We start from the raw sequence: 72,089 nt of genomic DNA on the forward strand, positions 1-72,089 counted from the left end.
CTGTGGCTCATATCATGAACTCCTTATTGAAAAATTGAGACTTAAATGAAGAAAGTAGGGAAAACCACGAGAGCATTCACAAATATCTTATGATAATGCAGTGGAAGTGAGAAATAGATATAAGGGACTAGATCAAATAGAGTGCCTGATGAACTATGGACAGAGGTTCATGACACTATATAGGAGACAGGGATCAAGACCATCCTCATGGAAAAGAAACACAAAAAAGCAAAAAAGCTGTCTGGGGAGGCCTTACAAATAGCTGTGAAAAGAAGAGAAGTGAAAAGCAGAGGAGAGAAGGAAAGATATAAGCATCTGAGTGCAGAGTTCCAAAGAATAGCAAGGAGAGATAAGAAAGCCTTCCTCAGTGATCAGTGCAAAGAAATAGAGGAAAACAACAGAATGGGAAAGACTAGAGATCTCTTCAAGAAAATTAGAGATACAAAGGGAACATTTCATGCAATGATGGGTGCAATAAAGGACAGAAATGGTATGGACCTAACAGAAGCAAAAGATATTAAGAAGAGATGGCAAGAATACACAGAAGAACTGTACAAAAAAGAGCTTCACGACCCAGATAATCATGATGGTGTAATCACCCACCTGAGCCAGACATCCTGGAATGTGAAGTCAAGTGGGTCTTAGGAAGCATCACTACCAACAAAGCTAGTGGAGGTGATGGAATTCCAGTTGAGCTATTCCAAATCCTGAAAGATGATGCTGTGAAAGTGCTGCACTCAATATGCCAGCAAATTTGGAAAACTCAGCAGTGGCCACAGGACTGGAAAAGGTCAGTTTTCATTCCAATCCCAAAGAAAGGCAATGCCAAAGAATGCTCAAACTACCACACAATTGCACTCATCTCATACGCTAGTAAAGTAATGCTCAAAATTCTCCAAGCCAGGCTTCAGCAATATGTGAACCGTGAACTTCCAGATGTTCAAGCTGCTTTTAGAAAAGGCAGAGGAACCAGAGATCAAATTGCCAACATCCGCTGGATCATGGAAAAAGCAAGAGAGTTCCAGAAAAACATCTACTTCTGCTTTATTGACTATACCAAAGCCTTTGACTGTGTGGATCACAATAAACTGTGGAAAATTCTGAAAGAGATGGGAATACCAGACCACCTGACCTGCCTCTTGAGAAACCTATATGCAGGTCAGGAAGCAACAGTTAGAACTGGACATGGAACAACAGACTGCTTCCAAATAGGAAAAGGAGTACGTCAAGGCTGTATATTGTCACCCTGCTTATTTAACTTTTATGCAGAATACATCATGAGAAACGCTGGGCTGGAAGAACCACAAGCTGGAATCAAGATTGCCTGGAGAAAAATCAGTAACCGCAGGTATGGAGATGACACCAGCCTTATGGCAGAAAGTGAAGAGGAACTAAAAAGCCTCTTGATGAAAGTGAAAGAGGAGAGTGAAAAAGTTGGCTTAAAGCTCAACATTCAGAAAATGAAGATCATGCCATGTGGTCCCATCACTTCATGGGAAATAGATGGGGAAACAGTGGAAACAGTGTCAGACTTTATTTTTCTGGGCTCCAAAATCACTGCAGATGGTGACTGCAGCCATGAAACTAAAAGACGCTTACTCCTTAGAAGGAAAGTTATGACCAACCTAGATAGCATATTCAAAAGCAGAGACATTGCCAACAGAGGTCCATCTAGTCAAGGCTATGATTTTTCCAGTAGTCATGTATGGATGTGAGAGTTGGACTGTGAAGAAAGCTGAACACTGAAGAATTGATTGTTTTGAACTGTGGTGTTGGAGAAGACTCTTGAGAGTCCCTCGGACTGCAAGGAGATCCAACCAGTCCATTCTAAAGGAGATCAGCCCTGGGTGTTCTTTGGAAGGAATGATGCTAAAGCTGAAACTCCAATACTTTGGCCACCTCATGTGAAGAGTTGACTCATTGGAAAAGACTCTGATGCTGGGAGGGATTGGGGGCAAGAGGAGAAGGGGACGACAGAGATGAGATGGCTGGATGGCATCACTGACTCGATGGACGTGAGTCTGAGTGAACTCCGGGAGTTGGTGACGGACAGGGAGGCCTGGTGTGCTGCGATTCATGGGGTCCCAAATAGTCAGACATGACTGAGTGACTGATCTGATCTGACAGTATGCTCTGGTACATTTCAAAATAGTTAAATTGTCCCTTCCCCTGCTGGAAATGCAAGTGGTTTTTTCTCAGATATTTACAGTGGGAATCAGGTTAAACTCCTACATGTAATTCTCACAATATTGTAGGGCCCTTCTTAAGACAAGGTCCCCCCTGAAGTTTTTAACCCTCAGTCTTGTGGACACTGCACCTCCAGAAATTTGTCAATTATGTTCAAGTTTTCCTCTCCTGGCCCTGGTTCCCCTGGTTTCTACTCCAGTAAGCCATGACTTCCTGTGTTCATTTGTCTTTCTCTCTATCTTGGGCAGTAGTTTGCTCCATGTCCTCCCCTCTCTTATGGAACCAAGAAGAATTGTTGATTTTGCAGTCTATTCAGCTTTTTATTTGTTAGAGCAGAGTGACAACTTTCAAGTTTCCTACATGTGGAACTGGAAACCAGAAATTAATATATTTTTTACAGTGAAATTTGGTCTTATAATATTAAAAAGTTATTTTTAGATTTAATATAAAGCAAGAACACTCTCCACTCATGATAGATTGAATTTACATATCATTTAGAGTGAGCAAACAATGATTCTTGAAAAGACACTTTTAAGTGTACTGTAAATTCTTCCAGGCAATTTGTTTGAACTCCCCAAATATAAAAAAATAAAAAAATTGTCTTACTATTAGAGGTTTCAAAATAATTATTCTTTTCAATAGTTTATGATATTAATTCCAATGTCAAAGAAATACAAAATAATTCTAAATGGTTAGACTGGTTTAGAGATAAAAGATAACTTGAGCTCTATGATATCATGAAAATAAAAGATTTAATGGAAACATTAAAAATTATAATTGTAAATAAAAAGGACATTACAGAATGAAGAAATAAAATAAAATAAAGAATAAAGAAAAAAAATCCCTGGGTTGGGAAGATTCCCCTGGAGAAGGGAAAGGCTACCCACTCCAGTATTCTGGCCTGGAGAATTCCATGGACTGTATAGTCCATAGGTTCACAGAGTCAGACATGACTGAACAACTTTCACTTTTTTAAAGAATAAAGTACTAAATTTGTTGAGAGACAATTGACAACATTTTTATTGAAGATAGTGTTAGTGACGTAGAGTTTTCTGCATCATTCACTGTCATCATCTAAAGAATGATAGAAATATGTTGCTATTTTACAGCAGTTAAGTTAATCCTAGAATAACAGGGCTTCCCCTCACAGCTCAGTTTGTAAAGTATCTGCCTGCGATGCAGGAGACCCTGGTTTGATTCCTGGGTCCGGAAGATCCACTGGAGAAGGGATAGGCTACTTACTCCAGGGTTCTTTTTGGGCTTCCGTTGTGGCTCAGCTGGTAAAGAATCTGCCTGCAATGCAGGAGACCTGGGTTCGATCCCTGGGTTGGGACGATCCCCTGAAGAAGGGAAAGGCTACCCACTCCAGTATTCTGGCCTGGAGAATTCCATGGACTATGCAGTCCATGGGCTTGCAAAGAGTCAGACACGACTGAGCGACTTTCACTTCACCCATACTAGATAGTCACCTTGTAGTTTAACACATTTCTCCTGGTGAATTTTACTAACCAAAGATAACTCTTCTAAAGACCTACCTTAGGATTCTGAATTTGATCTAAGACAAAAATAAAATGAACAATGTTGAATGAGTGCCTATGATCATTCTATTCAAAATTACCATTTTTGTAATGGTAATTACCATTTTTGTGTACCTCTTATGTGTGAGGCATTTTACAGACATTATCTCTCTTAATTGTCTTTATCTTCACCCTGCCAGGTAAATATGGAAATCCCTGTGTTATAGGCAAGAACAGACTCAGATTGCTGAAGTAACTTTTGTAAAACCAAACAGCTAAGAAGCAGACAAGTTAGGAGTCAAGATGGGGAGGGAGGTGGGAGGGGTTTCAGGATGGGGAACACATGTAAACCCATGGCAGATTCAAGTCAATGTATGGCAAAACCAATACAATATTGTAAAGTAAAAAAAAGAAAAGAAAAAAGCAATGTCTTTCCTTCTATTACACTGAACACTGTGAATAGAATCTGCAAGCAAAAAATAAGAGTTCTGTATTCAATAAACTGTATCTAAAGAAAGAGGACCCAAGTGAATTGTTAAGTAACAAGGTTAGAAATAATTTAAAGACTTTTGAGGAAAATGGTCAGGGAAAAATTCATGAAAACAAGTTTGGAAATACAACCGAAGGATGGTTATTTGAAAAGACCCTAATTCTTGGAAAGGTTGAGCACAGGAGAAGGAGTGACAGAGGAAGAAATGGTAGAATGACATCACTGAATCAATGGACATGAGTTTGAGCAAACCCTGGAAGATAGTGAAGGACTGGGAAGCCTGGCATGCTGTAATCCATGGGGTTGCAAAGAGCTGGACATGACTTAGCAACTGAACAACACCAACAGCAATTGAAGGGTGGAGAGGATGTGGTATCTAGAAATGAAAGAATACCTTGCAGCAAGAGAAAGAAGACCCAGAGATAAAAGGTGGTAACAGGGAGATGTCTGAGTGGAGTTAGGAAATGAGCGAAGGGGGCATTTTATCTAAGAATGTGCTTTGAATATGTGCTTGTACAAGTGTCACATATGTTAACCTTATTACCTTTAAATACTTCATGATGAAGTTGTTTGGGAATGACACATTGGAAAGATACTAAGAAAAATAGAAAAGGCTTTTTTTTTTTTTTTTTTTTTAACGCTTAGAAAGGGAGGTAAATTTGAGTAGAAGATGTAATATTGGGCATGTGCTGAGTGTGCTCAGTCTCTTCGGTCATGTTTGCCTCTTTGTAACCCAGGGTACTATAGCTGCCAGACTCCTCTGTCCATGGGATTCTCCAGGCAAGAATACTGCAGTGGGCTGCTATGCCCTTTTCAGGGAATCTTCCAACCCAGGGATCGAACCTGTGTCTATTATGTCTCCTGCATTGAAGGTGGGTTCTTTACCACTAGTGCCACCCGAAAGTCCAATATTGGGCATAGATAAGGTAGAAAACATCAGAGAAAGCAGATATTTTGTGGGGAAAATATAAAGAGAAACAACAAAAACATAATGGGTTGCTAAAACAAATTTTAAATTACTGACATTTCCTTTCTCCTGCTTTGACTATTCGTGGAATGACTCAAAAAATACATAATATGGCATAAAAAACTAAAAAAAAAAAAAAAAGTAAGGAAAAATGTTAAATTAACATTTATTGGCACTTCCTATGTGCCAGGCTTTACAGCAAAAATTTTAATTCTCTCAACATTTCTGTGATTTAGATTTCTTATTATCCCCATTTTACAAATAACCTGAGATTAAAGGAAATTAAGTCATTTTGGCAAGATCACAGAGTTGAATGGGGCAGATCTTGGGATGTAACTCCACAGTTTGGGCTCATCACCATTTCATGATACTACAGCATATGAAAGATATTCTCATCAAAGCTGGGATCACAGACAATCCTAGGCTTTGTACATGAACCCACTCTAAAGGTAATATAATTCACCTGATTTTATAGCATACTTTGCTACTAGCTTCTAGTTTCACTCTAAGTTAATTTCTAAACCTTTATCATAGCTTATTTTATCACTGGATGCTCCAATGTCTTCTCTACATGACATAGTTCAGTTCAGTTCAGTTCAGTTGCTTAGTCCTGTCTGACTCTTTGTGACCCTGTGAACTGCAGCACACCAGGTTTCCCCATCAATCACCAACTCCCAGAGTGTACTCAAACTCAAGTCCATTGAGTCAGTGATGCCATCTAGCCATCTTTTCCACTGTCATCCCCTTCTCCTGCCATTGATTTTTCCCAGTATCAGGATCTTTTCCAGTAAGTTCTTTGCATCAGGTGGCCAAAAAATTAGAGTTTCAGCTTCAGTATCAGTGCTTTCAATGAATATTTAGGACTGGTTTCCTTTAGAATGGACTGGTGGGATCTCCTTATAGTCCAAGGGACTCTCGAGAGTCTTCTCCAACACCACAGTTCAAAAGCATCAATTCTTTGGCACTCAGCTTTCTTTATAGTCCAACTCTCACATCCATTCATGACTAATGAAAAAAACTGCTGAGTTTTCCAGATTTTCTGGCATATTGATTGCAACACTTAACCAGCATCATCTTTCAGGATTTGGAATAGCTCCACTGAAATTCCATCACCTCCACTAGCTTTGTTTGTAGTGATGCTTCCTAAGACCCCTTGACTTTGCATTCCAGGATGTCTGGCTCTAGGTAAGTGATCACACCATCATGGTTATCTGGGTCATGAAGATCTTTTTCTGTATAGTTCTTCTTTGTATTCTTGCCACCTCTTCTTATTACCTTCAGCTTCTTTTAGGTCTGTCTTTTATTGTGCTCATGTTTGCATGAAATGTTCTCTTGGAATCTCTAATTTTCTTGAAGAGACCTCTAGTCTTTCCCATTCTATTGTTTTCTTCTATTTCTTTGCAGTGATCACTAGGAAAGACTTTCTTATCTTTCTTTGCTATTCTTTGTAACTCTACAATCAAATGGGTATATTTTTCCTTTTCTCCTTTGAGTTTCACTTCACTTCTTTTCTTAGCTATTTGTAAGGCCTTCTCAGACAACCATTTTGCATTTTTGCATTTTTTTCTCCTTAGGGATGGTCTTGATCAGTGTCTCCTGTACAATGTCACAAACCTCCATCCATAGTGTTTCAGGCACTCTGTCTATCAGAGCTCATCCCTTGAATCTATTTGTCACTTCCAGTGTTTAAACATAAGCCATTTTATTTAGGTGATATCTGGATGGTTTCTATGAACAAATCTACTAGAAGTGATGGAATTCCAGCTAAACTATTTCAAACCTAAAAGATGATACTGTTAAAGTGCTGCACTCAATATGCCAACAAATTTGGAAAACACAGCCATGGCCACAGGACTGGAAAAGATCAGTTTTCATTCCAATTCCAAAGGAGGGCATTGCCAAAGAATGCTCAAACTACCACACAGTTTCACTCATCTCACATGCTAGCAAAGTAATGCTAAAAATTCTCTAAGCCAGGCTTCAATAGTACATGAACTGTGGACTTTCAGATGTTCAAGCTAGATTTAGAAACGGCAGAGGTACCAGAGATCAAATTGCCAACATCCATTATATCATTGAAAAGGCAAGAAAATTCCAGAAAAACATCTGCTTTATTGATTAAGACAAAGCTTTTGACTCTGTAGTTCACAAAAAACTGTGGAAAACTCTTCAAGAGATGGGAATACCAGACCAGCTTAGCTGCCTCCTGAGAAATCTGTATACAGGTCAAGAAGCAACAGTTAGAACCAGACATAGAACAACAGACTGGTTCCCAGTTGGGGAAGGAATGCATCAAGGCTGTATGTTGTCACCCTGGTTATTTAACGTATATGCAGAGTACATCATGAGAAATGCCAGGCTCAATGAAGCACAAGCTGGAATCAAGATTGCTGGGAGAAATATCAATAACCTCAGATATGCAGATGACCCCACCCTTATGGCAGAGAGTGAAGAGGAACTAAAGAGCCTCTTGATGAAAGTGAAAGTGGAAATTGAAAAAGCTGGCTTAAAATTCAGCATTCAAAAAGCTAAGATCATGGCATCTGGTCCCAAAACTTCATGGCACATAGATAGGGAAACAATGTAAACAGTGACAGGCTTTTTTTCTTGGGCTCCAAAATCACTGCAGGTGGTGACTGCAGCCATGAAATTAAAACACGCTTGGCCTTGGAAAAAAAGTTATGACCAACCTAGACAGCATATTAAAAAGCAGAGACATTATTTTGCCAACAAATGTCCATCTAGTCAAAGGTATGTTTTTTTAGTAGTCATGTATGAATATAAGAGTTGGACTATAAAGAAAGCTGTGCACCAAAGAATTGATGCTTTTGAACTGTGGTGTTGGAGAAGACTCTTGAGAGTCCCTTGGACTGGAGGGAGATCCAACCAGTCCATCCTAAAGGAGATTAGTCCTGAATATTCATTGAAATGACAGGTACTGAAGCTGAAACTTCAATACTTTGGCCATGTAATGCAAATAACTGACTCCTTGGAAAAACCAAACCCTGATGCTTTGAAAGACTGAAGGCTGGAGGAGAAGAGGACAACAGAGGATGATGTGGTTGATGGCATCACTGACTTGAGGGACATGAGTTTGAGCACACTCTAGGAGTTGTTGATGGACAGGGAAGCCTGGAATGCTGCTGTCCACGGGGTCAAAAAGTCGGACATGACTGAGCTACTGAACTGAACTGAACTGAATAGTCTAGACGTTTTCCCTACTTTCTTCAACTGAAGTCTGAATTTTGCAATAAAGAATTCATGATCTGAGCCACAGTCAGCTCCCAGTCTTGTTTTTGATGACTGTTTAGAGCTTTTCGAAATAATCAATCTGATTTCAGTATTGGCCATCTGGTGATGTCCATTTGTAGAGTCTTCTTTTGTGTTGTTGGAAGAGGGTGTTTACTATGACCAGTGCATCTCTTGACAAACCTCTGTTACCCTTTGCCCTGCTTCATTTTGTACTCCAAGGCCAAATTTGTCTGTTACTCCAGGTATTTCATGACTTCCTTCTTTTGCATTCCAGTCCCTATGATGAAAAGGACATGTTTTTTGAGAGTTCTAGAAGGTCTTATAGGTCTTCATAGAATCATTCAACTTCAGCTTCTTCACAGTTACTGGTTGCAGTATAGACTTGGTTCACCATGATATTGAATGGTTCACCTTGGAAACAAAGAGAGATCATTCTGTCATTTTCGAGATTGTACCCAAGTACTGCATTTTGGATTCTTTTGTTGACTATGAGGGCTACTCCATTTCTTCTAAGAGATTCCTGTCCATGGCAATAGATATAATGATCACTGAATTAAATTCATCCAACCAGTCCATTTTAGTTCACTGTTTCCTAAAATGTCAATGTTCACTCTTGCTATTTTCTGTTTGACCACTTCCAGTTTACCTTGATTCATGGACCTAACATTCCAGGTTCCTATGCAATATTTTTTTTTTTTTCCTATGACATAGTTAAAACTAATTTAAAGTTTATTCTCATTTTGAACAATAAGTGATTCAGGAAGTTTCTGTGATTATACTATCCATCACTGTATGGAAAATTTCAAGTACCATAGTAAAAGTGCCAAATTTCCCACTGAAGAATTAACTAAATGGAATATAATATTTCTTACAAAATATATTTTGACTATTTCATATGTATCTCTCTATCTCTTATGTCAAAAATCACTTTAAGGAATAATAACGAATTTGACTTAATTGGGCACACTACTGAAGTATATTAATTTTTTTCATTTAAAAGAGGCAAATTATATGAGATGTTTATTCCAGGAAGTAGGTCTGTAATTGTTAACAGTATGTTAAATATTTAATAGTGTCTTAATCCTTTTATTTAAGCAAAAGGAATTATGTATAAACTGGCTGCTTGTTCCATAAGATTGCAAGGAAGAAAGTTATCATTTCTAATGTTTTAAAGGTGTAATGTTGTCCTTCAGTCACTGAGTCATCTCTGACTCTTTTTTACAGCATCAGACTTTACTTCCCTCACCAGTCACATCTACATCTGGGTGTTGTTTCTTCTTTGGCTCCATCTATTCATTCTTTCTGGAATTATTTCTCCACTCTTCTCCAGTAGCATATTGGGCACCTACCAATCTGGGGAGTTCATCTTTCAGTGTCATACGTTTTTGCCTTTTCATAGTGTTCATGGGGTTCTCAAGGCAAGAATACTAAAGTGGTTTGTCAATCCTTTCTCCAGTGGATGATGTTTTGTCATACAAAACACATTTTTATGAGACACTGTTATGTCACACACATTTTGTCTCTACAAGGCTAGTACCACCAATTGTCTGAAGTGAGTTTGTATTTCATGCTAAACCTGATTTTTTGATTTAAATTTATTCTTCTTTTCACTTTGGTTGGAATTAATTTGGCCTCACCTAGAAATAATCAAACAGGAAAACAAAACAACAAATATTTTCATCAAAAACAAAATGTATCCACTAAAAGAGTATATGATGAAACAACTTTTTCTACATCTTGAAAACCATCAATAAATATGTAGCTGTGAGACTCTTGGGTCTTCCCAGATGCCTCAGATGGTAAAGAATCTGCCTGCAATGTAGGAGACCCAGGTTTGATCCCTGGGTTGGGAAGATCCTGTGGAGAAAGGAATGGAAAACCCACTCCAGTATTCTTGCCTAGGGAATTCCATGGACAAAGGAACCTGACAGGCTACCCTGTCTGTGACATTTGCTGCCAAGAATCATGATCTATCGGGGGTTGGGGTACAGATGAAGATGGATGGATTGACATATGAAAAGAAAGTGCTGAATCTTTACAAACTAGCTTAACTCTTAAGAGACTTCTGTGTACCCACCTGTGTTTGAGTGTGCTTGTGCTATTTGCTCAGTCCTGTCTGACTCTTTGCAATCCCATAAATTGTAACTCGCCAGGTTCCTCTGTCCATGGAATTCTCCAGGCAAGATTACTGGAGTGGGCTGCCTTTCCCTTCTCCAGGGGGTCTTCCCAACCCAGGGATCGAATCCAGGTCGATCTGAATTCTGTTTTGCGGGGAGATTCTTTACTGTCTGAGCCACCAGGGAAACACATGTATCTACATATTTGCTTTCAAAATCAATGGAAGAAGTTTAAAGACTGATGAAATAAAGATTCCAAATGCAACTTATTAGAAGTTTCCTATTCTGGCATATATTTGAAAACCCATGGTATTTGTTACCATTTCCTTACAAGGAAAGCAAAGCCAAGAAAATTGCCTGGATGCTTGGTGCTTTGCAAGCACAATTTTTCCACTTTTTGGAATTATGGAATATGGAGTTTAGGTGTAGGTTTGCAAATTAACTTCATTTTTTGGCTAATTCTAATAGCCTGACCTTGTAAGCCTCAAGGGCTGGGGCTTGGTTACAACATCACTAGAGTTTGACCAAGTTCTTACATGTAGTAGGTAAACAATAGGATTATTGAGTTATTTATTGGTTTGGAATTCATTATAATCACTACTCAAGAACAAGGGTTTTTTAAATGTGAGCAAATGTTTACATGTATTTATGAAGCTTTTTAAAAATAAATTTATATTCTAGAGATTTATTTTTATATATTCTGATATTATGTAATTCTAGTAGCCCTGGGACATATTCTGAGGAAACTGCATAGTTACTAAATAAAATAAATTCAAAGCATTTTCAAAGTTATACAAATGAGTGTGGTTATATACCTTGAACAAATAAGATTTGTCCACACTATGCCATACATCTGAATAAAGGTGAGTAGAAACTTAAAAAAATAACATGTATACTTTTCTACATATCTGGACACATGATATTTTGAAAGTAAAACACCAGTAGGTCTAATTGAAAATTTTTATCATATTTAAGAATCATACTTCATGCAAACATGGTTGGACCTAGAGATTATCATATTAAGTGAAGTAAGTCAGACAGGGAAAGACAAATACCATATGATATCACTTATATGTGGAATCAAAAATATGACACAAATGAACCTATATTCCTGATAGCTCAGTTGGTAAATAATCTGCCTGCAATAAAGGAGATCCTGGCTTGATTCCTGGAATGGGAAGATCCAGTGGAGAAGGGCTAGGCTAACCACTCCAGTATTCTTGGGCTTCCCTGGTGGCTCAGCTGGTAAAGAATCTGCCTGTAATGTGGGAGACCTGGGTTCAATCCCTGGGCTGGGAAGAACCCCTAGAGAAGAGAAAGGCTACCCACTCGGTATTCTAATGTAGAGAATATCATGGACTGTATTCCATGGGGTCACAAAGAGTTGGACACAATTGAGTGACTTTCACTTCACTTCAATGAAACAGACTCACAGATATAGAGAACAGACTTGTGGTTGCCAAGGTGGGGGCTTCCCAGGTGGCTCAGAGGTAAAGGATCTGCCTGCTGACATAGAGACATGGATTCAATCCCTGGGTTGGGTAGATCCTCTGGTGAAGGAAATGACAACACATCATTATCTTTGTCTGGGAAATCTCAAGGACAGAGGAGCCGGGCAGACTACTGTCCATGGAGTCACAAAAGAATTAGAAACCACTTAGCCATCAAACAACTCCTGTCATTGAGTGCACTTTGATTTTCCAGCAGGTTGGAAGCAGAGAGGATTGGTTGGCCATCTGATGATCACCCAGGAGACAAAAGGATAGATGGGAGTCTGGAGGGTTGAGAAGTGCTGTATCCAGTCTCTCTAAGATGTTGGCTCTCCTCTGGAGGCCCTGTGAGGTTGCAGAAGGAAGTAAGAGCCATTACATAAACCAAAATAGGATCTGTTTGTGACTAAGGGGAAATGCCCCAGAAGCAGCAGGCTTATATCCCTGCTTTGGGGGAATTACTTGTGGCAAGTGTCACAGCTCAAGGCAGTAGATATCAAATCTATTTATGTTCAAGCCCTCTTTAAAGGGAGAATTTTCTCATCGCCCTTTAAGTTGAGGTGAACTGATTTAATTATAGTATACTTTAAAAGTGTACAAACTTAGCTGTAGGTATAAATCCCTTGTGTTTATAACTCTATGTTGTTGCTGTTGTTCAGTGGCTAAGTCATGTCTGACTCTGTGATGCCAAGGACTATAACCTGCCAGGCTCCTCTCTCTCATGGGATTTCCCAGGCAAGAATACTGGAGTGGGTTGCCATTTCCTATTCCAGGGAATCTTCCTGACTCAGGGATTGAACTCATGTCTCCTGCAATGGCAGGCAGATTCTTTACTGCTGAGTCACCAGAGAAGCCAATTTATAGTTCTTTCACACTGACTTCCCTGGTGGCTCAGACGGTAAAGTGTCTGCCTATAATGTGGGAGACCTGGGTTCAATCCCTCGGTTGGGAAGATCCCTGGAGAAGGAAATGGCAACCCACTCCAGTATTCTTGCCTGGAAAATCCCATGGATGGAGGAGCCTGGTAGGCTATAGTCCACGGTGTCCCAAAGAGTTGGACACAACTGAATGACTTCACTTTCACTTTCTTTCACACCCATGAAACAAAAATATTTAAAATATTTACAGGTAGTATACAAAAGATATAACAAATATATAAAACCACTCCAATCTAACAATTTTAATATTAAAAATGTCTTCTCAAAGTGCATCAGACATATACAACAAAGAACATGAATCAAGTATATGAATTTTATATATATTATGTAATATTTATATTCACCTGAAAAAACCCTAAGGGTGAAGGTAAACTATTTACAGCAGCCCAGAGTCAGACACGACTGAAGCAACTTAGCAGCAGCATCAGCAGCAGCAGCAGAGGACTCACTCATGGCCTTTTGAAGTCAATACTGTCAGTCAGCCACCTCCTTTGCCTCAGAATCGTACAGTGTGCACTCTTCCATGTCTAACTTCTTTCCCTTTTACATTGTCTTTGATACCCTTCAAAATAGTGCTATCTTAATATAATAAAAGCTGCTTATTGCTGTGATACAGCGATGGTACTGCAGAGATGAGCCCAAGATGATGATTAAGGCCAACGCTCTGTGACATTTGGATTTACCAGACCACAGGCATCCTGTGATTGGCCAACCCTTTCACTGTTTTTGCCTAATATGTGTGTGTGTGTGTGTGTGTGTGTGTGTATATATATATATAGTATTACAACTATCAAAAAAGTAAAAAATTTAGCAGATCATTTTTATAACTCTAAACCTGTGGACCTGAAGTTGGCATATCCCAATTCAGAGGAATAATTAGCAGTAGCAGCAGCAGTCTAGGTGGGCTTTCATGGGGAAGCTCTTTTAGAAGAGGAGAAGCAAAAAGTCTCTTTTCCCAGTTCACATCGTGTCTAGGGGCTTGTCTGATTCTAGATGACATTTGTTTTTAGCTAATGGGTTGTTTTCTTTTCAGCTTACCTGAACAACATTTGAATTAATGCTGACAGTACTTTCAGGTTCTTTAGAAACTGAATCTGTGTTCAGTTAAGTTACAATAGGGACCCCGCAAATAACTAGACCAATGTCCATAACATCAGAATAATGTTCTCCTTTTGTAACCAAATGAATTGATAAAAAAAATTGACACCAGCATGGCTCTGTTCTCAGGAGGGCTGTTAGAAAGGCTATGGAATGAAATTGGGGACAATAAAAGGACCCTGTCATATCATTTGTAAAATTCTTTATAACAGCCCTTGAAATTAAATGCATTCTTTATAGCTATGCTTATACTGTAGTTTTATTCAAGTACTTATTTGAGATCTTTGGGGAAGAGTGTTCTTACAGGCATTGAAAAAGTTGTAAAAGTGAGGTGAAAGTAGAAATAAATAAAAGCTAGTGCTTAAAAAAGATTCTCCAGTTTTCAAGGCTCCAACAGAGACCATATAAACCCATAGTTAACAATTTGTCAGTTAGATAATAACTCTTTCTTTTATTTATGTGTAGATTCAAAAGGTCTGTTTATTTCAGAAACAAAAAAAAAAACATGGATGCACTCAAAATCAGGCTATTGAAGGAAACCATGTGAATGTCAAATAGGTCTCAGTGGTTTTCTACACTGATCACAACACTTTCACCACTTACTGAAAAAATATGATATAGCGCAAATCATAACAAGTTGGGTAATTTTTATTACCCTAATCCCAAATGGCCAGGTGGTGGACTAAAAACTCTAAATTTTTCTCTAGACTTCACTAAGCTCTGTTAGGTAAACACTTTTGGCTTCTCAGGGAAAGATTCCTCCCACAGCTTTCGCTATTGTTTGGTATCCTAAGTTTTGGGTAAGACCTCCGTTGAACATAATCAACCTATCAATCAAACTACTATAAGCACCAACCACCAACCAACTAACCAACCACCATGTAAACAAATATTTGCTTCTAAATTCTTCTGCCATGAAAAGCAGAAAATCTGTTCTAGATGTCTGAAGGAGCTATGGATTTCTCATCTTTTAAAACTACTTTTCTTGAACAAGAAAGAGTAGAAATGAAAGAATAACTATAGAAAAATTAATTTTCAATGAAGGAATAGATATGAGTCTAAAATGATAAATCCCAGGAGGGATCATGCTTTTTGGTACTGATCATGCAGCCATAAAGAATTGTGCCATCTTCACTTTGGGAGTGCATTTTGCAGTAGTTATTAAGGCTATTTCGCAGATATCTGTGAGTCTCCTTGAGATCTGTAGAAACCATTTCATGCCCTTTGAAGTTGGCTTTTGCCAGGTGACTTGCCTTGCCAGCCAAATGTAAGGAGGGATTCAAGTCATTTCTGGAAAGAAGTTTTAAGGGATACTGTGACTTGCCTCAGTCTTTCTCTCTGAAATGGTGACTCCAGACAATGGCTGCTGTATTCACATGGTTCCTTCCCAGAATGAGGATAATGCAGGGCAGAACCACAGCCAGATGAGGAGGAACCAGGATCATCAAAAGAAATACTCCTTGTGCTTCAAGGCACTGAGATTGGGGTGTTGGTATTATTGAGTCTTCACTTACTGTGTTCCATGTCATCCACTCTCTGTGGCAATAGTCAGCAGAAAAAGACAACAGTCTACACCCACCTACATGCTCAGAGTCTAAAAGGGAATATACTAGGGAAAAAGGCAGGAGAGATTGGAAAAGAGAGGGGAGTTATGGGTGGGAAGAAACATTGAGAGGAGGGGAGAGGAAGATCAGAATATATTTTGATTGTTTTTCATTCAAATAATTATTATCTGTGGTGTTCATTTTTCTCACTTAAAAAGTATATTATGAAGAAAATAACTTGAGAAGAAAAGCATAAAAGCTTATTTTAAGTAAATTCCCATATAATCTTATTTCGGCACACACATGTGATGATTGGGGAGTAAAAGAGCCTATAAAATTCACGTTCCAGTGTGAAATGATTGATTGGGTCTTAAATGTTTCTGAGGACGTTCAGAGACCACTGATGGTGACTGTTGGCAAATGTAAGCTGATGTATATGAATACAATGAGTCTGTCTGCGTGATGGCAACAAATATAACATATGTTGAAAAATGGGAAGTTCAAATCTGCAAACACATCTTGTGAACATCATCAGTCAGCTACACGGACTCAGTATTTATTGTGCTTTGAGACAGTGCTAAGAAGAAAGAACATTCTGATTCTAAGTAAGTCAATTTGCTTGCTACTAAAATTACCCACGCAATTCCAACAGAAGAGATTGTACACATTAAGTATGCCACAAACAAGAAGAATCAAAACAGAAAGACAGATGCACTCAGAGTCTTCCATTAGGTTCTGAACCTAATTCAACTCAAGAATCACTCAGTGTTTACCACATGCTTTGTTCGTGAACCATGATGCATTGTTCCCATCATTTAACAAAGAAAAACAATAGCAGCCATAAGAAAACAACAGCAGCTAACTCTCAGAGTGGTTACTGATTGAGGACTTGGAAAAGGTGCTTTAATATGGAAGGTTATTTAGTCCTCTCCATCACATTGTTAGTAAGGGACTATCGATCCTGTTATAGGAGGAAGACATTGGGACAGAAAGAGGGCAAGTGACTTGGCGGCAGTCTCCTGGCATATAAGTAGTTAAAACAAGAATTGAACCCAGATAGTGGAGAAGGCAATGGCACCCCACTCCAGTGCTCTTGCCTGGAAAATCCGGTGGATGGAGGAGCCTGGTAGGCTGCAGTCCATGGGGTCGCTGAGAGTCGGACTCGACTGAGCGACTTCACTTTCACTTTTCACTTTCATGCATTGGAGAAGGAAATGGCAACCCACTCCAGTGTTCTTGCCTGGAGAATCCCAGGGACTGGGAAGCCTGGTGGGCTTCTGTCTATGGGGTCGCACAGAGTCGGACACGACTGAAGTGACTTAGCAGCAGCAGTGGGGTTACAGGGTCAGAAGTTCTCTCTTTGCTGGAAAGAGAGTAGGAAATTAGAGGACTCAAAGTATAAAGTCAGAGTATAATTTCCAATAATTGTGATTGGCTTTTATTAATATTTGGTATTTAAAATTGTGAAATACTATTACAATGACAAAAATATATTTTTAAATGGAAACTGCCTTTTATCTTCTTACTTTCTGTGACTAAACTCTTTGCTTTTCCATTGTTATTCTAGATATTTTTCAAAACCTTACAGAATTTTTATATAGTTATTAAACTTATAGAATAATTTTATATTTTATTTATTTTATTTTTCCATTAAATAACTCTCTATACCAATGCAGGTTTAAAAATTTTACATTTTTAATGGATGTCTAATATTCCACAGAGTTGATGTACTAGAATTTATTATATGATTTCCTGCTACTGGCCATTTAAGTTTTTCTTGATTATTTCATTTTATAAATAATGCCATAATGGGTTTTAATGAACAGTTTTCCTAGAAAAATATATTACCATGGATCTACTTATAATTCATAAATTTTATTGCCTAAGGTAAAATTGTGTTTTTGTTTATTCTGTCATCAGTGTACATATGCAATGCTATTACTATAATGTTAACAACATTTGGAATTATCATTATTTTAGGTTTTGGCTGTTTTAGAGGGTAAGGATTGATATATGTTATTTAATTAGTTTCATTGATGTATTGGGGTCATGAATTGATGCCCTATCTTCTGATTTACTAAAAAAATATGTAGTATCTTCATTTCCTATCATAATTGATGTTTTTATGTGACAGTTCATACAGTGTTGCATTCTGCTTAAATAATTAGTCTACTCAAAGTTAAATACTTTATTGGAACTGATTGAGCTCTTTGAGACTGCTCATCCACTTCAGGGAAGTACTTCATGTTTCATAGCTGTACCCAATCTCCCCACTCACCTTGCATGCTGGAGTCTGGAAATTTTAAGGGAACTATTTTATCCTTGCCATGGAAGGACAGGGGTCTTGCATAATTGCCTGTCTTCTAGACGTTCAGCAATTTCTGTGGGTCAGTTCTGATTCAGTTCTGGCCTCTGTACCAGTGAACTCTGCAGTATGAGTGATGCCATGGATGCCTTCTGACTTTGGGAATGACTCTGGGCTGAGCTATTTCAAATCCTAAAAGATGCTGCTGAAGTGCTGCACTCAATACCTCAGCAAATTTGGAAAACTCAGCAGTGGACACAGGACTGAAAAAAGTTTCCATTCCAATCCCAAAGAAGGGTAATGCCAAAAAATGTTCAAACTACTGTAAAATTGCACTCACTTCTTATTCTAGCAAGGTAATGTTCAAAATCCTTTAATCTAGGTTTCAGCAATACACAAACAAAGAACTTCCAGGACTTCCAGATGTACCAACTGGGTTTAGAAAAGGCAGAGGAACCAGAGATTAAATTGCCAATATTCTCTGGATCATGGAGAAAGCAAAGGAATTCCAGAAAAACATCGACTTCTCCTTCATTGACTATGCTGTGGTTTTGACTGACTGTTGTGGATCACAACAAACTGGAAAATTCTTGAAGAGATGAGCATACCAGACCACCTTACCTGTATGCGGGTCAGGAAGCAACAGTTAGAACCAGACATGAAACAACAGACTGGCTCAAAATTGGAAAAGGAATACAAGGCTGTATATTGTCACTCCGCTTATTTAACTTATATACAGAGTACCTCATGTGAAATGGCAGGCTGGATGAATCACAGCTGGAATTAAGATTGCTGAGAGAAATATCAACAACTTCAGATATGCAGATGATATCACTCTAATGACAGAGAGTGAAGAGGAACTAAAGAGCCTCTTGATGAGTGTGAAAGAGGAGAGTGAACAACCTGGCATGAAACTCAACATTAAAAAACTAAGATCATGGTATCTGGTCCTATCACTTCATGGCAAATAGAAGGGGAAAAAGTGGTGACAGATTTTATTTTTCTTGGGCTCCAAAATCGCTGTGGATGGTGACCTCAGTCATGAAATTAAAAGACACTTGCTCCTTGGAAGGAAAGTTATGGCAAACCTAGACAACATATTAAAAAGAAGAGATATCACTTTGCTGACAAAGGTCCCACATAGTCACAACTAGGGGGCTTTCTTGGTGGCTCAGATGATAAAGAATCCCCCTGCAATGCAGACCTGGGTTCAGTCCCTGGGTGGAGAAGATTCCCTGGAGAAGGGATTAGTTATGTACTCCAGTATTCTTGCCTGGAGAATTCTATGGACAGAAGAGGCTGGTGGGCTAACTCTGTGTTTCAAATAGTTGGACATGACTGAGGGACTGACACTTTCATGTTTTTTCCAATAGTCATGTATGGATGTGAGAGTTGGAACAAAAAGGAGGCTGAACACTGAAGAACTGATGTTTTTGAACTGTGATGCTGGAGAAGACTCTTGAGAGTCTCTTAGACTGCAAGGAGATCAAACCAGTCATCCTAAAGGAAATCAACCCTGAATATTCATTGGAAAGATGAAGGCTTAAGGTGAAGCTCCAACACTTTGGCCACCTGATGGAAAGTGCTGACTCACTGGAAAAGACCCTGATGCTGGGAAAGATCAAGGGCAGGAGAAGAAGGGGCGACAGAGAATGAGATGGTTGGATGGCATCACTGACTCAATGGACATGAGTTTGAGCAAACTCTTAAACATAGTGAAGGACAGGGAAGCCTGGCCTGCTGCAGTCCATGGCGTCAAGAAGAGTCAGACATGACTGAGCGACTGAACAAAAACATTCTTTGGAAGGACTGATGCTGAAATGGAAGCTCCAATACACTGGCTACCTGATGGGAAGAGCTGACTCATTGGAAAAGATCCTGATGCTGGGAAAGATTGAAGGCAGAAAGAGAAGGGTGTGACAGAGGATGAGATGATTAGATAGCATCACTGACTCAGTGGACCTGAATTTGAGCAAACTTCAGGAGATAGTGAAGGACAAGGGAAACTGGCCACGCTGCAGCCCATGGAGAGAGGACTTAGGGACTGAATGAAAACAACAAAACTAGGTGCTCCTCCAGGAGTTCACACCCTGAATAGCAAATCCCATGGACAGCAGCCCCATTTTCTGACAGGAGGCCCCCCTTCTCCTGTAAACCCTGATCTCTCACTTGCGTGAGAGTGTATAGCTTGGTGTGGGAGCTTGTGAACCCCCAGTACACACAGCAAAGGAGCCAGAAGGCTGCCTCCCGTGGGTCATTTACCTAAACATCTGCCCCAGTGCAGCACTGGCATTGTCCCCCTTCCCACGTTAACACTGATCCTGTGAGGGATTCTCTCCTAGAGGATGTAAGCTGCTTGCACACGACACAAGAGGATGCCAGCAGCATCCACAGTTTTCCCAGTGGGACCTGATCCCACTGAACACAGTTTAGTATGTTTTATTGGACATTTCCCCTGTAGCTCCATTAGGAAAAGATGAGACTACAGTATGTATTCACTCCCCGACTCCCATCTTTGCTTTGCCTGTTTTTTTTTTTTTTTTGGTGTGTGTTTGTGTGATTTATTTTCTTAAGATGTTATCCATCCTCCCTCCTTCTATGAGATTCAGTGGACGGGGCTGGGGGACAAGAAGGAGTTGCTTGCTAAACAAGAAACATTTAGATTTATTTTTAAATTTGCAAATTGAAGTCTAATATGCAAACAGTAATATGCATACACCTGAAGCTCTATGACTTTTCACACAGTGAAAACCCCTGTGGCCATCACCCGGGTCACAAGGCTGAAGAGGAGCAGCACCCAGACTTTTCCATACTGCCCCCTCCCCAATCATCTGATATCCTTTGGTGCCAGTGGCCAGATGTGGTTTTCTCTTTTCTTTCCTCCTTTCTTTCTTTTTTTTTGTTGTTGTTTGTCCCTCACCCCCAACTTGAAGTAACGAAAGTTTCTTAAAACTTTGGCCTGATGTTTTTAATCAGTTTTGATTAATTTTGATCCTAAATGAAATCAATCCTGAATATTCATTGGAAAGACTGATGCTGAAGCTGAAACTCCGATACTTTGGCCACCTGATGCAAAGAACTGACTCATTGGAAAAGACCCTGATGCTGGGAAAGACTGAAGGCATGAGGAGAAGGGGATGACAGAGGATGAGATGGTTGGATGGCATCACTGACTCAATGGACATGAGTTTGAGTAAACTCTGGGAGTTGGTGATGGACAGGGAAGCTTGGTATGCTGCAGTCCGTGTGCAAGGCATTGTACATGACTGAGCGACTGAACTGAATTGAACTGAACTTAATACTCTTTATTGATTCTGCCTCATCATCTCTACTTCTTGGACTCCAGTATTTTTCCCATTTGTTATCTATCTTATGAATATTTTCTACCTTAAAACTATACTAATTCTAATTTCTGCAATGTTCAGCCAGTTTTTAAATATATCTGGTGAATTATTTTTTTCAGTGATACTATTTAATTATTTATAAAAATAAAACATTTTTATTAAAAAATAAATTTATTGATTTTAATTGGAGGTTAATTGCTTTACAATATTGTATTGGTTTTGCCATACATCAACAGGAATCTGCCACGGGTATACATGTGTTCCCCATCCTGAACCCCCTCCCACCTCCTTCCCCGTACCATCCCTCTGGGTCATCCCTATATGCATTCCAATTATGTGATAAAATTCTTCATTTTTCATATATGTTCAAATATATTAATCATAGTTATTTATATTGGATGATTTCAGTCCTCTGTTACTATTTCTATTCCTTTTTTCTTTATTTCCTTTTTCTTCTGGTTATTTGGTTCTGTATCTTAGCATGTCTGGTAATTTTTGATTCAGTTCTAAATATTAGATATAAAATTGTAGAAGCATTGATTGATATTTTCTTTCTTCCTTTGGTCAAAGTTAGTATATATCAATCAGGCCTACCTTACTGATCATCTTCTGTAGCCTTCTCAACAGTCTATGACTATCAGTATTCTACAGGCATTTGAAAAAAAAAAAGGTGTGTTCTTTATTGCCAGTGACCATATATGTCAACTAGATTAACCTTATCAATTATATTATTCAAGTTTTCTATGGACATTTATTTTTCTCTAATTTAATATTCAACAAATTGAAAGAAGTGAAATAAAATTTTGTTGCTGCTGCTATTTTTTATCTCTCATAATTTCTGACATAACATTTTTGCTCTTATTTGATATTCAGTTATGACATCCATAACTCTACTATGTTTATCATTAGTTGTAGCTTTTGGTATTATGAAGTTTCCTTTTAGCCAAGTTTAATATTTTGGGGTTGAAATTTATGTGGTTTTTTATTATGATTGCAGCATTGGTTTTTTCTTGTTTGTTTACAGTTGCATATTCTTTGATTTTTAACTTCAGAAATCAGTTCTAGACATCCTACTGTTGATACGTAGCTTATGCTCTAATCTACATATTTTTTAACAGTTGAGTTTAATACATTTATCATGACAGATAAGTGGGGTTTGCCAACAAAGGTCTATTTAGTCAAGGCTATAGTTTTTCCACGGGTCATGTATGGTGTGAGAGTCGGACTATAAAGAAAGCTGAGCGCTGAAGAATTGATGCTTTTGAACTGTGGTGTTGGAGAAGACTCTTGGGAGTCCCTTGGACTGCAAGGAGATCCAACCAGTCCATTCTGAAGGAGATCAGCCCTGGGATTTCTTTGGAAGGAATGATGCTAAAGCTGAAACTCCAGTACTTTGGCCACTTCATGCGAAGAGTTGACTCATTGGAAAAGACTCTGATGCTGGGAGGGATTGGGGGCAGGAGGAGAAGGGGACGACAGAGGATGAGATGGCTGGATGGCATCACCGACTCGATGGACGTGAGTTTGAGTGAACTCCAGGAGTTGGTGATGGACAGGGAGGCCTGGCGTGCTGCGATTCATGGGGTCGCAAAGAGTCGGACACGACTGAGCGACTGATCTGATCTGATCTGTACAGACATTGGGTAAATAGGTGCAAACCAGAATTCCCCTCATCAAGTTTGTTAGCATGGACACCTAACTTACTAAACTGCTTTCAGTCATGGATAGCTGATTTTGCTTTTCTTAGAGACCCAAGTTATGTAAATCTTGGTTCTCTTTTGATTGTACATGTTTCAATTATTTTATCTGTAGTACTTTAACATTAAAAATTTTCATTTTATTTCTTTCTCAATATCCCTTATTCTGTTTTTCAGTGTTTAGTCTCTTTTTTCATCTTTCAACTTTATCTTTATTGTGTGTGTGTGTATTGATCTTATTTCTTTGTATGTCTGAGTTCTGCCAACACATTTTAATCCACTTGTTATTTTGTCATTTCTTTGCTAAATTCTTTCTTAGAAACAAGTAATCTTTTTTATTAAAGAAGAGACTTTTATTGATAAAAATAAATACATATTAAGATAAATACCATTGTATTTAATGAATACTATGCTAACCATTTGAGATATAAAATCACAGAAGCATCATTGTATACATAGTATCCATGTATCCAAATACACATGAAATCTACTTCTTACTGACTGGAGTATTCTTTTTTTTTTAATTTAAATTTATTTATTTTAATTGGAGGCTAGTTACTTTATTCTCAAATTTTCAGGTATCATTTACTAAAGTTTACTACATATTAGGTAATGCTGCTGCTGCTAAGTCGCTTCAGTCGTGTCCGACTCTGTGCGACCCCAAAGATGGCAGCCCACCAGGCTCCACCGTCCCTGGGATTCTCCAGGCAAGAACACTGGAGTGGGTTGCCATTTCCTTCTCCAGTGCATGAAAGTGAAAAGTGAAAGTGAAGTCGCTCAGTCGTGTCTGACTCTTAGCAACCCCATGGACTGCAGCCTACCAGGCTCCTCCGCCCATGGGATTTTCCAGGCAAGAGGACTGGAGTGGGGTGCCATTGCCTTCTCCAATTAGGTAATGCTGCTAAGTTGCTTCAGTCGTGTCCGACCCTGTGTGACCCCATAGACGGCAGCCCACCAGGCTCCTCTGTCCATGGGATTCTCCAGGCAAGAACACTGGAGTGGGTTGCCATTTCCTCCTCCAATGCGTGAAAGTGAAAAGTGAAAGTGAAGTCGCTCAGTCGTGTCTGACTCTTAGCAACCCCATGGACTGCAGCCTACCAGGCTCCTCCGTCCATGGGATTTTCCACGCAAGAGGACTGGAGTGGGGTGCCATTGCCTTCTCCAAATTAGGTAATGAGGAATAGTTAAATAATAACAAAATAGAAAAGAATCCAGACCCCTTTTGCTGACCACAATTACAGTAAACCAAAAATTAATACTAGAAAATAATCACAAGTGATACAGTGGTAAAGAATCAGCCTGCCAGTGCAGGAGATGCAGAAAATGTGAGTTCAATCCCTGGGTCAGGAAGATTTCCAGAGTAGGAAATGGCAACCCACTCCAGTATGTTTGCCTGGACAGAGGAGCCTGGTTAGTCCATGGGGTTGCAAGCAGTTGGATGCATCTGAGGATGCATGCATGCTTGGAAATTAAAAAAAAAGAAAAGAAAAAGAAAACTCATTGATTCTTGGGTATAATAAAATTTTAAATTGCAATTACAAAATAGAGAAAGACAATAATTAGTAATTCTTTATCATAATTCATAAGACATAATAAAAATTACTCAGATGAAATGTCATGATCCTAAAAGATTGTTTTCTTAAATAAGAAGGATGAAAATGAAACAATAAAACTTTTAGCACAAGAGGCTAAAAAATGAAAAACAAAACTTCCCCAAGGAAATAAAATGAAAGAAAGAAAGAAATATACCTAAGATCAGAATCAATATATTGGAATAATAAAATAGATTTGGCGAAAATGCTGGGTTGATTCTTTAGAGATTAAAATAAGTTATGAAATTAATTAGTCAAATTTTTTAAAAGAGTTAATTTTCAGGCCTTAGAAATTGCTCTAGAGACTCTCAAAAGACAAAAAAGTTTTCATTTAAGTAAGCCAGAAAGAAAAACACCAATACAGTATACTAACACATATATATGGAATTTAGAAAGATGCTAACAATAACCCTGTGTACGAGACAGCAAAAGAGACACCGATGTATAGATCAGTCTTATGGACTCTGTAGGAGAGGGAGAGGGTGGGGAGATTTGGGAGAATAGCATTGAAGCATGTATAATATCATGTATGAAACGAGTCGCCAGTCCAGGTTCGATGCACGGTACTGGATGCTTGGGGCTGGTGCACTGGGACGACCCAGAGGGAGGGTAGGGAGGGAGGAGGGGAGGAGGGTTCAGGATGGGGAACACGGGTATACCTGTGGCAGATTCATTTCGATATTTGGCAAAACTAATACAATATTGTAAAGTTTAAAAAAAAAAAATTAGAACCTGTATTTTTACAAGATCCAAAAAAAAAAAAAAAAAAAAAAAAAAAAAAAAAAAAAAGATTAATGTTAATAATCTTTAGAACTTAAAAATATTTCTTTTCAATGAATGCATATATGAAACGTATTATTTATTTTTCCTATGTTTTAGCTATGGTGGAGCAGAAGTCTCTGGGTCAGTCATCACTGAACAGAATTAGATATGTTTTTGGAGATCATGTTATTATAGGTTTTTCCCTTATTTTCTGTTGACAATGTATTTTCACTAATACTAAATGGATATCATCAAGACATAAGGTGAAAATATATTTCCCCTGTTCAGCTATTGTGATTTAAAAAAATATGATTAATTTTACCTAATCATATCCAATAGTGCATTACCCTGACTATCCTTTAAAAAATAGGATCATTCCCTCAGTACTTCTTATAGCATCTTATTCTGTTTCTGTAGTACTTCCCACTCTGTAAAATACTACACAAAGTATTTATTTATCATGTTGATTATTTTTCTTAACCAGCTGTAACTAAACTGTAAGGTCCAGAAAAGTAGGAATTTGGCTGTTTATTTTCTAGAAAAGTCTAAGGCATATACTGTTGTTGTTCAGTCACTCAGTCATGTCCCACTATTTGCTATCCCATGGATTGCATCATGCCTGTCTTCCCTGTCCTTCACTATGTCCTGGAGTTTCCTCAAACTCATGTGCATTGAGTCAGTGACGCCATCCAACCATCTCATCCTCTGTTGCCCCCTTCTCCTGCTTTCAGTCTTTCCTAACATCAAGGTCTTTTCCAATGAGTCAGCTCTTTCCATCAGGTGGCCAAAATACTGATGCTTCCCCTTCCACATCAGTCCTCCCAATGAATATTCAGGGTTGATTTCCTTTAGGATTGAGTGGTTTGCTCTCCTTGCTGTCTGAGGGACTCTCAAGAGTCTTCTCCAACACCATAGTTTGAAAGCATCAGTTCTTGGGTGCTCCACCTTCTTTATGGTCCAACTCACACATTCATATATGACTACTGGAAAAACAGTAGCTTTGAATATATGGACCTTTATTGGCAAAGTGATGTCTGCTTTTTAACATGCTGTCTAGGTTTGTCATAGCTTTTCTTCCAAAGAACAAGAATCTTTTCATTTCATGGCTGCAGTCACCATCTGCAATGATTTTGTAGCCTCCCAAATTAAAGTCTGTCACTGTTTCCTTTGTTTCCCCATCTATTTGCCATGAAGTGATGGCACCAGATGCCATGATCTTAATTTTTTTTTAATTTATTATTATTATTATTTACTTTACAATATTGTATTGGTTTTTCCATACATCAACATGCATACGCCACGGGTGTACACATGTTCCCTATCCTGAACCCCCCTCCCACCTCCCTCCCCATACCATCCCTTTGGGTCATCCCAGTGCACCAGCCCCAAGTTTCACCAGTCCAGGATCAATGCAGGATCTTAGTTTTTTGAAGGCTTAATTTTAAGGCAGCTTCCCACTTTCCTCTTTCATATTCATCATGAGGTTCTTTAGTTCCTCTTCTCTTCTGCCATTAGGGTGATTGAGGTTATGGATATTTCTCTTGGCAATCTTGATTTCAGATTAAGGTTTATCAAGCTTTGGCAATCTTGATTTCAGATTAAGGTTTATCAAGCTTGGCATATCTCATGATGTACTCTGCATATAAGTTAAAAAAGCAAGGTGACAATACACAGCCTCGATGTACTCCTTTCCCAATTTTAGCCAGTTCATTGTTTCATGTCTGGTTCTAACTTTTGCTTCTTGTCCTGCATACAGATTTCTCAGGAGGCAGGTAGGGTGTTCTGGTATTCCCATCTCTTTAATAATTTTCTACAGTTTGTTGTGATCCACTCAGTCAAAGGCTTTGGCATAGTCAATGAAGAAGTAGATGTCTTTCTGGAATTCCCTTTTTATTATGATCCAACAGATGTTGGGGATTTGATCTCTGCTTCCTCTGCCTTTTCTAAACCTAGCTTATACATCTGAAAGTTCTCAGTTGATGTTCTGTTGAAGCCTAGATTTAAGGATTTTGAGCATTACCTTAGTCATGTGAAATGAGTGCAGTTCTGCAGTAGTTTGAACATTCTTTGGCATTGCCTTTCTTTGGGATCATAATGATAATGGACATTTTCCAGTCCTGTGGCCACTGCTGAGCTTTCCAGATTTGTTGGCATAGAGTGCAGGACTTTAACACTATCACCTTTTAGGATTTAAAATAGCTCAGCTGGAATTCCATCACTTCCACTAGCTTTGTTCAGAGTCATCCTTCCTAAAGCCCAGTTGACTTCATACTCCAGACTGTCTGGCTCTAGGTGAGTGATCACATCATCATGGTTATCTGGGTCATTAATACATTTCTGCATAGTTCTTCTGTGTATTCTTGGCACCTCTTCTTAATATCTTCTGCTAGGTCCATATCACTTCTGATCTTTATTGCATGCATCTTTGCATGAAGTGTTCCCTTGGTATCTCTAATTTTCTTGAAGAGATATCTAGTCTTTTCCATTTTATTGTTTTACTCTCTTTCTTTGCATTGTTCACTTAAGAAGGCTTTCTTATCTCTCCTTGCTATTCTTTGGAACTCTGCATTCAGATAGGTAAATGTTTCCTTTTCTCTTTTGCTTTTCACCTCTCTTCTTTTCTCAGCTATTTTTATGGCCCCTCAGACAACCATTTTGTCTTCTTTGATCACTGCCTCCTGTACAATGTCAGGAATCTCTGTCCATATTTCTTCAGGCACTCTATCAGGTCTAATCCTTTGAATCTGTTTATCACTTTCACTGTATAATCATAAGGGATTTGATTTAGGTCATACCTGAATGGCTAAGTAGTTTCCCTACTTTCTTCAATTTAAGTCTGAATATTGCAGTAAGGAGTTTATGATCTGAGCCTCACTCTGCTCCCGGTCTTGTTTTTGTTGACTGTATAGAGCTTCTCCATCTTTGACTACAAAGAATATAATCAATATAATTTCAGTATTGACCATCTGGTGATGTCCATGTGTAGAGTCATCTCTTGTGCTGTTGGAAGAGGATGTTTGCTATGCATTCTCTTGGCAAAACCCTGTTAGCTTTTGCCCTGCTTCATTTTGTACTAGAAAGCCAAACTTGTTTATTACTCCAGGTATCTCTTGACTGCCTACTTTTGCATTCCAGTCCCCTATAATGAAAAGGACATCATGTTTTGGTATTAGTTCTAAAAGGTCTTGTAGGTATTTGTAAAATCATTCAGCTTCAACTTCTTCAGCATTAGTGGTTGGGGCATAGACTTAGATTACTGTAATATTGAATGGTTTGCCTTGGAAACGAATCAAGTTCATTCTGTTGTTTTTGAGATCACACCCAAGTACAGCACTTTGGACTCTTTTGTTGACTATGACACTTACTCCATTTCTTCTTCTAAGGGATTCTTCTCCACAGTAGTAGATATAATGGTCATCTGAATTAAATTCATCCATTCAAGTCCATTTTAGTTCACTGATTCCTAAAATATCAATGTTTGCTCTGACTACTTCAACTTTACCTTGATTCATTGGTCTAATATTCCATGTTCCTAGACAGTATTTTTCTTTACAACATTGGACTTTGCTTTCACCACTAGACATATCCACAACTGGGTGTTGTTTCTGCTTTGGCTCAGCCTCTTCATTCCTTCTGTAGTTATTTCTCCACTCTTCTCAGGAGCATATTGGGCACCTACTGATTTGGGGGGGTGGGTGTTCATCTTTCAGTGGTCATATCTTTCTGCCTTTTCATACTGTTTATGGGGTTCTCAAGGCCAGAGTGCTGAAGTTGTTTGCCATTCCCCTCTCTAGTGGACCACATTTTGTCAGAACTCTCCACCATGACCTCTTGGATGGCTCAAATGGTGTGGCTCATTAAGTTATACAAAACTGTGATTGAAGTGATCATTTTGGTTAGTTTTCTAATTGTGGTTTTCATTCTGTCTGCCCTCTGATGGATGAGGATAAGAGGCATGTGCAAGCTTCCTGATCAGAGAGTCTGGCTGTGGAGGAAAACTGCATCTTGCTCTGGTGGGCAGGGCCATGCCCAGTAAATCTTTAATCCAATTTTCTGTTTATGGGTGGAGCTCTAATTTTGCCTCAGGCAATTGAGACCTCCTCCAAAAAGATTTATGCTGCACATCATGCCTCCCAGGACCACTGCTGTCAATGACCGTGACCCTTTGTTCGGCTACTGATGACCCAGGCCTGCACCAGAGACTCTCATATACTCATACACAAGTCTAGGTCAGTCTCTTGTGGGGTCACTGCTCCTTTCTCCTGGGTCCTGGTGCATGCAAGGTTTTTTTTTTTTTTTTTTTTGTGCCCTACAAACAATGGTAGACTGGCTCTCATTTTGTTTACTTAAATGTCTTATGTGTTAGTTCACTTTCTTCTGACAATGATTGTTCCTATGACTATGTCTGATGTGAAACTGTTTTTTTTTTTAGTGAATTAGTCTCTGCATATCTGACCAATACATTTTAAAAATTAACTTCAAAATTCAACGTGTTTACAGAATGTGTGTTAATGTTAACCTTTCAGATTACTTTTCCTTTATAAGAGGAGACATTTCAATATGTAGAATGGAATCCTCTTTTATCTCAGAAAACTTCTGTTGAATGATATATTTTTAAATTCTTTATTGCTTTGATTTTGTTTTCAGAAGTCTCCATTTCTGTTACACTGGACCTTCTCTGCCTATCATTTATATTTTTGTTTTGGCCCAATTCTCTCATGCCATCTCTGCCTCCATTCACATTATGTTTTGTTCTTTCTCCTTTCTTTCCATATGTCTCTTAGTGGGGTCTCCATGAGATTTATTCTCTTTTGAGTCTCATATATTTTTGGTTTTCCTTTCTGAAATGATTTTGTTATCTATTTTCCTGAATTGTGCCAGTTCCTGCTTCATAACCTGTTTCTATCATTCGCTGATCTTTGGCTGTCTTTTTAGAATTCTTTCATTTTCACTGCAATCTTCCTTAATAGCTAGGATTTTTTTATTAAGAGTTTACAACTTTCATGTTTTGTGGAAATGTGATTTTGTTTCTGGTGAGTTTTCTTCATCTATAGAAAAAGCTTGTTTTTTTTTTTTTTTGGTATGTTTTTCTTGTATTTTTGTATAGATGTTTTGTTTGTTTGTTTTGTTCTTACACTGGAATGAGCTGAATTTTCCTGGACTTCTGCTGGTGCTCATTTCAACATGTATTGATTCCAATGGTGTCAGTGTAATTCCTAGAACTCACTGTGTTCAAATGGTACCTCCATCCACACTGAGGGAATGCTTCCAGGCCAGCACACCTCTCTGATTCTCAGAAATTAGCATGTTTCTGCATTATTTCTGATTCCATGGCTGAGTTTCCTCAGTTTTTTTCACCTGGAACCAAGGTCCTGCTTTCCACAGTGATGCACTTGCATTTCAGAGGCTATCTTGCTGGTGTTTCAACCCACCTTCCTTTTCTGCCTGCAGATTTGAAGGCCACCTTCTCAGGATAGGGCATCTTCTAATGAGTATTTTGCTGTGGTAATAAGACCTGCCAAGACCTGATGTTTCCATAGTTGTCTTCTCTCAGACACCCTCATCACAGCCTTCTGAGTGAATTCTCTGACTGGCCCATTAGTCTCAACTGCCCAATGTCTTGCTCACATGTAATGTGAAGTTCATGAGTTTTCTCTGTCTCTCTGTCTTAGGAAGTATGTAATTCAGATTTTGTGGATCACAATAAACTGTGGAAAATTCTTCAAGAGATGGGAATACCAGGCCACCTGACCTGCCTCTTGAGAAACCTGTATGCAAGTCAGGAAACAACAGTTAGAACTGGACATGGAACAACAGACTAGTTTCAAATAGGAAAAGGAGTACGTCAAGGCTGTATATTGTCACCCTGCTTATTTAACTTCTATGCAGAGTACATCATGAGAAATGCTGGGCTGGAGGAAGCACAAGCTGGAATCAAGATTGCTGGGAGAAATATCAATAACCTCAGATATGCAGATGACACCACACTTATGGCAGAAAGTGAAGAAGAACTCAAAAGCCTCTTGATGAAAGTGTAAGGGGAGAGTGAAAAAGTTGGCTTAAAGTTCAACATTCAGAAAACTAAGATCATGGCATCTGGTCCCATCACTTCATGGGAAATAGATGGGGAAACAGTGGAAACAGGGGCAGAGTTTATTTTTCTGGGCTCCAAAATCACTGTGGATGGTGATTGCAGCCATGAAATTAAAAGACGCTTACTCCTTGGAAGGAAAGTCATGACCAACCTAGACAGCATATTCAAAAGCAGAGACATTACTTTGCCAACAAAGGTCCGTCTAGTCAAGGCTATGGTTTTTCCAGTGGTCATGTACAGATGTGAGAGTTGGACTATAAAGAAATTGAGGCTTTTGAACTGTGGTGTTGGAGAAGACTCTTGAGCGTCCCTTGGACTGCAAGGAGATCCAACCAATCCATCCTAAAGGAGATCAGTCCTGGGTGTTCATTGGAAGGACTGATGTTGAAGCTGAAACTTCAATACTTTGGCCACCTCATGTGAAGAGTTGACTCATTGGAAAAAAAACCCTGATGTTAGGAAAGATTGAGGGCAGGAGGGAAGGGGATGACAGAGGATGAGATGGTTGGATTGCATCATTGACTTGATAGACATGGGTTTGGGTGGACTCTGCAAGCTGGTGATGGACAGGGAGGCCTGGTGTGCTGCAGTTCATGGGGTCACAAAGTGTCAGACACGACTGAACGACTGAACTGAACTGAACCGAATTCAGATTTTTATCTTTCTCTTTAGTTTGCCTATATATTTCCCAATAGGATGATTCAAAAAGAAAATACCATCATTTTCCTAGTCAAATAAAATACGTCCTTCCTGCATTTTGTAGTTCTGCTTTATGTTCCCCTTCATATTTGTTACAATCTAATATTATATGTTAATCATTTGTATGTTTATTCATGATGGAATAACATGCAACTATTTCCTGTTAACTGTAATAGTATTTCTCTTTATAGATCTTATTTTTTGCATGAAGGCATGTTTTATGCTTTTATAAAAGGAATTCTCATGCTACATTGGTACTGTGCCATTTCTCTCTCTCTCTCTTTTTAAATTTCTTTTGGAAGGAAAATTGAGTTTTCTTAGAAGAACTATTTTCAGGATGTTCTTTCAGTTGAGGAAAAAATGTAGTTTCCAGAATTTGTCACCTCTTCTGTAGCTACAGAGTTAGAATTTTGATAAGGTGGCTCTCTGTGCTCCTTTGGACCAGCTCGTCTCCTCTGTGTCCACAAACCAAACTCTATCCAGAGGAGTCTCTCACCATGTTCTCATGGCCTCTTACAATCAAGGTGCAGGATTTCTGTGTTCCAAGGTGGGCTCCTCACACTCAACAAGGAAGTAATTGCTAATGAATTCTGAGATTTGCTGCTGGGGTTCCCCCCCCACCCCCACTCCCAGTGTTTCTTCTGCCCTGGTGCATCTTAGTTCTGAGCTCAGCCTTGCTCACAGCAGAACCACTGGAGGACTACAGCCTTGGACTGCAGACTTCTGTGTCATCTTCAGGGTAGAGCTTGAGAAGCTCAGGCCCTTTAACAGTGCTCATGGCATTTTCTGCATGGCTTTTGCCAGTTCTCCGGTCACACTGGAGCCTTTTGTGTATTTTGGATTTGGTGGATATTGCTTCTTTTAATTTCATTGAAAATGAAATGGAATTTTTGAGTGTGCTCTTTTATTATCTCATGTGCTTTCCAGGAAGTGAAGGGGAACATTCTGATGCAAATGGTCAATATGTTCATCTCAAATTGCTTATCTCAAGTAATATAATGTCCAATTTGTTCAAAGCATTGCTTAGAATTAACATCTCCTTCTATATATTTGTTGATGAAGAAATGATTATGCCTTTAAAATGATGTGCTGTGTTAATTTATCCTCTTATTCATATGCAAGACAAATTTTATTTTTTTTTCCAATACAGAATATTTTTATTGGTTATCTTTACATGATTTATAGTAAATCTAACTTTTAATATCTACATTTTCCTTGTAGAAGAAACCAAAATACCTCTACTGGTGACATTTATGTTGTTTTCAATTAAATATCGCATCTATCAAATATTGCATTTCTAGTCACAATAAATGGAAACAAAGATACTTCAGAAAAAGAGGTACTGATATACTATTTCTTAGAATTTACTTAAGTTGTAAAAGAAAATTACAACTTAATTACAATTTCTATCTTGGGGGGAAAAACTCATTTTTTCCCTGTTTACTTGAAAAGAAAAATATCAATAAATTAACCTAAATCAGGTGCATGCTTCTGAGGCACTACATCCAGGATGGGGTTATAATGCAAAACAGGAAATTAAAACAGAGATAATTTCTGGAATTCACCACATTTTAGAGAGCATGCTGTCATCATCAGGAGAAAGAGTTGAACTCCCAAGAACCCCTGTCTCCTTGCTGCGGCTGCTAGTCACTTCAGTCGTGTCCGACTCTTTGCTACCCCCATAGACGGCTGCCAGCCAGGCTCCCCCGTCCCTGGGATCCTCCAGGCAAGAACACTGGAATGGGTTGCCATTTCCTTCTCCAACGCATGAAAGTGAAAAGTGAAAGTGAAGTCGCTCAGTCGTGTCTGACTCTTAGCAACCCCATGGACTGCAGCCTACCAGGCTCCTCCATCCATGGGATTTTCCAGGCAAGAGTACTGGAGTGGGGTGCCATTGCCTTCTCCGCCTGTCTCCTTAGCAAATGCAAAAGGGTAATAGCTGCGACAGTGAGGAAGATTGTGGTTCTCTGATTGCACACTGGTGTTTAACACCTCTGAATTTCACTTTCCTCATCTGTAGAACAGGCTTGAGCAAAATGCAACACTTGAGGTTATTTTTATGACTAACTAAACCAACAACTTATGTACGTTGCAAAGCTTATAGTAGGTTTGAAAAATGGAAACTACCATTGTGTGCAAAGTGTTGAAAAGAACTCCTTTCTACCCATAAGGAAATCTTCTGTATAGTGGGTATCATGTGCTGTGTGTAGAGTATGTTGTGTAGCATGCAGATTCCACTTTAGTGTCTAAAGTCCTCTTTCCAGTATCTGATGGGACTTCAGGCTTCTGACAGACCACAGCTAAATTCAATGGCTGACTGATGAGAAGTCCAGAAGACCAGTGCCATTGCCACAAGGCAGACACCACTGAAGGGACACTGGCTCCCAAATCAGAGGCCGTGGTTGGCCAAGGCCTCTGTTGCTTCTGCACAACAGGTCAGTTTCTCTCTCTGCTCCATCCCACTTCCTTCACTCCCTCACAGGATCTGCCTCTGAGTCACCACGGTTGCTTCCTTGAAGCAAACCCATCTCAGAGTCTGTGCCCAAGGCACCAAGTCAGTCTGTTGCAGTGTCATTTGAGCAAAGCTGAAATATATCCCCACTGCCTACCTAATGTCAGTTACTAATGTCAATCCTTCCTGCATTCAACACCTACTTTCTATTCACTAGGGACATGCTATATATCAAGCACTGAGTGTCTTTTTCAGGGCTTCTTTTACGTCGCCTTTCTAAGTAGAATGAGTTGTTTCTCTTAAACAGTGCAAAGCATTCTAAGGCCTGTCAGCAAGAGATTTTCTGATCGTCTGTCACCAATCAGTGTCAGCTAGCAGGCAACTTTGTCAGGTTTACTGGAAAGTATTTGTAAGGCAAAGAAGTATACATTGGATTTATGTGGAGAGAAATAATGTAGCAGCATGAATAAATTATGAAAATATGCTTTTACAACACAGGCAGTACATTAGAATAACAGATGCAAGCTTGTTTTGTGAATTATGAGGTTATTCTCGAGTTATGTATGCTTTTTATTCTCAATATGTTCATTGAATTTTTCTCCTATTTCATATGATTTGAAAGTGTGTTTTTCTAAATGGGGTTGGTTTAAGTTCTAAAATTAGAGATAGCAGGGTAAAATGAGAAATGGTATAAGTTTTACTATGAAAAGAAATGGGACTGAACTCCTTTGTCACTTTATAACGTTGACCTTGGGGAAATTGCCATGCTCTTTGAGCCTTGATTTTCTTTTCTAAAAAATTTTATTTTAGGGCCTTGATTTTCTTGCAAGTTAAATGAGGATACTAATATCTACTCCAAAGGATTTTAAAATAACTAAATGAGATAAGGCATGTAAAAACACAATGTCATTTAAAAGAACTTAAAAAATAGTAACTTTTATTGTTATTATTCCTATATGTGTGTTCATATATGGAGTTTATTATATGATAAACCTCTCTATACAATTAATGCATGGCTAAAACATAAGAAGCAGGTCGAAGTCTAACAGAATTTTGCCAAGAGAACGCACTGGTCATAGTAAACACCCTCTTCCAACAACACAAGAGAAGATGCTACACATGGATATCACCAGATGGTCATTACTGAAATCAGATTGAGTATATTCTTTGCAGCCAAAGATGGAGAAGCTCTATACAGTCAGCAAAAACAAGACTGGGAGCTGAGTGAGGCTCAGATCATGAACTCCTTTGTGCAATATTCAGACTTAACTTGAAGAAAGTAGGGAAAACCACTAGATCACTCAGGTATGACCTAAATCAAATTTCTTATGATTTATACAGTGGAAGTGACAAATAAATTCAAGGGATTAGATCTGATAGAGTATCTGAAGAACTATGGACAGAGGTTTGTGACACTGTACAGGAGGCAGTGATCAAGACCATCCACAAGAAAAAGAAATGCAAAAATACAAAATAGTTCTCTGAGGAGGCCTTACAAATAGCTGAGAAAAGAAGAAAAGCTAAAGGCAAAGGAGAAAAGGAAAGATATACCCATTTGAATGGAGAGTTCCAAAGAACAGCAAGGAGAACTAAGAAAGCCTTCCTCAGTGATCAATGTAAAGAAACAGAGGAAAACAATAGAATGGTAAAGACTAGAGAACTCTTCAAGAAAATTAGATACCAAGGGAACATTTCATGCAATCATGTGCCGGGAGCCGGCATATTACATACTGAGTGCATATTGCATATTGAGTGCAGCACTTTCCACAGCATCATCTTTCAGGATCTGGAATAGCTCAACTGGAATTCTATCACTGCCGGGAGCCAGCGTGAGGAGCTCCACCCATGACAAAGGTCATGAGGAAGGAGGCTCGGCATACGCAAAGGTGGGATCGAGCCTCAGGAATCCCCCTGGAAATTCTCGAGCATCTCTGCCTACTTTCTGCTTTGTGCTTTCACCTACACCTCTGACTTTATGGGGGGCTGTCCGCCACTACCTCTCTCTGAAAAAAGAGTTAGCTTACAGCTCCAGTTAATAATTTCTGGGTGTGACAGTGTTTCAACCTACAAACTCCTTTGGAAGTCCTCTAGCCTGCCTGAATAGGTTTTTTCCAGCCACATGTGATTGCTCAGAGCCTCCCAACTGTGAGAGGCATGAAATGTTCTAAACTGTCTAAATACAGATTCCTTTGAGCAGTTAAGATTGATTAGAAATTGTATTGGTGAAGGGATTTTCACTTGTTGGGCCAATGTTTGCTGCTAAGTCTCCATATCCCTTCCCTGCTGTGTCCCTGGCAGTGTATTGATTAATATAATTGGTGTAAATAATAGCTTTAATGTTTGTAACCTGGGACCCTTGAGTTAATTCTTTTTCTTGTTATAGCCCACCACACTTTGCTCTGTAGGAATGCAACTTTATTTAATGCTTTTGGAGGGTGGCTCCTGACCAGTCACCTTTAGAGAAAAATAAGTTTTTTGAAGAAACAGTCTTAAAATGTTAACAGGCCTCCAGGCCAGAAGATGATGCAAATCACCTAAGCTTTTGATATGATAAGTTTGCAGGAAGAAAGCCTGGCTTGCTGCATGACTCTACCCCTTCCCCCATTATCCTCTATGCATAACTTAAGGTATAAAAACTACTTTGGAAAATAAACTGCGGGCCTTGTTCACCAAAACTTGGTATCCCCATGTCGCTCTCTCTCCCAAATTCTGGCTGAGTCTCCATCTGGAGCGCGGAACCCGCCATGCTTGCTAATTATGCCTGGGCTTCTAAGATCGGACCAGGGAGGCCTCAGTGTCTCCTCTCCTTCGGGAGAACGGAAGGACGCCTGCGGCCTACGTAAGTGGTGCAAACTTCTTGTCTTGAAGTTTTATTGGTCTCCCGCGTAAACCAAGCTACTCAGCCTCTTTTCTCCACTGAATTTTCCTACTGAACTATCCTCATCCTATTACTCTTTATATCTTTGATAAATATTTAAATAAATAGGTCGCCTATGCTGTCTCTCCTTCGAATATCCTGGATCAGCTGGGCTGGACCTCGGCAATCATGGGCACAATAAAGGTCAGAAAAGGCATGGACTTAACAGAAGCAGAAGATATTAAGAAGAGGTGGCAAGAATACGCAGAAGAACTATGCGAAGAAGACTTTCATGACCCAGATAACCATGATGGTATGTTCACTCACCTAGAGCCAGACATCCAGGAATGCAAAGTCAAATGGGCCTTAAAAGGAAGCATCACTACAAACAAAGCTAGTGGAGGTGATGGAATTTCAGTTGAGCTATTTCAAATCCTAAATAATGATGCTGTGAAAGTGCTGCACACAATATGCCACCAAATTTGGAAAACTCAGCTGTGGCCACAGGACTGGAAATGTTAGTTTTCATTCCAATCCCAAAGAAAGGCAATGACAAAGAATGCTCAAACTACCACACAACTGCACTCATCTCACACACTAGCAAAGTAATTGTCAAAATTCTCCAAGCCAGGCTTCAACAGTACGTGAACCATGAACTTTCAGATGTTCAAGCTGGATTTAGAAAAGGTAGAGGAACCAGAGATCAAATTACCAACATCCACTGGATCATTGAAGAAGCAAGAGAGTTCCAGAAAAACATCTACCTCTACTTTATTGACTATACCAAAGCCTTTGACTGTGTGAATCACATCAAACTGTGGAAAATTCTTAAAGAGCTGGGAACACCAGGCCATCTGACCTTCTTCCAAAGAAATCTGTATGCAGGTCAAAAAGCAACAATTAGATCTTGTCATCAAACAACAGACTGGTTCCAAATCAGAAAAGGAGTACAAGGCTGTGTATTGTCTCCCTGCTTATTTAACTTATATGAAGAATACATCATGTGAAATGTCAGGCTGATGAAGCACAAGCTTAAATCAAGACTGTTGGGAGAAATATCAATAACCTCAGATATGCAGATGCCACCACCCTTATGGCAAAGTGAAGAAGAACTAAAAAGCCTCTGATGAAAGTGAAAAAGGACATTGAAAATGTTGGCTTAAAACTCAACATTCAGAAAACTGCATCATGCCAACTGGTACCTTCAATTCATGGCAAATAGATGGGGTAACAATGGAAACAGTGACAGACTTTATTTTGGGGGGCTCTAAAATCACTGCAAATGGTGACTGCAGCCATGAAATTAAAAGACACTTGCTCCGTGGAAGAAAACCTATGACCAACCTAGACAGCATATTAAAATGCAGAGATATTACTTTGCCAACAAAATCTGTCTAGTCAAAGCTATGGTTTTTCCAGTAGTCATGTATGGATGTGAGAGTTGGACTACAAAGAAAGCTGAGCACTGAAGACTTGATGCTTTTGTACTGTGGTGTTGGGGAAGACTCTTGAGAGTCTGTTGGACTGCAAGGAGATCAAACCAGTCAATCCTAAAGTAAATCAGTCCTGAATATGCGTTGGAAGAACTGATGCTAAAGCTGAAACTCCAATACTTTGGCCACCTGATGCAAAGAACTGACTCATTTGAAAAATCCCTGGTGCTGGAAAAGATTGAAGACTGGAGGAGAAGGGGACCACAGAGGATAAGATGGTTGGATGGCCTTACCAACTCAATGTACATGAATTTGAGTAGGTTCTGGGAGTTGATGATAGACAGAGAAGCCTGGTGTGCTGCAGTCCATGGGGTCACAAAGAGACCATCATGACTGTGTGACTGAACTGAACTGAATACATAAGAATTTAGTATTTTCAAGTACTTGTTTTGAGAGGTCATGTAACAGAAAGCTCATCTAAACCAACTAATTCAAGTTTGTGTGGATGAAATGAGTTGATACATATGTGTGTGTGTGTGTGTGTGTGTGTGTGTATATGTATATATGCATGGATGGAAGATTTTTTCACAAATTGAGGTGTAGAGAAGTCAGTCTGGTATACACACAATTTGATTTGAACTTTAGGCCAACCAAAATAGCCTGTTTGTGTCATATTAAACATGCATTGTACATCTGCTTTAACCATCAAAAAAAGAATGCGTTTAAAATCCAGCAAGGATCTACTGCATAACACAGGTGCCTCTACAGATCCTTATGTAATAACATAATGGTGAGTATAATAATATAATATAGCATTATATAATAACCTATAATGGAAATAATCTGAAAATTATATATATTTAATATAAATATATATATTTCACTGGAAGCACTGTACACTTGAATTTTGATATTGTAAATATAATATTGTAAATCAATACTTCAATTAAAAGTGTTTTTAAAAGAATTTTAAAAATTGAGTAACTGTGATTCAGGCATCCAAAATGAAGCCAGGTGGCCAATGTGACTGTGGTTTCAGACACATTCTGCATGACTGAGACCTTGAATTTTTTGAACTGTATCAAACTGCACCAGTCGCTCTCAAAACATTGTCTTTCAGCAGCTACCATCTCCAACTTTATGGACTAATGCACTCCCCTTGTAATTATGCATCCATTGTAGACCCCACCCAATCCTGGCTTAATAAGTGTCCTTCCTTCTTGCCAGCTCCTATCTTAATTCTTGACAAATGGCTTATGTAATTTTATGTTTCTTTGCTTTTATAAGCTTCCCTCATTTTGTGGTTTAGCAGAACACAATTCACGTGCTTTTTGAATCCATGTCTCCTAGGCTATAGTCCTCAACTTGGCTCAAATAAAAACCATTTTTATACGTATTATAGTTTGGTTGTTGATTATTGCATTGACAGCATTTCAAATTGCAAAACACATGACAAAAGTTATCTATTTATAGTTGTTAATGGGATCACAAACAATCAGCCATGACTTAGCGACTGAACAAGTTGTTAATGATCACCTCCCTTAAATAAACTGTATTATTCACACAGGCATCAGCATAGTAGTTGAACTAAATAATCATTTTGTTCAATTATTGTAATTACAACATGCTTTAAGTTAATAGAACAGATCTTGCACTTTTTACTTTTAAATTTTATAAGGAAAGTAAACTGTTATAAAAATATTCTAACCTGGTCACAGATATGAGGAGCTAGGTCTATATCTATATATCAAGTAACTAAAGTTAGTAAAGTTAAAATAGTATAATTATTGCACATATCTTCTACTTAGATAAAACTTTAAGGGAAATTTTATTTATACTTTTTTTATGACCTTTCCAGCAACTAATACTTTCTTCAAATTTTTACAGTCTATGGAAAAGCTAACCTGAGTATATTAGGTTGGATCCAGACCAAACGCCTTGACACAGACCAGGAAAGTTTCCAAGCTTCCAGATGAAAGAAAAATGGTTTCTTTTTGGTGGTCTACCTACTTTGGGATCTCGGAGATATTTCTTAAAACAGTGTTTCTAGAAAATGCATGCAAGGTTATGATCCTGACCTGTTCGATGATATGGTGTCTATAGTAACAGACCTGAAGAAAAGACTGCTTGCTGCCAAAAGGATCACTGTGAAATTTAAAGAAATACTTTAGAGCAACAGAGACTTATGTATTTTTATTTTCCCATATTAAAATCTCTGCTGCTATTGTGTGTGGCTTGAAAATAAGTGACTTGATGGTAATTATAAGTAAGAATTTCTCATTTTACAGGGACAACACACATTTGTAATGGTTTATGTACACATATCTTTTAAGTTTATGTGTCTAAAAGGCAATGGCATTATTTTCCAAACAAGGGTGACTATCAGCATGTGGGTGAGGTCACAGCAAAATAGGAGAACTGTCAAAACTGTCAATGGAGGGTAGCCCTGGTCTCGCTTCTGGTCTCAGGGGGTCGGGGTGTCTTGTGGCAAGTGAGGGGCCACTCAGCTGACAAAATGACAGTGAGGCTTACAGTGGGAGTCCCTGCAGATATGGCTCACATGGGATTGGTCTGCTTGTGGCCATAGTTTTCTCTGGTGAGGTCAGATGTACAGAGAAGGAAGGTATATGAGTCCTGGAGGTTTGTTGGGTGGGGGGACGGTCTATACTCCTTTGTACAAGTAATTTGGTAGATTATTGCTCCAGCAAACAAGAGACAATGTTAGTTCAAAGGACTTGGAAAAACAGAAAGTGCTACATAAGTTACCATCAGTGTAATTTAATTCATCTTAAGTTGCTTTTGAATGTCAAAGTTATTTAAATATTTAATTTTCTTCTGGATGAACAAGTACTGAGAACAGTCTTTCAGAAGTAAAGGCAGAAAAGCTTTGTATTTGCTCTGTTTAACCCTATAAACATTTTTCATGAGCAGCTCATGGAGATGCAGTCATAAGGTCTATGTGATTGGTTCGGATGTTTTCCCAGAACTTTCCTAAGGAGACAATATTGAAAGTTATTGGAGAATAATCACAAATTCTATTTATCTTTTGATTACTATTCAGTCTAACAAGGGTTCAGAGCAGAGACATTTCTATGGGTATAGCAAGAAGGAATTTTTTTTTTTTTAATCTTTTCTTCCTACAAAGTCCCTTCAATGAAGCTGCATTCAGTTTCCCAGATCAATGGCATTCCATTTTCCATGCCCACATTTTCTCCTTCTTAGGAAATGACAGTATTAAGCATCATGGATGCGAGTGTGTTACCCTGGATTAAACTTTATTGATTAAATAGATATTAAGTCAAAGTACTACCAAAAGTCACTGTCAACTCCTTGATACTCTTTTCTGTATCTCAGGGAGGGAACTACACTCCCAGCTATGTATTTCTGTTCTGTGGTCAGGGTTCTCCAGATTTTCTTAGTAGCTCACACTGAAGTCAGAGGAACTGCTTACACGCTTTATTTAAAAGGACTTCTCTTTTCCCTCTGACAAGTGTTCTAGTTACAGGAACAAAAAGAAACAGATGGCAACACCAACAAGAAGCTGAACAAGTGACAGATATAAAAGTGCTGCTACAAACTGAAAGACAGATTTCCCATTAATAATTTAGTGGGATAATTGGCAACTGTGGTGATGCCTCACCATTCCTCAGACTTCCAGTTCTTGGCTGCTAGAAGAAACCTCTAATCCCCAAAACTAAAAAACAGATACAGTTTCCCATCCTGCTTGCTGTAGGAGACTAGATATAAAAGATAATCTTGGTTATGGGATATGAGGCAAAACTTTCTGGGAGTTTTCTAGAAAGGATTCTTTTCCTCTAAATAAATAAAAATGTCCAAGGAGAGGCCTTTTCTTTCCTTCTGGCATTGCATAATGTTAAAGGAGACCTAATGCTTGAAGCTTCTGCAGCCATCCTGTTGAGAGGGTAACAGGCAGGAAGGCCAAGGGTCTCCAAACAGAGGAAATAGCCTGCAAGTGTCAGACATTTTTGTCTCTCTTGAGCTCCAGGAGGAAACAAACTAGTGATATTTTTTCCTTCTCTGTACAAATTTAAAAGGAGGTGGTACATATACACAATGGAGTATTACTCAGCCATTAAAAAGAATACATTTGAATCAGTTCTAATGAGGTGGATGAAACTGGAGCCCATTATACAGAGTGAAGTAAGCCAGAAGGAAAAACATAATTACAGTATACTAACGCATATATATGGAATTTAGAAAGATGGTAACAATAACCCGGTGTACGAGACAGCAAAAGAGACACTGATGTATAGAACAGTCTAATGGACTCTGTGGGAGAGGGAGAGGGTGGGAAGATTTGGGAGAATGACATTGAAACATGTAAAATATCATGTAAGAAACGAGTTGCCAGTCCAGGTTCGATACATGATACTGGATGCTTGGGGCTAGTGCACTGGGACGACCCAGAGGGATGGTATGGGGAGGGAGGAGGGAGGAGGGTTCAGGATGGGGAACACATGTATACCTGTGGCGGATTCATTTTGATATTTGGCAAAACTAATACAGTTATGTAAAGTTTAAAAATAAAATAAAAAAAAAAAAGGTTTCTTTTAAAATACTGTGTTGCCAGAATGACACCTGGTTTCACCTGAAGTTAACTATTCTCAAACCTAGGGATAACCAATGCCTTTTTCTTATGGAAATGTTTGTTTTAAGCTATGCTAATGTACTGTGCATTTACCCCAAACTCTGTCTTCAAGTCGGTTCTGCCTCTTGGCTCAGAACCTACTTGACAAACCAGTATGTTATACTCAGATATTGTTTCCCTAACCTATGTAAATAAAACTATTTGTATGATGGTCTGCCCTTCTTCACGATTCAAGTTAATAATTTTATGGCCCAGGATAAACCATTTGGTGCCAAGATTATCCCAAAATGCATCTTATGGGTGAGGGGCCTGGTGCCATTCTGAATTTTAAGACATTCCTTTCTTTCATTAACAGACTGCTAGTGACTATATAACATCCAGCTGAAGACTAGCAGGGGGGTACTCTTTCTGCCCCCTTCTGATGCCTATGTTAGAAGCTTTCTCTGTCTCCTTGATACTTTAATAAAACTTTATTACACAAAAGCTCTGAGCGATCAAGCCTCGTCTCTGGCCCCAGATTGAATTCTTCTCCTCTGGGGGCCAAGAATCCTGGTTTCTTTGGGTGATTCAACAACAACCTTTCACTGTGATCATGAGGACAAAAGCAAGAGAATCACTGGAGGTTGATTCAGAGCTCTACTTTCACTGAACCAGTGCAGGAATACTTAGACTGCTATTTCCGAATAAGTATGTGATAAGAGATTTTTATTCAAAAGGGAAAAGAAACTGGTGGTAGACATACTTTGACGCTTGGGTAATCGGGAAACTAGTGAAGGCATTTGCAGAATGGTATTTATCCTTAGATGAAGCCTAGAGTGTAAACGGAGAAGGCAACGGCACCCCATTCCAGTACTCTTGCCTGGAAAATCCCATGTACAGAGGAGCCTGGTGGGCTGCAGCCCATGGGGTCGCTAAGAGTTGGGCATGACTGAGCGACTTCAATTTCATGCATTGGAGAAGGAAATGGCAACCCATTCCAGTGTTCTTGCCTGGAGAATCCCAGGGATGGGGGAGCCTGGTGGGCTGCGATCTATGGGGTCACACAGAGTCGGACACGACTGAAGTGACTTAGCAGCAGCAGCAGAAGCAGAGGGTAAAAAAGGTATATAACTGAAGATAATGAGTATTTTATTTTATTTTATTTTTTTGCACTCCTCCTCTTTTTTTTTTTTTTTTTTATTTCTTTCACTAGTGTTTTATAGTTTTCTATATATAGGTCTTTAGTTTCTTTAGGTAGATATATTCCTAAGTATTTTATTCTTTCCGTTGCAATGGTGAATGGAATTGTTTCCTTAATTTCTCTTTCTGTTTTCTCATTATTAGTGTATAGGAATGCAAGGGATTTCTGTGTGTTGATTTTATATCCTGCAACTTTACTACAGTCATTGATTATTTCTAGTAATTTTCTGGTGGAGTCTTCAGGGTTTTCTATGTAGAGGATCATGTCATCTGCAAATAGTGAGAGTTTTACTTCTTCTTTTCCAATTTGGATTCCTTTTATTTCTTTTTCTGCTCTGATTGCTGTGGCCAAAACTTCCAAAACTATGTTGAATAGTAGTGGTGAAAGTGGGCACCCTTGTCTTGTTCCTGACTTTAGAGGAAATGCTTTCAATTTTTCACCATTGAGGATAATGTTTGCTGTGGGTTTGTCATATATAGCTTTTATTATGTTGAGGTATGTTCCTTCTATTCCTGCTTTCTGGAGAGTTTTTATCATAAATGGATGTTGAATTTTGTCAAAGGCTTTCTCTGCATCTATTGAGATAATCATATGGTTTTTATTTTTCATTTTGTTAATGTGGTGTATTACATTGATTGATTTGTGGATATTGAAGAATCCTTGCATCCTTGGGATAAAGCCCACTTGGTCATGGTGTATGATCTTTTTAATGTGTTGTTGGATTCTGATTGCTAGAATTTTGTTAAGGATTTTTGCATCTATGTTCATCAGTGATATTGGCCCATAGTTTTCTTTTTTTGTGGGATCTTTGTCAGGTTTTGGTATTAGGGTGATGGTGGCCTCATAGAATGAGTTTGGGAGTTTACCTTCCTCTGCAATTTTTTGGACGAATTTGAGCAGGATAGGTGTTAGCTGTTCTCTATATTTTTGGTAGAATTCAGCTGTGAAGCCATCTGGACCTGGGCTTTTGTTTGCTGGAAGATTCTTGATTACAGTTTCAATTTCCATGCTTGTGATGGGTCTGTTAAGATTTTCTATTTCTTCCTGGTCCAGTTTTGGGAAGTTGTACTTTTCTAAGAATTTGTCCTTTTCTTCCAAGTTGTCCATTTTATTGGCATATAATTGTTGATAGTAGTCTCTTATGATCCTTTGTATTTCTGTGTTGTCTGTTGTGATCTCTCCATTTTCATTTCTAATTTTATTGATTTGATTTTTCTCCCTTTGTTTCTTGATAAGTCTGGCTAATGGTTTGTCAATTTTATTTATCCTTTCAAAGAACCAGCTTTTGGTTTTGTTGATTTTTGCTATGGTCTCTTTTGTTTCTTTTGCATTTATTTCTGCTCTAATTTTTAAGATTTCTTTCCTTCTACTAACCCTGGGATTCTTCATTTCTTCCTTTTCTAGTTGCTTTAGGTGTAGAGTTAGGTTATTTATTTGACTTTTTTCTTGTTTCTTGAGGTGTGCCTGTATTGCTATGAACTTTCCCCTTAGGACTGCTTTTACCGTGTCCCACAGGTTTTGGGTTGTTGTGTTTTTATTTTCATTCATTTCTATGCAAATTTTGATTTCTTTTTTGATTTCTTCTGTGATTTGTTGGTTATTCAGCAGCGTGTTGTTCAGCCTCCATATGTTGGAATTTTTAATAGTTTTTCTCCTGTAATTGAGATCTAATCTTACTGCATTGTGGTCAGAAAAGATGCTTGGAATGATTTCTATTTTTTTGAATTTACCAAGGCTAGCTTTATGGCCCAGGATGTGATCTATCCTGGAGAAGGTTCCATATGCGCTTGAGAAAAAGGTGAAATTCATTGTTTTGGGATGAAATGTCCTATAGCTATCAATTAGGTCTAACTGGTCTATTGTATCATTTAAAATTTGTGTTTCCTTGCTAATTTTCTGTTTAGTTGATCTATCCATAGGTGTGAGTGGGGTATTAAAGTCTCCCACTATTATTGTGTTATTGTTAATTTCTCCTTTCATACTTGTTAGCATTTGTCTTACATACTGCGGTGCTCCCATGTTGGGTGCATATATATTTATAATTGTTATATCTTCTTCTTGGATTGATCCTTTGATCATTATGTAGTGACCTTCTTTGTCTCTTTTCACAGCCTTTGTTTTAAAGTCTAATTTATCTGATACGAGTATTGTGACTCCTGCTTTCTTTTGATCCCTATTTGCATGGAAAATCTTTTTCCAGCCCTTCACTTTCAGTCTGTATGTGTCCCCTGTTTTGAGGTGGGTCTCTTGTAGACAGCATATGTAGGGGTCTTGTTTTTGTATCCATTCAGCCAGTCTTTGTTTTTTGGTTGGGGCATTCAACCCATTTACGTTTAAGGTAATTACTGATAAGTATGATCCCGTTGCCATTTACTTTATTGTTTTGGGTTCGAGTTTATACACCATTTTTGTGTTTCCTGTCTAGAGAATATCCTTTAGTATTTGTTGGAGAGTTGGTTTGGTGGTGCAGAATTCTCTCAGCTTTTGCTTGTCTGAAAAGCTTTTGATTTCTCCTTCATACTTGAATGAGATCCTTGCTGGGTACAATAATCTGGGCTGTAGGTTATTTTCTTTCATCATTTTAAGTATGTCTTGCCATTCCCTCCTGGCTTGAAGAGTTTCTATTGAAAGATCAGCTGTTATCCTTATGGGAATTCCCTTGTGTGTTATTTGTTATTTTTCCCTTGCTGCTTTTAATATTTGTTCTTTGTGTTTGATCTTTGTTAATTTGATTAATATGTGTCTTGGGGTGTTTCTCCTTGGGTTTATCCTGTTTGGGACTCTCTGGGTTTCTTGGACTTGGGTGATTATATCCTTCCCCATTTTAGGGAAGTTTTCAACTATTATCTCCTCAAGTATTTTCTCATGGTCTTTCTTTTTGTCTTCTTCTTCTGGAACCCCTATGATTCGAATGTTGTAGCATTTAATATTGTCCTGGAGGTCTCTGAGATTGTCCTCATTTCTTTTAATTCGTTTTTCTTTTATCCTCTCTGATTCATTTATTTCTACCATTCTATCTTCTAATTCACTAATCCTATCTTCTGCCTCTGTTATTCTACTATTTGTTGCCTCCAGAGTGTTTTTAATTTCATTTATTGCATTATTCATTATATATTGACTCTTTTTATTTCTTCTAGGTCCTTGTTAAACCTTTCTTGCATCTTCTCAATCCTTGTCTCCAGGCTATTTATCTGTGATTCCATTTTAATTTCAAGATTTTGGATCAATTTCACTATCATTATTTGGAATTCTTTATCAGGTAGATTCCCTATCTCTTCCTCTTTTGTTTGGTTTGGTGGGCATTTATCCTGTTCCTTTATCTGCTGGGTATTCCTCTGTCTCTTCATCTTGTTTAAATTGCTGAGTTTGGGAGTCCTTTCTGTATTCTGGCAGTTTGTGGAGTTCTCTTTATTGTGGCGTTTCCTCGCTGTGTGTGGGTTTGTACAGGTGGCTTGTCAAGGTTTCCTGGTTAGGGAAGCTTGTGTTGGTGTTCTGGTGGGTGGAGCTGTATTTCTTCTCTTTGTTCAGTCACGCTGTGGGGAGGGAGGGAGGGATGCTGCAAACAAATGACACTGGCGTGCGCTTGCAGTGCCTCAGCCACACTGGGTCTGCCCCCGCTCACGGCGCGTGTAGCCTCCCTGCCCACACTGCTCGGGCTCTAGGTTGTTCCACCGGGAACAATCCGAGGCTGGCCCTGGGTTGCATGCACCTCCCAGGTCCAAGCTGCTCAGGTTCAGGCACTCAGGTAGTCCTCAGAGGCGCAGACTCAGTTGGGCCTGCGTTTTGTGCTCTTCCCAGGTCCGAGCAGCTCAGGTGATGAGGTGTTTGGCGAGCGCCAATGCTGCGACTTATCGCCTCCCCGCCACTCAGTTATCTGGGTGTAAAACCGGCGCACCTTCTCAAGCAGATGTTGACCATCCAGACCCCTAATAAGTTTTAGTTAGCAAAGAAGCCAGTTTTATAGATAATGTCTCTCTGGGGCTGCGATTGCCCCCTTCCAGCTCTGGCTGCCTGTCACCGGAGGGGGAAGGTCTGCAGCCGACTATCTCTGTTTAGTCCTTTGTTCCGTGCGCGGGCTGGCGGTGTCTTAGATTAGGGCTGGCTTTTCGCGTGGTAGATATCCCACAGTCTGGTTTGCTAGCCCAAATTATTTTGCTCAGATAGTGGTCAGGGTGTTCAGGCCAGATTCTTACTCTCAGCGATGCAGCCCGCGCCGCGCCTCCCTGCCCAGCCCCCGCTTGCTAATGGCGGATGCAGGCGTCTGCGCTGCTTCTCCGCTGGGGGAGTTACCGTAGGGCTCGCAATCTGCGAGTTTTAATTGTTTATTTATTTTTTCTCCCTGTTATGTTACCCTCTGTGCTTCCAAAGCTTGGCACAGATTCGGCAGTGAGAAGGTTTCCTGGTGTTTGGAAACTTCTCTCTTTTTAAGACTCCCTTCCCAGGACGGAACTCCGTCCCTCCCTCTTTTGTCTCTGTTATTGCCTTTAATATTTTTTCCTACCTCCTTTCGAAGAGTTAGGTTGCTTTTCTGGGTGCCTGATGTCCTCTGCCGGCATTCAGAAGTTGTTTTGTGGAATTTACTCGACGTTTAAATGCTCTTTTGATGAATTTGTGGGGGAGAAAGTGTTTTCCCCGTCCTACTGCTCCGCCATCTTGGCGCTTCCTGATAATGAGTATTTTAGAGTTCAGGTTCAAGCATGTTCATTAGCTTGGACCTCTCTGACTCTGCCTGCCCAGTTCCTCTGTCCTGGGATTATTCCAGTAGTAATACTGGAGTGGGTTGCCATTTCCTCCTCCAGAGACTCTTCCGGACCCAGGGATCAAACCAACTATTCATGCAGCTCCTGATTTGGCAGGCAGATTCTTCACTACTGAACCACCTGGGAAGCCCAGACATTAGTTACTGTGGTGAAAAAAAAGTGATTCAAATAAAGATATGTATATTTAATATGGGGACGTTCAGCCACATTCTCCTACTTGGCTCCAAATGTGCTGACCCAAGCACTATTACCTTCCAATCGAGGGGAGAAATAAGAAGGTTGATTATTAATGGAACTGACAAGGTCTAGAGATATTAATATATTGGGGCTCCACCTATAAAAAAAAAAAAAAAGCAAAATTCCTTTCCATCTCTCTACTGTATTAGTTCAGTTGCTCAGTCATGTCCGACTCTTTGTGACCCATGAATCGCAGCACGCCAGGCCTCCCTGTCCATCACCAACTCCCAGAGCTCACTCAAACTCATGTCCATCGCGTCAGTGATGCTATCCAGCCATTTCATCCTCTGTGTCCCCTTTTCCTCCTGCCCCCAATCCCTCCCAGCATCAGAGTCTTTTCCAATGAGTTAACTCTTCTCATGAGGTGGCCAAAGTACTGCAGTTTCAGCTTTAGCATCATTCCTTCCAAAGAAATCCCAGGACTGATCTCCTTTAGAATGGACTCGTTGGATCTCCTTGCAGTCCAAGGGACTCTCAGGAGTCTTCTCCAACACCACAGTTCAAAAGCATCAATTCTTTGGCGTTCAGCTTTCTTCACAGTCCAACTTTCACATCCATACATGACCACTGGAAAAACCATAGCCTTGACTAGATGGACCTTTGTTGGCAAAGTAACGTCTCTGCTTTTGAATATGCTATCTAGGTTGGTCACAACTTTTCTTCCAAGGAGTAAGCGTCTTTTAATTTCATGGCTGCAGTCACCATCTTCAGTGATTTTGGAACCCCAAAAAGTAAAGTCTGACACTGTTTCCACTGTTTCCCCATCTATTTCCCATGAAGTGATGGGACCAGGTGCCATGATCTTCATTTTCTGAATGTTGAGCTTTAAGCTGACTTTTTCACTCTTCTCTTTCACTTTCATCAAAAGGCTTTTTGGTTCCTCTTCACTTTCTGCCATAAGGGTGGTGTCATCTGCATATCTGAGGTTATTGATATTTCTCCCGGCAATCTTGATTCCAGTTTGTACTTCTTCCAGCCCAGCATTTCTCATGATGTACTCTGCATATAAATTAAATAAGCAGGGTGACAATATACAGCCTTGACGTACTCCTTTTCCTATTTGGAACCAGTCTGTTGTTTCATGTCCAGTTCTAACTGTTACTTCCTGACTTGCATATAGTTTTCTCAAGAGGCAGGTCAGGTGGTCTGGTATTATCATTTCTTTCAGAATTTTCCACAGTTTATTGTGATCCACACAGTCAAAGGCTTTGGCATAGTCAACAAAGCAGAAATAGATGTTTTTCTGGAACTCTTGCTTTTCAATGATCCAGCGGATGTTGGCAATTTGATCTCTGGTTCCTCTGCCATTTCTAAAACCAGCTTGAACATCTGGAAGTTCATGGTTCACGTACTGCTGAAGCCTGACTTGGAGATTTTTGAGCATTACTTTACTAGCATGTGAGGTGAGTCCAACTGTGCGGTAGTTTGAGCATTCTTTGGCATTGCCTTTCTTTGGGATTGGAATGAAAACTGTCATCTCCAGTCCTGTGGCCACTGCTGAGTTTTCCAAATTCGCTGACATATTGAGTGCAGCACTTTCAGGATTTGAAATAGCTCCACTGGAATTCCATCACCTCCACTAGCTTTGTTCGTAGTGATACTTTCTAAGGCCCACTTGACTTCACATTCCAGAATGTCTGGCTCTAGGTGATAGTTGTACCCAAAACACACCCACATCACATTGCTTCCTACAAATATCAACAATAATTTGCTCTTAAATTTAACAGGATGACAAAAGATTACCTTCTATGCGGAAGAAGTAAGGTAAAAGCACCAGAAGAAAAACCCAAAGACACCTATAGTTAATGTCCTCTGAGTGGAAAGAGAATGTATTGTTTATAAGAAATGAGAACAAGATGCTATTAAAAATATTTAGTCAACGAAACTTTTGCTTTAGAAGTAAAATATTTGGAAATTATAAATCTAAGAGCAAAAATATAATTAACTGAAATTTCATTGAAGAACAATTCCCAGAAAGTAGAAAGAGAAAAACAAAGAAAGTTTTAGAAAAATTATAAAATTAATGTGGAAGGTTCAAAGTGAAAATGACAGGATTTTGGTACCATCTTTCTAAATTCTATGTGTGTGTGTTAATATACAGTACTTGTGTTTCTCTTTCTGACTTACTTCACTCTGTATTATAGTCTCCAGGTTCATCTGCCTCATTAGAACTGACTCAAATGTGATCCTTCTTATAGCTGAGTATTTGTATTTGTACCACAACTTTATTTATAGCACAAAAATAACCATTGTGTATACAGACCACAAATTCTTTATCCATTCTTTCAATGAACATCTAGGTTGCTTCCATGTCTTAGCTATTGTGAATAGGACTGCAATGAACATTGGGATACGTGTGTCTCTTTCAGTTCTGGTTCCTTTGGAACCAGAAAACTAATTCCTAGTTTTTTAAGGAATCTCCACAATATTCTCTATAGTGGCTGTACCAGTTTGCATTTCTACTAACAGTGTAAGAGAGTTCCCTCTTTTCCACACCCTCTCCAACATTTATTTTTTGTAGACTTTTAGATGATGGCCATTCTGACTCGTGTGAGATGATACCTCATTGTGGTTTTGATTTGCATTTCTCTAATAATGAGCGATGTTGAGCATCTTTTCATGTTTTTATTAACCACCTGTATGTCTTCTTTGGAAAAATGTCTGTTTAAGTCTTTTGCCCACTTTTTGATTGGGTTTTTTTGTTTTTCTGGTATTGAGTTGTATAAGCTGCTTGTATATTTTGGAAATTAATCCTTTGTCAGTTGTTTAATTTGCTATTATTTTTTCCCATTCTGACAGTTGTCTTTTCACCTTGCTTGTAGCTTACTTTGCTGTGCAAGAGCTTTTAAGTTTAATCAGGTCCCACTCGTTTACTTCTGTTTTTATTTCCATTACTCTAGGAGGTGGGTGATAGAGGGTCTTGTTTTGATTTATGTCATAGAGTGTTCTGCCGATGTTTTCTTCTAAGAGTTTTCCAATTTCTGGTCTTACATTTAGGTCTTTAATCCATTTTGAGTTTATCTTTGTGTATGGTGTTAGGAAGTGTTCTAATTTCATTCTTTTACATGTAGCTGTCCAGTTTTCCCAGCAACACATATTAAAGACACATTATATATTCTTGCCTCGTTTGTCAAAAATAAGGTACCCAAAGATGCATGGGTTTATTTTTGGGCTTTCTATATTGTTGCATTTGTCTGTATTTCTGTTTTTGTGCCAGTACCATAATGTCTTGATGACTGTAGCTTTGTAATATAATCTGAAGTCTGAAAGGTTGATTTCTCTGGCTCCATTCTTCTTTCTCCGGACTGTTTTGGCTATTTGGGATCTTTTGTGTTTCCATATGAATTGTGAAAAATTTTTCTAGTTTTGTGAAAAATGCCATTGGTAGTTTGATAGGGATCACATTGAATCTGTAGATTGCATTTGGTAGTATAGTTATTTTCACAATATTGATTCTTCTTACCAAGGAATATGGATTATCTCTCCATGTGTTTATGTCATCTTTGATTTCTTTCATCAGTGTCTTAAAATTTTCTGTGTACAGTTCTTTTTTCTCCCTAGGTAAGTTTGTTCCTAGATATCTAATTCTTTTTGTTGCAATGATGAATGTGATAGATTTCTTAATTTCTCTTTCTGATTTTTCATTATAATTATATAGAAATGCAAGTGATTTCTGTGTATTGATTTTGTATCCTGCAAATTGCCGAATTCACTCATTATCTCTAGTAATTTTCTGATACTATCTTTAGGGTTTTCTATGTACAGTATATGTCAACTGCAAACAGCAAGAGCTTTACTTCTTTTCCAATCTGGATTCCTTTTATTTCTTTTCCTTCTCTGATTGCTTTAGCTAGGACTTCTAGAACAATATTGAATAATAGTGGGGAAAGTGGGCACACTTGATTTGTTCCTGACATTAGGGAAAGAGTCGGATACAACTGAGCAATTTCACTTTCACTTTAGGGGGAATGCTTTCAGTTTTTCACCGATGAGAATAATGTTTTCTATAGGCTTATATAAACATCAGAATGCAGAGTTCCAAAGAAAGCAAGAAGAGATAAGAAAGCCTTCCTCAGTGATCAATGCAAAGAAATAGAGGAAAACAACAGAATGGGAAAGACTAGGGATCTCTTCAAGAAAATCAGAGATACCAAAGAAACATTTCATGCAAAGATGGGCTCGATAAAGGACAGAAATGGTATGGACCTAACAGAAGAAGAAGATATTAAGAAGAGGTGGCAGGAATACACAGAAGAACTGTACAAAAAAGATCTTCATGACCCAGATAATCATCATGGTGTGATCACTGACCTAGAGCCAGACATCCTGGAATGTGAAGTCAAGTGGGCCTTAGAAAGCATCACTATGAACAAAGCTAGTGGAGGTGATGGAATTCCAGTTGAGCTATTTCAAATCCTGAAAGATGATGCTGTGAAAGTGCTGCACTCAATATGCCAGCAAATTTGGAAAACTCAGCAGTGGCCACAGGACTGGAAAAGGTTAGTTTTCATTCCAGCCCAAAGAAAGGCAATGCCGAAGAATGCTCAAACCACCGCACAATTGCACTCATCTCACCTGCTAGTAAAGTAATGCTCAAAATTCTCCAAGCCAGGCTTCAGCAATATGTGAACCGTGAACTTCCTGATGTTCAAGCTGGTTTTAGAAAAGGCAGAGGAACGAGAGATCAAACTGCCAACATCTGCTGGATCATGAAAAAACAAGAGAGTTCCAGAAAAGCATCTCTTTCTGCTTTATTGACTATGCCAAAGCCTTTGACTCTGTGGATCATAATAAACTGTGGAAAATTCTGAAAGAAATGGGAATACCAGAACACCTGATCTGCCTCTTGAGAAATTTGTATGCAGGTCAGGAGGCAACAGTTAGAACTGGACATGGAACAGCAGACTGGTTCCAAATAGGAAAAGGAGTACGTCAAGGCTGTATATTGTCACCCTGTGTATTTAACTTATATGCAGAGTACATCATGAGAAACGCTGGACTGGAAGAAACAAGCTGGAATCAAGATTCCTGGGAGAAATATCAATAACCTCAGATATGCCAATGACACCACCCTTATGGCAGAAAGTGAAGAGGAACTCAAAAGCCTCTTGATGAAAGTGAAAGAGGAGAGTGAAAGAGTTGGCTTAAAGCTCAACATTCAGAAAACGAAGATCATGGCATAGTTCCCATCACTTCATGGGAAATAGATGGGGAAACAGTGGAAACAGTGTCAGACTTTATTTTTCTGGGCTTCAAAATCACTACACATGGTGACTGCAGCCATGAAATTAAAAGACGCTTACTCCTTGGAAGAAAAGTTGTGACCAACCTAGATAGCATATTCAAAAGCAGAGACATTACTTTGCCAACAAAGGTTCATCTAGTCAAGGCTGTGGTTTTTCCTGTGGTCATGTATGGATGACCACAGTCTTCTTCACAGTGAAGAAGACTGAGCGCCGAAGAATTGATGCTTTTGAGCTGTGGTGTTGGAGAAGACTCTTGGGAGTCCCTTGGACTGCAAGGAGATCCAACCAGTCCATTCTGAAGGAGATCAGCCCTGGGATTTCTTTGGAAGGAATGATGCTAAAGCTGAAACTGCAGTACTTTGGCCATCTCATGCGAAGAGTTGACTCATTGGAAAAGACTCTGATGCTTGGAGGGATTGGGGACAAGAGGAGAAGGGCATGACAGAGGATGAGATGGCTGGATGGCATCACTGACTCAATGGACGTGAGTCTGAGTGAACTCCAGGAGTTGGTGATGGACAGGGAGGCCTGGCGTGCTGCGATTCATGGGGTCGCAAAGAGTCGGACACGACTGAGCGACTGATCTGATCTGATCTGATCTAATATTGATTCAGGTTTGTTCTATGCCCATTTTTGGAAGAGTTTTAATCGTAAATGGATGATGAATTTTTCTCAAAGGCTTTTTCTGCATCTGTTGAGATTATCATATGCTTTCTATCCTTCAATTTGTTAATATAGTGTATCACATTGATTTATTTGCATATATAGAATCCTTGCTCCCCTAAAATCAGGAACAAGACAAGGGTGTCCACTCTCACCACTACTATTCAATATAATTTTGGAGGTTTTGGCCACAGCAATCAGAGCATAAAAAGAAATAAAAGGAATCCAGATTGGAAAAGAAGAAGTAAAACTCTCACTGTTTGCAGATGACACGATCTTCTACATAGGAAACCCTAAAGACTCCACCAGAAAGTTACTAGAGCTAATGAATGAATATAGTGAAGCTGCAGGATATATAATTAAGACACAGAAATCCCTTGCATTCCTATACACTAACAATGAGAAAACAGAAAGAGAAATTAAGGAAACAATTACATTCACCATTGTAACAAAAAGAAAATAAAATACTTAGGAATATATCTACCTAAAGAAATATTGCCAGAGAAGGCAATGGCAACCCACTCCAGTCCTCTTGCCTGGAAAATCCCATGGGTGGAGGAGCCTGGTAGGCTGCAGTCCATGGGGTCGGGAAGAGGTGAACACGACTGAGCAACTTCCCTTTCCTTTTCACTTTCATGCATTGGAGAAGGAAATGGCAACCCACTCCAGTGTTCTTGCCTGGAGAATCCCAGGGATGGGGGAGCCTGGTGGGCTGCCACCTATGGGGTCGCACAGAGTCAGACATGACTGAAGCGACTTAGCAGCAAAGAGACAAAACTATAAAATACTGATGAAAGAAATCAAAGAGGACACAAAAAGATGGAGAAATATACCATGTTCATGGATTGGAAGAATCAACATAATGAAAATGAATGTACTACCCAAAGCAATCTATAGATTCAATGCAATCCCTATCAAACTACCAACGGTATTTTTCACAGAGCTAGAACAAATAATTTCACAATTTGTATGGAAATACAAAAAACCTCGAATGGCCAAAGCGATCTTGAGAAAAAAGAATGGAACTGGAGGAATCAACCTGCCTGACGTCAGGTTCTACTACAAAGCCACAGTCATCAAGACAGTATGGTAGTGACACAAAGACAGAAATATAGTTCAGTGGAACAAAGTAGAAAGCCCGGAGATAAATCCACGCACCTATGGACACCTTATCTTCGACAAAGGAGGCAAGAATATACAATGGAGAAAAGACAATCTCTTTAACAAGTGGTGCTCGGAAAACTGGTCAACCACTTATAAAAGAATGAAACTAAAACACTTTCTAACACTATACACAAAAATAAACTCAAGCTGGATTAAAGATCTAAATGTAAGACCAGAAACTATACAACTCCTAGAGGAAAACATAGGCAAAACACTTTCTGACATACATCACAGCAGGATCCTCTATGACCCACTTCCCAGAATATTGGAAATAAAAGAAAAAATAAATAAATGCGGCCTTTCACACAGCAAAGGAAACTCTAAGCAAGGCGAAAAGATAGCCTTCATAATGGGATAAAATAATAGCAAACAAAGCAACTGACAAAGAATTGATCTCAATAATATACAAGCAACTCCTACAGCTCAATTCCAGAAAAATAAACGACCCAATCAAAAAATGAGCCAAAGAACTAAACAGACATTGCTCCAAAGAAGACATACAGATGGCTAACAAACACATGAAAAGATGCTCAACATCACTCACTATCAGAGAAATGCAAATCAAAACCACAATGAGGTACCATTTCACACCAGTCAGAATGGCTGCTATCCAAAATTCTACAAGCAATAAATGCTGGAGAGGATGTGGAGAAAAGGGAGCTCTCTTACACTGTTGGTGGGAATGCAAACTAGTACAGCCACTATGGAGAACAGTGTGGAGATTCCTTAAAAAACTGGAAATAGAACTGCCATATTACCTAGCAATCTCACTGCTGGGCATACACACCGAGGAAACCAGAATTGAAAGAAACATGTATACCCCAATGTTCATCGCAGTACTGTTTATAATAGCCAGGACATGGAAGCAACCCAGATGTCCATCAGCAGACAAATGGATAGGAAAGCTGTGGTACATATACACAATGGAGTATTACTCAGCCATTAAAAAGAATACATTTCAAACCGTTCTAATGAAGTGGATGGAACTGGAACCTATTATACAGAGTGAAGTAAGCCAGAAAGAAAAACACCAATACAGTATGCTGCTGCCAATACAGTATACTAACGCATATATATGGAATTTAGAAAGATGGTAATGATAACCCCACCTGTGAGACAACAAAAGAGACACAGGTCTATAGAACAGTCTTTTGGACTCTGTGGGAGACGGCGAGGGTGGGATGATTTGGAAGAATGGTATTGAAACATGTATATTATCATATGTGAAAAAGATCGCCAGTCCAGGTTCGATGCATGACCAGGGTGCTTGGGGCTGGTGCACTGGGATGACCCAGAGGGAGAGGATGGGGAGGGAGGTGGGAAGGGGGTTCAGGATGGGGAACACATGTATACTCATGATGGATCCATGTCAATGTATGCAAAACCACTACAATATTGTAAAGTAATTAGCCTCCAATTAAAATAAATAAATAAATATATATATATATATAAACCTTGCTTTCCTGGAACAAACCCAAATTGATCATGGTGTATGAGCTGTGGCTCAAACGGTAAAAGCATCTGCTTACAATGTGGGAGACCCACGTTCAATCCCTGGGTCAGAAAGATCCCCTGGAGAAGGAAATGGCAACCCACTCCAGTATTCTTGCCTGGAAAATCCCACGGATAGAGAAGCCTGGTAGGCTACAGTCCGTGGGGTCACAAACAGTCAGACACGACTGAATGACTTAACTTTCTTTTCTGAATTCTGTTTGATAAAATTTTGTTGAGGATTTTTGCATCTATGTTCATCAGTGATATTGACCTGTAGTTTTTTTTTTTTTTTTTGCATGTTGTCTTTGTCTGGTTTTTGTATTAGGGTATGGTGGCCTCATAGAATGAGTTTGGAAATGTTCCTTACTCTGCAATATTTTGAAAGTGTTTTAGAAAGATAGACATTAGCTCTTCTCTAAATGTTGGATAGAATTCTCCTGTGAAGCCATCTGTCCTGTGCTTTTGTTTTATGGGGGATTTTTGATGACAGCTCCAATTTCAGTGCTTGTAATTGGGTTGGTCATAATTTCTGTTTCTTTCTGGTTCAGTCTTGGAAGTTTGAACTTTTCTAAGAACCTATCCATTTCTCTAAGTTTATCCATTTTATTGTCATATAATTGTTAATAAAATCTCTTATAATCCTTTGTATTTTTGCATTGTCTGTCGTTACCTATCATTTCTATTTGTAATTTTGTTGATTTGATTCTTCTCTCTTTATTTCTTGATGAGTCTGGCTAAAGGTTTGTCAATTTTGTTTACCTTCTCAAAGTACCAACTTTTAGTTTTATTAATCTTTACTATTGTTTCTTTCATTTCTTTTACATTTATTTCTACTCAGATGTGTATGATTTCTATCCTTCTACTAATTTTAGAGCGTTTTTGTTCCAGTTCTTTTAGGTGTAAAGTTTCTTGAGGTAGGATTGTATTGCTATAAACTTCCCTCTGAGGACTTCTTTCACTGCATCCCGTAGGTATTTAGTTGTCATATTTCCATTGTCATTTGTTTCCAGAAATTTTTTATTTCCCTTTTGATTTCTTCAGTAACCTATTGATTATTTAGAAACATGTTGTTTATTCTCCATGTGTTTGTGTTTCTTACAGTTTTTTCTTGTAACTGATATCCAGCCTCATAGCATTGGAGAATGCAATGGCACCCCACTCCAGCAGTCTTGCATGGAAATTCCCATGGATGGGGGAGCCTGGTGGGCTACAGTCCATGGGGTCGCTAAGAGTCAGACACGACTGAGCAACTTCACTTTCACTTTTCACTTTCATGCATTGGAGAAGGAAATGGCAACCCACTCCAGTGTTCTTGCCTTGAGAATTCCAGGGATGGGGGAGCCTGGTGGGCTGCCGTCTATGGGGTCACACAGAGTCGGACACGACTGAAGCGACTTAGCAGCAGCAGCAGCAGCTCAAAGCATTGTGTTTGGAGAAGATGCTTGATATAATTTCAATTTTCTTAAATTTACTGAGGTTTGATTTGTGACCCAAGATGTGGTCTATCCTGGAGAATGTTCCATGTGCACTTGAGAAGAAAGTGTATTCTTCTGCATTTGGATGGAATGTCCTGAAGATATCAAGGAGATCCATCTCATCTAATGTATCATTTAAGACTTCTGTTTCCTTAATAATTTTTTGTTTTGATGAACTGTCCATTGGTGTGAGTGTGGTGTTAAAGTCTCCTACTATTATTGTGTTACTGTCAATTTCTTCTTTTATGTCTGTTAGTGTTTGTCTTATGTATTGAGGTGCTCCTATGTTGGGTGCATAGATATTTGCAATTGTTATGTCTTCCTCTTGGATTGATCCCTGGATCATTATGTAGTGTCCTTCCTTATCTCTTGCAATCTTCTTTATTTTAAGGTCTATTTTGTCTGATATGAGAATTGCTACTCCAGCTTGCTTTTGCCTTCCATTTGCATGGAATATGTTTTCCTATCCTCTCGCTTTCAGTCTTTATGTGTCTTTAGCTCTGAACTGGGTTTTTCGTAGACAGCATATATATGGGTCTTGTTTTTGTATCCATTCAGCCTGTCTGTGTCTTTTGGTTGGAGCATTTTATCCACTTGCATTTAAAGCAATTATTGATATTGTTCCTATTGCCATTTTCTTAATTGGTATTGATTTTGTAGATCTTTTTTTCTTTTCTTCTACTTCTTGACTAAATAAGTCCCTTTACCAGTTGATGTAAAGCTGGTTTGGTGGTAATGAATTCTCTTAACTTTTGCCTGTCTGAAAACCTTTTTATTTCTGTATCAAATTTGAATGCAATCCTTGCTGGGTACTGTAATCTTGGTTGTAGGTTTTTCCCTTTCAATTCTTTAAATATATCCTGCCATTCCCTTCTGTCTTGAAGAGTTTCTGCTGAAGGATCAACTGTTAAGTGTATGGGGTTTCCCTTACATGTTACATGTTGCTTCTCCCTTGCTGCTTTTAATATTCTTTCTTTGTTTTTGTCTTTGTTAGTTTGATTAGTATATATCTTGGCATGTTTCTCCTTGGGTTTATCTTGTATGGGACTCTTTGTGCCTCTTGGACTTGATTTACTCTTTCCTTTTCCATGTTGGGGAAACTTTCAACTATAATCTCTTCAAAAATTTTCTCATACCTTTTCTTTTCCTATTCTTCTTCTGGGACCCTTATAATTTGAATGTTGGTGCATTTGATATTGTCCCAGAGGTCTCTTAGTCTATACTAAGTTCTTTTCATTCTTTTATTCTTCTCTTCAGAAGTAATTTCCACCATTTTATCATCCAGCTTACTGATTCATTTTTCTTTTTCAGATATTCTGCTATTGATTTCTTCTAGAGTATTTTAATTTCCTTACTTGTGTTTCTTGTCTCTGTATGTTTATTCTTTAATATTCTAAGTCTTTGTTAATTGATTCTTGAATTTTCTCCATTTTGTTTTCAAGGGTTTTGATCATCTTTACTATCATTATTCTGAATTCTTTTTCAGGTAGTGTGCCTATTTCATCTTCATTTATTTGGACTTCTGTGTTTCTGGATTGTTCCTTCATTTGTGTAGTACTTCTCTGTCTTTTCATAATTTTTTTTAACTTACTATGTTTGAGGTCTCCTTTTCCAGGCTTCAAGGTTGAATTATTTCTTCCTTTTGGTTTCTGCCCTCTTCATTTTGGTCCAGTTGTTTGTGTAAGCTTTGTATAGGGTGAGATTTATGCTGAGTTTTTTCTTGTTGGTTTGTTTTTCCACTGATGGTTGTGATGCCAGGTATTTTATTCAAGTGGTTTTGTTTCTGTGAGTTCTCACTATTTGATACCCCCTAGGGTTAGTTCTCTGGTAGTCTAGGATCTGGAGTCAGTGCTCCCACTCCAAAAGCTCAGGGCTTGATCTCTGGTTAGGAACAAAGATTCCACAAGTGATTTGTTATGGCATGAATTGAGATTAAAACAAATATCCAAAAATGAGAAACTGAAGATGAAACCCAGACAAATGGCAGTTAAAAAATCAGGCAAATAATAATTAAATAATGCAATACACACACACACACACACACACACACCCACCCATGAGCAAAGTCAAAACAGTCCATCAAAAATAGAGTACAGTAGATTGAGTTGGCAAACAAGGGAAATGAAAAATTATATTTACCACTTAAGAACAAAACTAACTAAAGCACAAACTGGAAAACAAAATTAAAGCAAGGTGCCAAGTGGGGAATAAAGCAATGAAAACAAAACTAACAGATATATTGAGAGGAAAGAAAGAAAGAAAAATAAGAAAGAATAGATATGAAAAGTTAAACAGAGGTAGATGAAAAAGATGTATATACATTAAAGATTAACTGCAAGGGGAAAAGAACAGTAGGAAAGGCAGACAAAGTAATAAATGTAGAAAAATATAACAGGTTTAAAAATTAAAAATTGAGTTTATAAAAAAGAGAAAATCAAAAAAGGAAGAATAAAGAAAAAAGAAAAAAAAAAAAAAGAAAGAAAACTCCATAGAACTGCAAAAGCCAAATATAGAGGCAGATGTTTATAACAATAAAAAGTGTGACTGAGTATACACATATACACATACACCCATAAGCAAAATCAAAACAGTCCAACAAAAATAAAAAGTACAATATGTTGACCCAGTGAACAAAGGAAACCAAAAATTATATCTATCAGAACAAAACTAAATCACAAACTGGAAAGCAATACTAAAGCAAGGTGCCAATTGGGGAATAAAGCAATGAAAATAAACTAACAAATATGTTGAGAGGAAAGGAAAGAATGAAAAGAAAGAAAGAATAGATATGCAAAGTTAAATAAAGGTAGATAAAGAAGATTTGCATACCTTAAAGATTAACTGCAAGGGGGAAAGAACAGTAGGAAAAGCAAACAAAGGAATAAATGTAGAAAAAGTAATAATAAGTTCAAAAATTAAAAATTAAAATTAAAAAAGAAAAAAGAAAAAGAAAAGAAAACTCCACACAACTGCAAAAGCTGAACATAGAAGCAGAGGTTTATAACACCAATAGAAAATGTGACTAAAAAAAAAAAAAAAAAGCTCAAAAGCTTAATTAGATTTCATAGTGCCAATTAAAATCTACAATTACAACAGAGGGGGGGAAAAGAAAAAAAATCCAAAAGAATCTACAAAACAAGTCAAAACATAAGAATAATAAATGTTTTTCTTGAGTCACTGATGTCAGAGTCCTATCCCTTGCTGGGAGTCACAGTCCACCTCATCTCTCTAGGATGTCTTCCAACACTATGCTGATCTCTGGACCTGCTGTTGGGGGCAGCTCAGGTTCTAATCTGGTCCTACTCAACTGAGTTGCCTCCAGTGTCCACAGCTATCAGAACTAGTGCGCTTTCTTTTGTGGGAGCTCTCAATGTCCTTTTAGATATTCCATAGACATAGAGTCTGTCTAGTTGATTGTGTGGACTTAATCTGCACCTTGTACAGCTGGTGGTAAGGTTTTAGGTCTTCTTCCTTAGCCACACTGCCCCTGGGTTTCAATTGTGGTTTTATTTCCACCTCTGCATGTGGGTTGTCCACTGGGCTTTCCCCCTGAGGCTGTCTGGTGGACTTGGGTTTTCCCCTGTGAGGGCCAGGTGTAGAGGTGGTGCAGCTGCTAGGGTCGCAGAGGTTCTGTCAGCACCAGATACTCAGGTGGGTTGGCGGCTAGGGCAGCAGGAAATATAGTGCTCTAGAAGGGTATGGCGACCAGTATTGGCCAATACACTCCAGTATTCTTGGCTGGAGAACCCCTCTCCCTGTCAGAGAAGCCTGGCAAGCCATAGTCTACAGGGTCACAGAGTCAGATAGGACCGAAGCAACCCTGAATGTATAGATGCAAGACTTGTTATGCCTATGGCAGCTCTGCCCCAGTGAGAGTTGAACGTGAAGATGCACAGCTGCTTGGCTTGTGGGATGCTGGCAGCATCCCCACAAGTGTGCAGAGACATGGACTGCCTCCACCACAGAAGTTATGGCCCTATCAAAGTCTTTTTTTGAGCCTTTTGTAGCTGGCAATCAGAAGGCTTCTTTGGCCAGTCTTTCTCCTAGCTCTGCTTGTTCAGGCACTTAGAGGACTTCTTTTCCTGTGGTCCTTCTCTGTTATTTGGTGCATCAGACACATAGAGGGGCCCCCCTGGGTGGGGTCCTACTCTGTAGATTGGTGCATCAGGTATTAAAGGGGCACCCTGGGTGGGGACCTACTCTGTAGTTCAGTGCATCAGGTGCTTGATGGGCCAGGCTCTCTATTGTTCAGGTGCCGCTGCTTGTGTGTGGGAATAGAGAGGCTATGGTGATGGCTCCACCCCTTATGCATGACTCAGCAGTATCACCTTGCTTCCATGACTGCCTAGCTTTCCTCCAAAGGCATTTCCCACCACAATCTCCCTCCTCACATCCCCTTTATCCATCTCTCTGCAGTCAACAACAGCCCTCACCCTGGGATCGCTCCACAATCCCCAAACTCCAGCTTCCAGCCACTGTGCCTTCCAGGGAACCCATGTCCCTGTCTGGGATATATATGGCTGTGGCAAGGACTGTCTGATTTTCATTCCATTTAGGCTGCCCCAGATCAGCTGTTTCACTCTCAGCCTTAAATGTTTTTCCTCTGACTCAGACAATTGCCCCGATGTGAGGATCAGACCCTCCCTTCAGTTCTGCCACCCACCAAGGGTAGGTCCAGTCCTAACAACACTCCTGTTTTCCCACCTAGTTCCTTCATCCTACCAAGTTTTGCATGAGTCTATATATTCTTTTTGGTGGTCAGGTACTCCTGCCTGCTCTCAGCTGGTGTTCTGCATGCACTTCAGTGTCTGAAGGTGTATTCCTGATGCATCCATGGAGAGATGTACTCCATATCCACCTACTCTTCCGCCAGGTTGTTCTCCACCCTTTCCTAGAGGTTTTATATCAACCTGTTTCACCTTTCATGCTACAACATCAGGTTGCTTTATCCTGTGCCAGATATATTACACACATCTGTCATTTCATGCTCAGGGTGACCTTTATGGAGTCCGAGCTGATTCTGCTCACTGCACAATAAGTCCATGAAGCTAAGATGAGGTGTTGGGATGAGGAAGGGATTTTTTTGTGGAGCCTGCTGATTAAGCATATGGCAGGCTAGCTCCTCAAAATAACCTTCTTGTTGGGGATTGGTGGCCAGGTTCTTTGTTCCACTTATATTGATTAAGTGAAGTCACCATAATATTTCTAAGTGGTCTATTTAAACAAGTTCCTAGTACAATGGACGAAAATTCTTTATCTCTGGTGGCACCTCAAATATATTTTAGCAACATAGTTTTTAAAATGTGCTTAAGCTTTATTGATATAATGAATCTCTTATATCAGCCTTATATAATAATTTATGACACCCCACACACACATATATAGACATACATATATATATAGGCATGTATACACGTGATTTTATATACATGGTCATCCCATTTCTGTCACAACATAGCTGTGCATCCTTGAGTAACCTCTGTGGCACTTGCTACCATGTTTCTAAAGTAAGTATAATATCACTATCTAGCTTTTTGGTTTCTGTAAGAATTAAAGTAACACAAGTAAACACCTTAAGAGGACAGTCTGGCTTATTATAATTTTGGATAACATGCTGATTATTAATATGATAATGACAGTATACAGAACACTGAACTCGGATTTAATTCTTCTCTGGGTTCTTCTATTATGGAGCAAGACATTTAAATATGTGTTTTGCTTTCCTCATCTGTAAAGTGGAACAAACTATAAGGGTGTACAACACAGTCCAGTAGAGTTTTCTGTACGTGATGGGTAATGGTTTATCACTGCACTGCTTTGTACAAGGCACTAGACACAGGAGAAGTAAAATTTTCTATTTAGTTTTAATTAATTTAAATGTATGGATGTGAGAGTTGGATTGTGAAGAAAGCTGAGTGCCGAAGAATTGATGCCTTTGAACTGTGGTGTTGGAGAAAACTCTTGAGAGTCCCTTGGACTGCAAGGAGATCCAACCAGTCCATTCTGAAGGAGATCAGCCCTGGGATTTCTTTGGAAGGAATGATGCTAAAGCTGAAACTCCAGTACTTTGGCCACCTCATGTGAAGAGTTGACTCATTGGAAAAGACTCTGACGCTGGGAGGGATTGGGGGCAGGAGGAGAAGGGGACAACAGAGGATGAGATGGCTGGATGGCATCACTGACTCGATCGAGTCTGAGTGAACTCCGGGAGTTGATGATGGACAGGGAGGCCTGGCGTGCTGCAATTCATGGGGTCACAAAGAGTCGGACACGACTGAGGGACTAAGCACAGCACCTGGGTCTAAAGTGGATAGTGTTTATTCTTTCAGATATTTTGGTTTTGCATAGCTCTAAAGGCCACCTCATGTGAAGAGTTGATTCATAGGAAAAGACTCTGATGCTGGGAGGGATTGGAGGCAGGAGGAGAAGGGGACGACGGAGGATGAGATGGCTGGATGGCATCATTGACTCGATGGACGTGAGTCTGAGTGAAATCCAGGAGTTGGTGATGGACAGGGAGGCCTGGCGTTCTGTGATTCAGGGGTCGCAAAGAGTCGGACATGACTGAGCGGCTGAACTGAACTGAATTTAAATGTAAATAATCCCATGTGTCTAGTAACTATTGTGTTAGTGAATACATTAAGTCTTAACATTCTAAGATTCTGAACTTACCTATATTCATCAACAAAACAATATAAATGCAAGAATTTATTTGTAGGCCTAAGGTATTTATTTATTTCAAAAGTGGTCAACTTTCAGACAACATCTGAGGTGCTGAGTATTATTGGGCCAAAATAACTTACTTCTCTTTACTTACAGACATATACTTTATTTTTTCCTTTGCATATTTCAATGATGAGTAGCCACTTTCCTAATAAAATATGTGTTTGTGATTTTATGTATTTAAGATTTCTTAATATCTGGTGATCACACTTAAATTTCTCATCCATGCCCAGAGAAAGAGTTAACATACATTAAGAGTGAGAAAAAAAAAAAAAAAACACCAGGCTAGAGTAGTTGTTTTTCCATTGTGGAAGTACATTAAAATCACTGCGGGGAGGGGCTTTAAAAATTCTGTTTCCAGTGCTTCTGATGTAGTTGATGTGGACTGAGGCTATTTATTGGTGCATCCCCAGGTGCTTCAAATAGGCTGTCAAGGTGGGAGCCATTGGCTAAAACTTTGGGAAAGAAAATCATGTCATTAATTCTCCCAGAATTCAAGGAACTAGGGCTGTGTGTTGTTATTCTTATTTGAGAGTCATGTTTATTTAACTCTGTATGCTTAGAATTCCCTTGAGAGCTCAGAAGGCTCTTCATTTTGACAGGCAGAGCAGTGATTCTGATACAGGAGATGGATTGCCTGTGGAGAAGCAGGGCTTAGAGAACACACAGAGCTTATGGCAACTCCTTAAGTTTGGGATGAGATACAAAACAAAAGGAAAATTTTTGAAATGTTACATGAATGTGAAGTATTTCACATGTTTTAGATTGGGAATTCTTTATACTTGTTAGATTCCAGTAAGGAGGTTGGCACTGAATACAGTGGTGGATGAGATGATGATGACAATGCAGACAGTGGTAGCACTAAAATGACTTGTCTGGGGGAACAAGGGACCTCATCTATTTGCCTCTTCAGTGATGACAGTGGGGAGCTCCTTCCTCTTCAAGCTGTGACTGTGGAAGTTTAGGTGGGCAGAGAAGGGTCTCCCATGAGTATCATGACCATGAAACTTTTGGGTGCTTGTTGTCTGCTAAAAGTCTACTAGGTCACCTACTAGGGACCACTTATCACCATGGTCAATTTAAAATAGCCTAGTTCTGGCCCACAGACCTAGAAACCTTATTTTGTCTGAGAGTATATACAGTCATTGAGTGTTTCATTTTTATTAACCAAAGTAACTCAAATGTAAGCAAATAAAAATACCAATTTATCCACTCACAATGAAAATTTATTGCTGCACAAAGGATAATACTTATGTCCCATTAATGTACTTTATTCTCATAGGCTCATGTACCTGAGAAACAAAAGCATAATCTAAGCTTGTTTACAAGCCATAAAATAAGAAGAGAGTGTTCAGATTAATTGACCTGTCCTGCCTTCATACTAAAAAAAGATGGAATCTCCTACATCACAGCAGAGATGGTTTTATATGGGGCAAGAACACTTGCTGTCCCAGAGCTGGGCTTCCTCTCCCATGGGGCATGTTAGGATGGACATTGCCAATATTTTATTCTATGACTTTCTTTCCACTATGTTTCTTTCCACTGAGACTAAATAGCCCACTCTTTTAAAGGTACAGTCCTTTTCTAGAGATAATGCATTGAAATGAGTTTTAGTTTTCTACTAGCACTGGCTCACTGAAGTTGCAAAGACATTCAGATTTCCACAGGTGATGATGTATGTAGGTTTATTTTGAGATTGCAAGCAAAGGAAACTTTGGTGGCTGGTATCAATCAACTTGAATATATATATCATGACCAAGAATAACACTAGTGACCTAGCATTAACACTTCTGTTGTCTCTGAGTGTCCTCACATTAGCATTCAGAGAGAGCACATAATCTAATCTCTTTCTTAAGTCAACCTAAATAAACCTAGAAGGTAATAAACAAACAGTGTTTATTTGGGAGCAGAGAATTGCTATTTGGTCACTAAGAGATAGCTGGCAGCCCAAACAGTGTCCTATTAGGAAGTAAAAGTCAGGGGCTTTTAGAGGCAAAGGAGAGAGGTTTATATTACAAAGAATTTTAATTGGAGCTGGAGGCAGAAGCCAGTATTGGCTGAAGGACTGATCACTAAGGCCATAACCAGAGGGAGGGAAAAGGCAGTGATGGTGACAGGCTGTAGGTTTTCTAGGATAGTCCTTGGAATATCCGTGACTTGACCCAGTTCAAACGTTCATGGTTCCACCTGGTGAGGACACGGTTAATGCCCACCTTCTTAATTGCCTTCTGGCTCCACTTGAGAGCTCCTGGCACAAGTGACTCCATTTTTTTTAATTTCACATTTCCCACTTACTAGGATAAAACAGCCATACTGGGTGGAGTTCCCACATGGTCTCTCTCCATAAGCCATTTGCTTTTTTACCTTCATTGTGTGATGACTGCCTTGCTTAGAATGCTGATCTGTGGTCTCAGTATAGAAGGCATGGGTAACTTGTGAACAAATTCCTGCTTTGGGCAGCCTCACTCACCAGAAGGCTATGGACTTGCTGGCTACCCAGGCCTTCATGCTACATGCCAGTCTTGCAGGACTAAAAGTCAGTGCATTTTTCTGAATGCTTCATAACTCTTAACTGTTGATATTCAAGTCTTGGGAGTAATTATTTCTTTTATTTATGAATTACTAAGGGAATGCCCTCTTAATAACTACTATCAGTTCAGTTCAGTTCAGTGGCTCAGTCGTGTCCAACTCTTTGCAACCCCATGGACTGCAGTATGTCAGGCTTCCCTGTCCATCACCAACTCCCAGAGCTTTCTCAAACTCATGTGCATTGAGTCGGTGATGCCAACCAGCCATCTCATCCTCTGTTGTCCCCTTTGCCTCCTGCCTTCAGTTATTCCCAGCATCAGGGGCTTTTCAAATGAGTCAATTCTTTGTCTCAGGTGGCCAAAGTATTGGAATTTCAGCTTCAGCGTCAGTCCTTCCAATAGTTACTATAACATAGATTAAATTGGGTCAACTTATTTTAAACAGAGTTAATTGCCCTGGCAAGAAAGTTCAGATATGAATTCTAGTCAAAGTAACTAGGAAAATTAAAAAAAAAAAAGACTATGTAGTAATATTTATTCAAAAGCTGATTGCATTCGAGAAGAAATGGCAACCCACTCCAGTGTTCTTGCCTGGAGAATCCCAGGGATAGAGGGAGCCTGGTGGGAGGCCATCTACGGGGTCACACAGAGTCAGACACGACTGAAACAACTTAGCAGCAGCAGCAGCAGAATTTCCCCAGGTGGTGCTAGTAGTAAAGAACTTGACTGCCAATGTAGGAAATGTAAGAGATGCAGGCTCAACCCCTGTGTCAGAAAGATCCCCTGGAGGAGGGTATAGTGACCCACTCCAGTATTCTTGCCTGGAGAATCCCATAGACAGAGAAGCCTGGCGGGCTACAGTCCACAGTGTCTCAAACAGTTGGACGTGACTGAAGTGATTTACCACGCACAATACAAAGGAAAAATTTTATAATCATCTTTAACATTATGGTTACTATTTAGATGTGTTTTCATAATAGATAATATAAATTCAAGTTTTCATATTATAGCACAAAATACAGTTGCCATTTACAAAATAAGAAAAAGTGCAATCTTTTCATTAAAAGAAATGAGTGAATCTCAATTATTAAGTAAAATATACTTCCTGTTCTTTATTAAGCTATATATATTTTAGAGAAACCAGGATCTGCATGAACATAAAATTGGTATATATTGTATCTTTCATAAATATTAAATGTCAAATCCAAACTCAAATGCTGCATGTAATAAATTCTTTGTAAATGTGTCAATCTAACTTTAAAGGAAATAAATATCAATATCTTCTTTAATTGCCATTAGAATTTTTTCAAGCCATGTGTTAATATATTTCCTTAACATTTAATTATTTCCAGTGTATCTTATCAGAGAAGGCAATGGAACCCCACTCCAGTACTCTTGCCTGGAAATTCCCATGGACGGAGGAGCCTGGTAGGCTGCAGTCCATGAGGTCTCAAACAGTCAGACACGACTGAGCGACTTCACTTTCACTTTTCACTTTCATGCATTGGAGAAGGAAATGGCAACCCACTCCAGCGTTCTTGCCTGGAGAATCCCAAGGACGGAGGAGGCTGCCGTCTATGGGGTCACACAGAGTTGGACACGACTGAAGCAACTTAGCAGTGTATCTTATAGAACATATGTCATGTTGGACATAAAAATATATTTATGTTTAATATTAGTATCAGATATTTATGATTTTGACATTTGCCACCATTGTAAAATAAGTCTAGTGATTTACTTCAGTATTATATATCTCTGGGAGTAAGTAGAAATAATAAGCAAATTCGAGTCAGACTTAACTGGGTATGTACTATCAGCACTAATCAGCACTATCTTTCATGTGTTTTACACATAAATGCTTTGTGTTGCTCTATTATGCAAGTATAAATGTCAGTATAAGTAAAGACTCAATGTGAATCTAAATCTGCTTTCTTTCCACATTTTTGAGGATATGCTGACATTGAAATAAACAATTAAAAACATTGAAACTATGGAGATACTTTTCCTCTTTCTGGAAAAAGAAAAATTAAACAACTCTGTCAATTTGTCAAAGTAAACAAATCTGCTTACTTATGATTTCTTTCTTTGACAAGAAAATGTAAAAATGAACAAATTATATAGCTTTTAAAATACCTTTTAGTGCTGGTAAGTTTACAAATTCTCTGCTACATAAAGCAATAAGTGTGCTACTGGCTTGATGATGCTTGTCCTTCTCCACTGTATTTGTAAAACAAAGTCCCTAAGGTCGGAAGTGGGGAAAACCTTGAGCCACATACTTTATAACTTGCATTTTGTAGATGAGAAAAATGAAACTTAGAAAGCCTTGAGCTCCTTTATCACAGTTCTGTATGTTATAGGTAGATGCGCTGGGAAAACTCACAGTCCTGCTAACCAATGTTCTTTCCCTTATCCCAAAGCAGTCATTCTGTTGAATTCCAAATACTGTTTTTGTAAGGGTTTCTATAAGGGTCTGTTTTCCTCTTAAGGTTATTTCTATATCTAAAGGAAGGCAAAATTTTACATTTGATTGCTCCAAAAGATACCAGCTTTTCCAAAACTCAGCAGAGAAGATGTAGACAGGAAGGTAAACCTATGTTTTAAGACTCTAGCCTCTTTCAGGAATAGGTGGAGAATTTGAAATGGGAAAACTTGTCTTAGACACCTTTCCAAAGTGAAAAGGTATTTGAGGTTTACTTAGTCCTTCCTTTAAAATGTCTTTGTGGCTGGAGATTTAGTTAGATTATTTAAAAAATTATTTAATTTCCTTGGCTCATCTTTAATATGAAGAAATTCTAAAATCTTTCCCACATGATTTCAGTATATCTACACAAATATCTCAAAGCTTTCCCTTGAAAGGGATACAATTTTTAATCCCCCAAACATCAAAAGTATTTGTTTTGACCCTTCACCTAGTTAAAGCTCTCATATTTGAAATTATGTATTTATGATACAGATTCTTCAATCTATTGAAGTTTTAACTTATGAAATACAGCTTCTATTTCTGGATGTTCTCTGTGTGTTGAAGTCTAGTTTACAGGACATTAAAGCAGCCACTATCACCTTTTTAATGTTTACTGTTTGCACGGAATATCTATTTTTCATTTGATTACTTTTAACCAACTTGTTTTTAAAGTAGGTTTTACAGGCAACATAGAATTAATTTTCATTTCTTCAT

The sequence above is a fragment of the Bos mutus genome, chromosome 23 (assembly GCF_027580195.1).
Source record: "Bos mutus isolate GX-2022 chromosome 23, NWIPB_WYAK_1.1, whole genome shotgun sequence".
NCBI classification, from domain to species: domain Eukaryota; kingdom Metazoa; phylum Chordata; class Mammalia; order Artiodactyla; family Bovidae; genus Bos; species Bos mutus.